Source organism: Homarus americanus, unplaced genomic scaffold (genome assembly GCF_018991925.1).
Source record: "Homarus americanus isolate GMGI-L3 unplaced genomic scaffold, GMGI_Hamer_2.0 scaffold22069, whole genome shotgun sequence".
NCBI classification, from domain to species: Eukaryota; Metazoa; Arthropoda; class Malacostraca; order Decapoda; family Nephropidae; genus Homarus; species Homarus americanus.
In genome coordinates this window covers 908,887-980,975 of record NW_024736328.1, presented here as the reverse complement: position 1 = coordinate 980,975, position 72,089 = coordinate 908,887, and the positions used below count along the sequence as shown (strand labels likewise).

At 39.9% G+C, this 72,089-nt stretch overlaps 1 long non-coding RNA gene across 1 annotated transcript; it reads right to left on the bottom strand.

The window, feature by feature from the left end:
- Nucleotides 1-24,709: 24,709 nt before the first annotated feature.
- Nucleotides 24,710-64,406, bottom strand: LOC121872137. The gene is made up of 4 exons (XR_006090043.1): nt 64,246-64,406; nt 56,594-56,700; nt 47,262-47,441; nt 24,710-26,689 (listed from the first exon to the last, which is right to left on the bottom strand). It is a non-coding gene; the product is annotated as an uncharacterized LOC121872137 (long non-coding RNA).
- Nucleotides 64,407-72,089: the final 7,683 nt, after the last annotated feature.

Below are 72,089 nucleotides of genomic sequence, written 5' to 3'. Positions count from 1 at the left end.
TCCCTCACTCCCTTTCTTCTCCTTTTCTTCTCATTTCTTCTCATTTCTTCTCCTTTCTTCGTCTTCTACTGTTAGCGAAGTTGTGTGGGGACATTTATATTCATACATGATATATATGATATTTACCTTTAGTATTTAATTAGTGTTTTCATATCATCGACACTTATATACCATGAAAGAGCTCAGGTGTTCTTTGAAGGTATGAGGTTGGTAATTACACCTACAACATCACACACTTCAAAAAGACGTGTTAGCGCCGGCGAGTAAAAGTAATTAAAAATGAAAAAAATAAAAAAATATTACAGAGTTTTATATTAACCAAAAATTCGATGAATGTTAGTTATTATTTTCTATTGTATATATTAACCTGTTAGGGATCACCGCTAACTATTACCATATGAGGGGACGATCACCATTGTTAATAAACTTTCCCACAAACCCCTCCTTCCTCACTTGATATAATTACCCATGGGTAACTTTTCACTGTGTTATTCTCAAAACTATTAGGATATTTTTTTACTCAGATATTCCACAAATAACAAACTTTAAAAAAAATAAATACTAGGAATAATGATATGTGATACTAGTTATGGTCAATTGTCTAACTAGGAACACAACGTAACTAGTCGGGTTTTTAATAAGTTAGTTCTCAATATATAACCATTAAGGTCCCCCCCTTCACAAAAGATGATAATCGCGGGTAATTTCCCCTACAGACCTCCGGGGTTCATCTCACTACTCCACTGATGAATACTCAATAACGTTGTTCCAAAACCTTACACCAGAGTACTTGAATATTTCTTAAGTGACTAGAGGAATAAAGTTTGTAATGGAAGAAAGCCATAGTCTAACATAGCATAGCACAGCACAGCACAACACAGCACAGCACAGGTATAGACAAACTAGTAATGATGGTTACCCAGGCTTTAATGAAAGGAAGTTATAAACAAAACTCCTCTGTCTCGTTATTAATAATAATTGAATATTAGCGCCATAAACTTCCGATATTGCAATGTTTTCTCTACGTATGCCAGGGAATTAACTACGATATCAGAACAATAACACGAAGGCTAATTAACTCAATCAACCAACCTAACCTAACCTAACCACATGATACTTGCAACATCACAAACGTTAGCCATGGTATCACTGTCGGCACCAGTAAGAGAAACTATCCTGGTACTTGACACAGGTAGACGCAGGTAATGTTGAATTTGTAATTATATTTCCTACATTCGAGAGTCGTATTTCATATAGCACAGAAATGTTACAGAATATTTAATGATAGTCTTAAATTCACGACAATAAACAATATTTTAGTTTTGGTCTTTATGGAGATTAATTGTAAGAAAATAATGAACAAAAAATAAGGAAAATATGTGTATTACAGAGCGACTTGTTCACTGCACCTGTCTTTCTATTGTACCGTTATGTTACTAAATACTTTATCTTCACACACAAGCATGATGAAGTGAATGGCATCCCTGTATAAAGAACTCTCTCAACACCGCAAAAATTGAAGCATTACCAAGGCAGTGAGTGAGTGGACACGTGTTGATTGAGAAATTTTGTTTTCATATTCCACAAATACTAAAATAATAAATAATACACAACACGGAAGGTAGAATGTGCTTAAGAGAATGACTTTGAATGTTGAAAGTAAACATTCTTCTTCCTGTGTACACCGTTCATAATTCTTTGTTTTTTTCTGTACACATGACAGCAACTGTTAAACATTCTGAAATATAATTATCTCATCCACTTTAAAAATCCTCATAAATGATAAAAGCTTAATGTGTGTCTTTCTCTGCTGATCCAGTGCACAAAAGTTTCCATAAAGCGCCTGGTATTACTGACGACAATTGCCAGAGACACATAACATGAGAGAAAAGTTCCAGGTAATTACACTGGTCCAACAGATTAACAAAATTTAGTGTCTAGAGTACACCTAAATCTTGCCTTTCTTCCTCACTACCAACAGCACAGCGCCACTTTCTGCTGTTCTGCCGCCGCTCTTAACATAACAGGTGGGTCGTCAGCACTTACATAAACAACAAAAAGAACAAAGAGAATGTAAAGAACAACTACACTACAGAAACATTGAGAAATATAAATAAACTTAACAACAATTAAACTACAAATAAAAAAAAAAAAAAAAAAAAAAAAAAAAAAAAAAAAAAAAAAATACAAACATATATAAATTCGAATAATCAACAAAAAAATACAAATTAAAAACAAACAATTATTATTACGTATATAAACTAATTTACAAGTTAATAGACATGAGAAATTTGCAGAATATATCCATCCAAGAGAGACTTTAAATAATGTAGTTGAAAATATGAGTTGAAAATATGATGATAAAAAAGTTGACAAAGAAAACCGTAAGATAAACTAAGTGTCAATGAGGGACTGTGGGAACCCGAGGCATTTAGGTAGAGTGTGTGTGTGTGTGTGTGTGCGTGTCTGTGTACGTGTGTGTGTGTGTGCGTGTCTGTGTACGTGTGTGTGTACGTGTGTGTGCGTGCGTGTGAATGTGTATGAAAAGACGCAAGAATGTGGAGAAAAATACCTGAGCAGAGAGAGAGAGAGAGAGAGAGAGAGAGAGAGAGAGAGAGAGAGAGAGAGAGAGAGAGAGTTTATTGAATAAGAGGAGTCTGAGAGGAGGAACAGTGGGTGTGTGGAAGCGGAGACCAAATTGAATAAATGTTTGGGAGAGTAAAGGGTGTGTGGGAGGGTAAGAGGAGTGTGTGGGAGGGTAAGAGGAGTGTGTGGGAGGGTAAGAGGAGTGTGTGGGAGGGTAAGAGGAGTGTGTGGGAGGGTAAGAGGAGTGTGTGGGAGGGTAAGAGGAGTGCGTGGAAGAGTAAATTAGTGCAGGTGTGTGAGTAAAAGAGTATGTGACAGATTAACGACATGATATTGACATTTACTCCACTGATAAATGGCTTACAAACTTTTCACTAAGTCTAAAACAAATAGAGTTATAGAATTAAGTACATATATAACAAAGAGACGAATGCTGAGGTAAGAATTCCATGTGGCAGTCAATTGGGTAAGTAAGAGAACGTTCCGTGCACGTGCGGAGTCTACAGAGGTCAGGGGTAAACTGGCAGAGGTCAGTAGTGTGGGAGAATATAAAAGGTTGAAGGTGTGCTTGGCTGAGGGAAGGTAAAGGTCTTTTAATAAGTATCCTCACCAATGTATTAGACTTAAGAGGATAATGAAATACAACAGTTGGAGTACAGGTAAGCTAATTTAACCTCTTTAGTATATCGGTTTAATCCTTTAAGTACTCAAGAGGACTGTCGTTATTCGTGATAGGTATGATACACGTTTTCTTCATGTTGAGATATACATAGTGAAAAATGCTGAAAAAAGATGACCTGACCAAAAATGAGAGAAGGACAAAACCAAGAAATCAAACACTTTAAAAACACTACGGCCAGGAATTATGTAAAACGGAGAGATGTACCAATTACTCTTTCTTTAAATATTGATATTGGAACAAGGTATTAACGTCCAAAGTGTAGGTATACGGTAAAAGAGTTCATCTGTACAAATAAAGACTATGTTCCCATCAGGCTCAGAGCTCCAATAGTTACAGTGATGTTGACGTGTTGTAGGTTCTAACTTTCCCGCCCTGGCTGTGTTGTTTGTTGCCTGACACAAGCATTGAGGTCACGATCTGCATTGTATCAGAGAGACTCGCCGGGGAAAACATTAGCAAGAACGGGTAGGTGATTCCAGCCATCGTGGTGGTATGTAGAGTAGTACAGGCAAGGTAGAAATACCTCCCCCTGTGGGACCTTTGGATATTGTTTAATACTAATTGACCTATAATATTGCAATGAAATAGTGTAATGGGAATTGACACCAAATGAAGGGGTGAGATACAAAATATTTCGCCATTCGACTTGAAAGACCAAATTAGTATCTACATATATTTAATACTATTTATATTAAACGCTGATCTTTTTACATACGATACATTATTACTCCAGAGATCATCCATCACTACACTGTGTACCACTTTATCCTCGTGTAGTTTATCCTCAAGGTAAACGACATTTAAAGTCATTGGACCAAGGTGCCACTGCCAAACCGTGTTACTTCTCCAGACTTCAACAGAATTTCATTTCACCAATATGTCGCTGCTGGAAATAGTTGGTAAAGATGTTTCAAGTCCTTATATCTCCACTATCAACCTCAAGTGTTTACGTCAGTGGTTCAGTAACTCGTATGTCAAGGCAGAAGTTACGAGTCTTCCTATGGTCCGAGGTTTGGTGACCAAGGATCTCCACTATAAACGTTTTCAGTCTTATCAATTCTCTTGTGTATTTCACCGACGACCTCAGCTTTAAGTCTCACTCACCTCTCCCACTGAGTCTGTGTTGCCTCTTACCTTCATTTATACCTATTAATATCTTCACTATTATCTCCCTCTCCTTAATTATATAGTAAGAGTATTTAATGTTCCCTGTGCTATAAAACTCTAGTAATTTCTTATTATTTTAGCTACTCTTAGTTTTCTATTCATCTTACAACCAGTACACTTTACCTTTAGTAGTCTCTAAGACATCATTACTGCGTTATTAAACACCTGTAGTAATTAGGAATAGACAATTACAATATCTAATCACAGGTATTTCACGGGAAAAAAATACATGAGAGTGCATATATAAACAGTGTCACTCATATGGTTCTGTCAACACCGGGAAGAAAGTTTACATAACATAGTTGATTTATCTAGGAAAATATGTGTCTTTAAACTACAGGTGTACAGTCGCTCAAAAAAAGTATCTATACTAGGAGAGGAGTTCAATGAATTTCAAAATGAACACTGCGACTCCTGTTGTCTCGGTAGGGTTGTCAAAATCCTTCGTATGTTGCTAAAAGTGTTATTTTGATTGTTATACGCCTCTTACACTAAAACAACAGGTCTGCACTACACATTGTCCGGGGTTCTTTAGCTAAATCTAACATCTTTAAACAACTGAAGTCAAAAGACGTGATAATGAAGATACAACTTAAATTTAAGTTTATTCAGATGAGACTACACCATCCACTCCACAGACCCTCAGCAGAGACAGTACCAGACCGGACCTACACACAGACCTGCAGGAGACAGTGAACCATCATCCTAGCCAGCTTTTACATCTTAGGACTCCTCATAATCCCTCACTCGGCCATAACAATAACTCCATCAGTTTAATTGTTTAAGAAAGACACGAGAGTAATGTTGCTGCCAGAGTGGACAATGGTCTGGGTATAATGGCCGCCGGAGGAAGATGGTGGAAAAGTATAGGAAGGAGGCTTCAGCTTGGACCATTTAAGTCGTCTCTTCTAATGCTAAATGTTGTATTGTTTATTATGGACTATAGATGTGTCCAGGGCAAGGCATTATATACTGTACCCTGTTGGGATATATTGTTGCTTAAACTCTCATGGAAGGATTTATCTGAGAGAGCTAACTCAGTTTCTCAGTTATAATTAAGATAAATATGAAAATATTTTACTTGACATTTCAATCCAATTTATTATGGAGGAATTGTATAGTAGTAAATGACCAGACAATGACCGCTATACTTAACTCGGAACTAAAGTGATGAGAAAAGTTTAAAGCTATTGTACATACTGACGATGCCTGGGGTAGGAAAACCATAGCCTGAACATCCTACAAACTGGAGTCTTTTTTCCATCTCCTTTATAATATTCCAGACCTTCTTCTTCTATCTCGTCTTATCTGAAGAAATTATGTAAAACCACAACATTCATCACACGGAAATCCCACTGTTGGAGAAGATCACACAAGGACGATATCCCTATTTCACCGTAAACTCACACTGCAGAAGAGAGCCATGAGATGTCTATCCTTCTATCCATCTATCCTTCTATCCTTCTATCTACCTATATGTCAACCTATCTGTATGATTGTTTGTCTATATCTATTTGCCTGTCTGACCTCATCGTACTTCAAACTTCAGAAGCCACGAGTCATTCAAGCTAAAACTACCAGTCAATGAGAGGCGGATGTAGGGTGTGCGAGGGGTCAGGGGAGGGGAAGTGAGGAGGGGAGAGACGTGGAGAATGGGAGGAGAAAGAGGGGGGAGGAGAGCGAGGGGTAGGGGGGAGGAAGGGTTGAAGAGGAGTGAAGAGTAAGACCCCTTGTTCGAGGACTTGAAGTAGTAAGTCCTTCTGGTAAACAAGTGGGGGTGGAGGCAGGAGGAGGTGTATTGTTCAGTGGTGGAGGGTATTGTTGCTCATTACTGTCCCGCGAACATCGGCACAATCTCCTATCACCTTATGGCACCTCTCACCTTCTGGCACCGTTCACCTCCTGGCACCTCTCACCTCCTGACACCTCTCACCCCCTGGCACCTCTCACCCCCTGGCACCTCTCACCCCTGGCACCTCTCACCCCATTAAGCATCCTCTTCTGTCATCTATTATGGCTTTAGGTGAAAGGTAAACACTATTCCACTAATCCCCTGAGATGATTTTCGACCCGGTGTCTTGTCTCGTGGGAATTAAGAACAACAATAAGCAAAATACTCAGACAACAATACATTAAAAGTCGAAATTCAATCAAATATCAATAAATTTGTGACTGACCTCTACAGCTCTCCAAATCCTGAGGTAAATATCAATCATGAAACGACAAATATAACCTTTAATATCTCTCTTCTTCCCCGGGATATATATAACTCTTCAAAGAACCAGAACTGTACAACGAGTTAAAGTTTTAATCAACAACAAGTGTTTTTATTCGGTGCAGACAATCACATTAAGGATCAGAGAGATATAAGTCCTCGTATCTGTTCTTTTGTATCTGGCATTTACAAATTAATGATAGAATTTCTGGGACCGCGCGTACTCACATACATACGCACGCACACGCACACACACACACACACACACACACGCACGCACGCACGCACGCACTCACGCACGCACGCACACGCACACACACACGCAAGCACGCAAGCATACTTCCTTCTAACCCTTGTAAGCCTTTCCCCCTATGGTACAGAGTGGCTGGAATCAAAGCAAATAAATATACACACTATCTCCCACCATTACTAATTCTCTCTCTCTCTCTCTCCCCTTACTGATGTGTTGTTCACCTTTACGTAAAACACCCCTAAGACGTCTATATGACCTGACCTGACCTGACCAAACCTATCCTGTCATTAACACCCTCCCTCATGCACTTTCTTTCATAACATTAAAACTCTTTTTCTTTACATTCATCTTTGCTTCAGTCACTATTTTATCACGTTTTATTAAACTTGAATAATTAAATATTTCTTGTATCTTGGAAGTCTAAATATATTATTGAAATCATATTATTATTTGTACATATTTTTTCTAGGCAGTTTGTACTTCAGTCAACAATGATTCAAAATACAAATAACATAGTAATTGTTGTATTTACCTCCAGTAATAATGGAGACTTTGTTACATGTATTCATTTTAGTTCACATTTGCATACTGGACAGCATCATTTTGCATATGCAGTTTCACCCTACTGGGGGAGTCAACAAAAGTAATTACAAAACTGAGTAAAAAAATATATATGTTTGACCCAGATTTCAAGTGTTATGTTTAGAGAATATGTGATTTTTTTTTTTTTTATTCATGTTTCCCGATACTATGATTTTTTTTTCTGATTTTTTAGGATTGGTTTAATAAGGTTTCTGAAAAAATGATTATACATACATATACGTAAAAATATTCGTACATGCATACCTGTATTGAACACACACTCACATATGCAGTCATACACCCACTCAACCGAAGAAGTGTGTGCGTGTGTGTGTGTCTGCTCCCATTTTTACTGACTGACATTTTGCTCTTCATCACTGGTGGAGGAACAGCTCAATCACACTGAACGCTTTATACACCCTCTCACCCTCACCCTTCCCTCACACTTTCCCTTCCATCTCCCTAGCACTCACTTATCATGGCAATGTTCCTACCTGGCCACTCCCACCATGGCACTGAGTCGTCTGGGCCACATCCACCATAGTAGTGAGTGAACCATGAAGGCGATGAATTACGGTGGTCATGAGGCGAGAGGAAGAGTCATGATATATTTATGGGACCGGGAGATGAGGATGGACCCGGTGGGAAGAGGTTACGGGGAGGAAGGTCTTGGGGAGGTAAAGTTTCCTGAGAAGACGTGAGGAGGAGGAGACGTGAGGAGGAAGAGTCTTGATGAGGGGGTAAGGTTCGTGAGGAGAGATGAGGAGGTCGTTGAGAATTTTCTTAGCGAGTAAAAGTTTAGTTTCACAAAACATTCTTCCGAGCTCAGCACACGGGACCAATCCTCCATGGAGCATAAAATCATATGGTAAAACAAACACTGAATATATCAACAAATGTTTTCAATTCAATGCCATTATGTGCTCAGTTCCTGTTTACACAAACTTATTTTTGTATTTTGATTTCACGCTAGAAGCTGCATTTGAGAAACGTGGCATTAGTGGTAAGCTGTTCCGTGCTCCTGGAAATAATTTTCTGCTTTTAGAATAAAACTTTAAAGGTTTTTTAAATATTTTGACCAAAAGAATATCTCATGACCGTCTCTTTTGGTGCAGGAATTACCTGAGGTAAGCTGGCAGGACTTTCCTGGGGAGAGTGAGGGACAATGGCCTTGTTATGGAAAGACTGTCGAGTGTGCAGGAGGAAAGCTGCAGTTAAGGGACAAAGTTAGTTCTCTTTACTCCCTGGACAATTGGTCCACCTACTGCTATTGTGTTTCCTTTACGAATGTTTCCCGCCAGTCATTGTCCTCCTCTCCTCTTTGGTATTCTAATCCCTGATATATTTACCCATGTCAATCAACTGTTAGTCTAGTTACTACTATAAGATCAGAGTGTTGAGGTGAGTGTGTACAAGTATGTGATCAATACTTATAGCCCCAAGCAACTTAAGATAATAATTTACTCAGTGATGGACAGTGTGGCTCTGAGGTGGGCATTTTACTGTCGATTTTCTTTCATTCCTCACATGTTCAGTCCAAAAATCATGAAACTGCATGAGTGAAACCTAATCAGTGGTTCTTGACATTTCCCAAACATTGGACAAAACATGACTCTAGACTGCTTCAGATTCACAAGATAAAACTTCCAAGGTGAGACAACACAGTACTCATGTTTACAGGGAGACTTAACTCACATATAACTGAGTGGATGACCTCTAACTTGGTCTCCTACAGTGTTACTAAAACAATTTATTAATAACATTTAGTAACAATCATAATAATACATATATTTTCCCATAAATTTTGACACCACCAGCATCCCATTATCACACCAAGATGATAAACTTCAACAGAATTTTTAGCCAAAACTCCTCTCTAAAGCTTGGATTCATGTCAGCGTTAGGTCGTATGTCGTTGATGGACAGCTGTCAGTCATTCATTTAAGCCACGAGCACTGCCAGATAGAATACTGTTGCCATGTGTGTGCTGGGTGTGGCTGGCGGTACACAACCACCAATAAAAACTTGTACCGGGTTATTCTCATCACTGCAGCTTCACAGGAATATCTCATCGCTTTATCACCCAACATTATACCCTACCTACCTTATACCTATCTAATTATACTCCCTTATACTCCTCTAATACCCTCATTGATCATGCTCCTACACCCACACCCCGTCATTACCTAGTCCACCTGACTACCTGGACTCTCATTAGTATCACGTTATTATAATTCTTCCTCTGTAATAACATGACGTGGTACTCTGCCCTGTACTCTAGTTGCCAACATGTATTATCTTATCTTTTTTGTTTGTTTTTATCACGTTTTCTATGCTAAGGTAAGTGGATATTTATGATTACGTCTGTCTGTTTGTCTGTCTCTGTCTGTCTGTTTCTGTCTTTTTACACTTCCGTAAACCACGTACACAGGCCTGTAAACTAACTACGTGGTCATAAGATGTGTACTATTAGCATTATTTGTGTTGGTAATAACTAGCGAATGTGTGTGTGTGTGTTGAGTGTTGGTGTGTCTATTTCTCTGTAGCCCCTCAGAGACGCAACATATCTTTCCTGTTGTGTTCTGCTCAGTGCCTATTATTCTCACCACTATTTACCACCATTAGTTCTTTCTATTAAACTTCTCCATCCTCCACGCCATCTTATAACGTATTATTCACATTTCTTGTTAATATTACTAAAACCTTCTCTTTATCTGGTTTTCTCTCACTTTCAGTCTCTTAGTCTCTCAGCCTTCACCCACTTTCAGTCTCTTAGTCTCTCAGCCTTCACCCACTTCTTCCACTCTAATCACCTAAAGCTTCACCATGACCTGACTCTCGCTAATTCCATTCAATAACGCATCAAAGCGCCCACTAAAATTACTTCATCAATGTTCACTGGACAGATTTATTTCCCTGTCAGATTTGCGACCAGAGACATGACACAAAACTTAATAATTTTTGACATGATTCCTCCTGATTACTATACACAATTACACGTAAGAAGAGGAAAAAAACGACTAATTATCCAAGTTATGCAAAGTAAGAAGTGAGGATTTTCGACACTATTACTGGTACTACTTTGAGTTTGAGTCTCTCTTCTTTCGTTCTTTCAACAAACACTGTCTTCCTGCAGGCCGAGATAATCCTCTGTCTAATACACTAATTAATGATGTCGCCTGAGATGATATACTGAAGGAGTTTGTTAAGGCCGCCGAGATAATGAAAGGTTCGTGTGTCTTGTCGCAGCTGCCGTCACTAATGAACGAAAAACCTCAGAGACGGATTTACAAACCGGAAATAACGGGGAAAACAAAACCGTAATTAATAGACACAATGAAACCTGGACAGTGAAGAAGTAGGCCTACATTAGTGACGGCCTATTCCGAGAGGTTTGTTGGCCTATGTGTGATATAGTTTAAAGACAGATTCCCTCTATATAAGCTGTTGTCACGTACGAGGTGAAGGTGTCGTCGAAAGTCAGAAGCCATTTGAGTCATAGGACACAGAAGACTACCAATATCCTTATATCCTTCACTGACTCATCCTCCACTGACTCATCCTCCACTGACTCATCCTCCACTGACTCATCCTTCACTGACTCATCCTCCACTGACTCACCCTCCACTGACTCATCCTCCACTGACTCACCCTCCACTGACTCACCCTTCACTGACTCATCCTCCACTGACTCATCCTCCACTGACTCATCCTCCACTGACTCACCCTTCACTGACTCACCCTTCACTGACTCACCCTTCACTGACTCACCCTTCACTGACTCATCCTCCACTGACTCATCCTTCACTGACTCACCCTCCACTGACTCACCCTCCACTGACTCATCCTCCACTGACTCACCCTCCACTGACTCACCCTTCACTGACTCATCCTCCACTGACTCATCCTCCACTGACTCATCCTCCACTGACTCACCCTTCACTGACTCACCCTTCACTGACTCACCCTTCACTGACTCACCCTTCACTGACTCATCCTCCACTGACTCATCCTTCACTGACTCACCCTAAACCGCTGACTCCCAATAATTAACAACTGTGCCAAATAAATGAGTCGTCATATTAACCTGCACTGAGATAATACTAGTGATAACAGAACCATCTCAAAAGTCTTACTCACTCCGCCTATCAACACAAGTCACTAAAACTGTCCACAGGTAAATAAAACATAACTCATTTTTTTACAACTCACTTCTCTCCACTAAATGATTATGATAATTAAGAGCTACTAACGTTGCCATTAACATAAAACACAGGTGTACTAAAAAATAAATCTATGAGTCATTCTTTTAACATCAAATACAGAAGACAAATCAAAAGGAACTTAATTAAAAAAGAAAAGTCCAGTGAATGAGAGAAAGTGCTTCCCTCCTGTCACCTAATCCTTGCCTCTCACTCGCTTTGTAATTTCAGGGTTTCAGCTTATTTCTTTCAGGCTTAGGATCTGAAGGAAGTATAATGTGTACCGGCCATCAGGATTAAGACTTAATTAAGAAACAGTCCGGAAAAAAAACTCAAAACACCATCATCATCATAATCATCTTAGTGCGTCTCGTGGCTCTACGTTTAACGACTCATTAACGAGAGAGAGAGAGAGAGAGAGAGAGAGAGAGAGAGTTAAGGTTAATTAAGACACCTAACATTTAGTGGATGTTAATGAAGACTTGTATATACATTTTACAACAGACGGTGGTGTGAGGTCGGGAGATCACTCCGTATACAAGCCCGGAGGGAGAACGGGGAGGACATAGCCAGCGGTGATGAGGAAGGGTCTGGAGTGATGATGAGAAAGGTGATGATAGGTAGAGATGATGAGGATGGTGATGGTGATGATGGTGATGATGGGGATGATGATGGTGATGGTGATGATGATGGTGATGGTGATGATGATGATGATGGTGATGATGATGGAAGCAAAGATATTGTAAAGGTAATGAAGCTTGTGTATTGGATGAGGTAAAGGAGAGGAGGAGTGTCATGGAGAGGACGAGTGTCAGGAGGAGTGTCAGGAGGAGTGTCAGGGACAAGAGGAGTGTCAGAAAGAGAATCAGTGTCATGAAGAGGAGCAATAGCTATGGTGAAATAATTCTCAACAATAGTTAAAAATAATGTTACTTTTTAAACCAATAAAACTTTACAAACTCTCATTAATCAGAGAAAATGCGGGAAAAAACCCACGAGTATACCATCGGGTGTGACTCCTACTAATTGTCCTGAGCATGAAGAAGGATGTGGGGCGGCGACTCGTCTTCCGGCTAAAGAGATAATGAGCATCATCTATCACCCCCAACAGCATAATCAGGTGTCAGCTCCCTCCCCCTAGAACAGGTGACAACAACAGGTATATATATGACACCTGTGATTTTGTTTTTGTACCTGGTCGTTTGGCAGGTGAGATGGTTCATTAACTTCGGCAGGTGATATGGTTCATTAACTTTGGCAGGTGAGATGGTTCATTAACTTTGGCAGGTGAGATGGTTCATTAACTTTGGCAGGTGAGATGGTTCATTAACTTTGGCAGGTGAGATGGTTCATTAACTTTGGCAGGTGAGATGGTTCAGGTGTGTAGTATATATTTAGTGATGAAGGGAGAGTTGAAAGTATGTAAAGAAAGTCGATAAACAAGGCAGAGGTGGTAGAAAAGTTTCATTAGAGGTGGACAGGTGGAAGGAAGGGATTCATGTTATGTATGTTGGCAATACTCGCTTATTGTCTTTGGTGACAATACCTAAATTGTGTTCTATCCTACACTGACAGTTACCTCGTGCCTACTCCACCGCCAGCCTCGTCTCTTGCAGCTTATGATTTAGCAAGTCTCTCTCTCTCTCTCTCTCTCACTGCCGTCTTGGACACACTCGTGGGAGTCATCTAATTACCTGTGTGGCTAAAATGTCAGGGAACATGTGGCGGGTGAGTGGATGATCATGTGGCGGGTGAGTGGATGATCATGTGGCGGGTGAGTGGATGATCATGTGGCGGGTGAGTGGATGATCATGTGGCGGGTGAGTGGATGATCATGTGGCGGGTGAGTGGATGATCATGTGGCGGGTGAGTGGATACTGCCTCACTCAATCAAGGTTCCAGCCATGATCTCCTCCACCTAGTTAGTATTTTATCTGTCTTCCGTGTCACCAGTGGTATCTATCCATTTTTATAATTACGTTTTAGCAGTAACGAGATATAGTTAACATAACTCCATTAAAACAACAACATTACCATATTTGAAAAGAGAAAAGATGATTTTTAACTGAATGAGAAACTTCACTTAATATTTTGCCTCTTGGTCTGCATTTGCACCTTATCATCACCTGTACTAAGAGATATAATCAATTAATCATACACCTGCTTTGTAGAAGTAAATAATTCTCAAGTATACATAACGACCACAAAAAAAAACTACATGGTTTACTGTAGCAATTTGTAAATGACTTTGATGTATTCAACCGATTCTGAATGCTGTTAAGATAATATTAAGGGATAATATTAAGCTTTGATCGAGTTATATCATTAGGTTCTCTCCCTGGCTAAAACACAACACTATGAATGAGTGAAAAATATGATAGGATACTTAACAAATTGACCCACTACAATGGCTTTACAACGACATACACAAACACGTATGTAATTTCGATCTGCCATGACTATTTTTATATAAAGAGAATATCCAAACACTTTTTTACATCATTTCGACAAATAAATATTGATTCATTATAATCATATTACACGGAAATACACACGCTCCATTTATATCATGATGGTGTTAAATTATACGTTTCGTAATTCTCGTAAAAAAAAAACATGTGTGTGTATTACCTTGTTTCACCTAACACAATCTACTCTATCACAGCGCCAACCATAGCCAGAGTGACTGTCGACTGTAAAGTGATGTGAGTGTGGCAGTCACCAGTCACTGTAAGTCAGTATGGACGCTGGGTAGTGGCAGACACACTGGTCGTATGGCAGTATTGGTCCCGTGATGAAGCCAGAGAGTGTGTAGTAAAGGTTGAGCTGTATATGTTGCCATCACACTGCTGACCAGACTTTAGCTAGTCCACCAATCATCTCATCAGATCCTCACTACTCCACCAATCATGTACTGTCACGTCACACTAGACCCTCCCTACTCCACCAAACATCACATCAGACCCTCCCTACTCCATCAAACATCACATAAGACCCTCCCTACTCCACCAAACATCACATCAGACCCTCCCTACTCCACCAAACATCACATCAGACTCTCCCTACTCCACCAATCATCACATCAGACCCTCCCTACTCCACCAAACATCACACCACTCTCCCTACTCCACCAGGAAAAGTTTTAGCGCTGTTTTCCCTGACTGGATTATCGTTCAAACGCGTTCATCTTGATTTAATGACAAATTGAAACTCGTAACTCGACGCAGTAAACACGCAAAGTAAAACACTGCAGCAAGCATCTCTCTCTCCCCCTCAACCATGAGTGCAGTTGTTTGTTGGTGAATAATATTTTGATGATATTTCGGTCTTTTTGGTGTAATCCTTCTCTGCTCTGTTGTTGTTGTGTGTGGGGGAGGGAGGGGAGAAGGGGGAGGGGGGGAAGGGAGAGGGTAAGAGAGGAGAAGGGGGATGGGAGGAGGAAGGGGGGGAGAAGGTGGGGGAGGGAAGGGGAAGGTGGGGGAGGGGGGGAGGTGGAAGGTGGAGGGAAGGAAAGGGGGAAGGTGGAGGAGGGAGGGGAGGGGAGGAGGGGAAGGAGAGGTAGAAGCAACGGAGGTGGGGTAAACATGTCTGCTTATGATAACAAATCAATAATTTTACACCTTATACTGTAAAAGAATTGCATCAGAACCCTCCCCCAAAAAAAAAAAATAATAATGAATGAATAAATAAATAAATAAATAAAATAAGTAAATAATAAAAATAAAAATCCAGCAGCATAGTTCTAGCCGTTCATGATCAGAGGTTTCATGTTCACGTGTCGGTCGCTTAGTTACATATCTCTGCTTATCAGTATTTTTTCCCAGTGAGATACTTTACTCAGTAGCTGGACCAGATAATAAAGACACGATAACTACACTTTGTCACTTGGTCATTAGTTTACTGTATTACATAATTATTATCAGTCTACTTTGTCTCATTTGATCTTGACGCCAATTAAAAATAAGTAAATGTCGTCAAAAACTTAACTACTGAACCCTGATATCATATAAATACATGATATATAAGACTCATTAATGGTATAATATATAATAGAGTGATATATTTTGATATATTTCGAGTATTATTGTATTATAGTATTTATATAACACATCTTAGCTTCAATATAAACAATGCATAACACTACTACACGTCATGTCTGAGTTCCCGAAACGTCCGCAAGATGGCGTTGACTTTGTTTATGTAGACGTCGTGTTCTCTGTGCCGCCTCCCACAAGGTTCTCTCTGACGCCACACTTGTTTATATCATGCGAGTAATCTATTGGTGAGCGCAGGGACTATTATCAATACTATTCTCAGCTCGTACTTATCTCGCTCTGTTGCTATTTTTGTCATACCAATCACCTTCTTTCAAATGCAAATCAATTTCCGTTACTTGTTGCTTTTTGTAACTGAATGTGAACTGGTTGTTAATTCAGTAAATCTCTTGTTAGGTCAGGTGTTGTGGAGGGTGAGGGTGGGAGGGTGGGGGTGAGGGGGTGAGGGTGAGAAGGTGGGAAGGGGAGGGTGGAAGGGAGAGAGTGAGCGGGTGAAGGTGAGAGGGGGTGAGGGTGTGGGACGGTAAGGGTGGGAGGGATGAGGGTGGGAGGTGAGGGTGTGGGAGGTTAAGGGTGGGAGGGTGAGGGTGGGAGGGTAAGGGTAGGATACAGTACAGTATATGCAGTCATCCTTCCGCCCCACAAACAAACAGGTAAATTACTGCCATACAGGTTAATGAGGTACGGTGCATGGCAGAGACCGCAACACAACAACAACATCAAACTTACACCAGAAACAAAAATACGTTACAAGCGCAATATAATTCGTGGGCCTAACCTAACCTAACCTAACCTGACCTGACCTGACCTGACCTGACCTGACCTAACCTAACCTGACCTGACCTAACATGATATTTTCTTTGTTCGTGTAATAAATGAAACAGCATGGAAAGTTTATATATGGAGTCAATCGCAGGTAGAGGACTGTGTGTGTGTGTGTGTGTGTAAACAACCTTCTCTCAGCCGCCTCATGACCAATATCAGGGCGGTCAATTGCTCACCTCTCAGCCATGGGTCAGGTTCATGCATTCATACATGTCTAGTTTCTGGTTTTCAATTTATTCTCCACTAATGGAAGTGTCTCGATAAACGGCTCAACCATTAATTTAGAATTGAACTGGCCACGTTCAAACAAACATATACACATGGGGCATATACAGTACACACAAATACACAAAACGCTTATTTTTAATCCTGTATATGTAACCTGATGGTACAGTCTCACCCAAAAGTTAGTTAACTCTCCCAGCCAACTACTGCTGCACTGCCTGCTTCAGATGTTTGAAACTCTCAGTATGAACCAACACATGAAACCGATACGAATGAATCTAAAGGTTCGAAGTAACTGACTCAAGTTCATACATCTCTAGCAGGCAGTGCAGCAATACAGTAGCTGGCTGGGAATGAAAATCCTGTCGCCTCTCTTCCTGAACCACGAACCCCCAAGATTCAGACTCGTGAATCCGAAGCATTTGTGGACAGAATAGTGCATGAGTCTCTATTGCTTAGGATTTACGAGTCTGAATCTCAGGGGTTTGTGAAGCAGCAGCAGAGGCGCCAGGAGTTTTATTCACGTCTGTACGTCCACATGCACAGTCTCACGACACTCACTCAGCCACAAGCAGAAGAACAACCCAAATCTAGATTAATATAGTAAAATCTTATGATGAATTTGTATTACATGTTTGTCATTTTTCTCTCCCGATCATTGTAGTTGATATTTCTGGAAGTTTTCTCCTCAGTCATAAAACACACTCCATGTTGGTCAGAAATTACACCTCCGTAATGCTGGTTCTCGACAGTTACTGAGCACGGAATAAGTTCAACACGCGATGTACATTAACCTGCCGACACGCAAAGCTTCACCCGTAAAGACTTATGCGACCATCTAAAATTTTATTTGTATATATGTCAGAAGTTTTGTCCATTATATATATTGACAGGTGAACTAACACAAGTTTTACATTACGTTAAGAGTATTATAGACGATCCAGAGTCAATATAATGTGGTACAGCTCACAGGTGAAGAATAAGGCGGCAGGTGTTAGTGGAGGTCTAACACACACTGCTCACATATCCAAGGACGTCAACATTTCAACTTTTATGAAGGAAGACAAAATCAGTGTGAGACGGAGACAAAGAGCTGGTCCAAACTAGCAAGGAACTTTCCACTAACCTAATATCCAGATGATACTTGCACGACGAACGTGTTGGGTGAGGTGCAGTAATAATAAACATTCATTATACTTGACTGTGACGCATGTAATTAAAACCAAAGTTCATCAAGCGTTATTAATCTGTCTGTTTAATTAATATGGACTAAGTATGTTAGATGATAATCTTCAGCAAAATATGATAAATCCTGCCTAGGGTTTAGTTTCACTTATTAATCTTACGTAATTTGCTTGGCACGCCACATGCCCATTTGTCACGGGTATATGAGACTTGCATGAAGGCCTATAATTAGTTTGTCCTCTCATGCATATAAATGTCACTAATTAGTCTGCCAGTCAATTATAATTCAACAGTCATTAATCCTCACAGTATCCTGACCGAGTATATCCTACCTGGTATTGCGGCCAGGCTGATACTGTATCCTAGCCTGATAATGTGTCTCTGCCTGACTCTCCCTATCCTATCTGAAGTGAATCGGGCAACAGAAGACAAAACACGGAAGCCTTACCCAATACACACTCCCACTTCAAAATATACACTGCCGCCTACACTGACGACCACTAAAACATTCCCCACTCTGTTGGTGGCGGGGAACAATAATTAATACCACCTATTAATAGAAAATCATTATAGGTTCAGTAACTATAGTCGTGTTAGATAATATTCACCTTTACTCCCTTTACCTGGGGCCCAAGTGACACTGTTTAATTACATAGACCAAAAAATATATTTAACGTCGGGTTCCTTAATTCGGTAATTCCTGTAATGCTGTAATTAACTGTACACAATAGAAAGCCGATTACTCTTGATGAACCCACACAATACAGCGAATCTAATTGTGTTAAAAGGACCCGGTTTTATTGGAATTGAATCCCGTTCACACCCATCGTTGTGATGTGTCGAAACTCATTTAATTGAGACTCGATCAAAACAAATGATCCTGAATGGCGGGGATTCTTTATATTTACATTAATCCAAATTACAGAGATCCAATATTTAGACTTTGCTGTGATGCCGAGTTATATACACGTGGCCGAGTTAGCACCAATTAATGCATACACCCTTGCCAACACAGTCAAATGTTAAGCAAAATTAGGTGGGATTATATACAGTGGAATACCAATGACTTGTTTTTCGAACCAATGTGAATCAAAACTAAATTACATGTACGTTTATAATAGTTTGTTGTGTACGTGTGTGTGTGTGTGTGTGTGTGTATTTAGTTTTTTGCTCGATTGTCTATATGATTTTTGCGTTTGTTCATATTGAGTGAATGTGTTTTATGCTTTTTCATCGGTGTGTGTGTGTGTGTGTGTGTGTGTGTTTGTGTGTGTGTGTGTGTGTGTGTGTGTGTGAAACAATGCCTACATTACCACACATTAACTACCACTAAGTCATTAAGCTATATATACGATAATGGTGATTTACATGGTTCCTCGGACACACACTCACACAATCATCCGCACACACAAACACCCACACACAAACACCCACACACAAACACCCACTCACAAACACCCACTCACAAACACCCACATGGACACACCCGCACACAAACACCCACATGGACACACCCACTCACAAACACCCACATGGACACACCCACACACAAACACCCACACACAAATACCCACACGGACACACCCAAAATTATTTAAATAAATCCCCCAGAATTAGTTAATTTTCTTTCTAAATGATTTCATAAACAAAATAATTAGATCAAATAGATTAATAATTATCAAAAATAACTCTGTACATTTCCATCATATTTCCCAAATAAAAGAATATTCATGAAAAACGAATCCTATGCTTATTTAGTTCCTCTATTAATTAAAACAATTCATAGTCAAATAAAACATTTTAATACCAGGACAAAAATTTAACACAAATAGTGATTTTTTAAAACCCATATATATGGACCGGGTCTATATGACGTAGTGAGGCTTATAAATGTATCCCTGTTTGACTATATGAATGGATCGTTTTATTATTCTACGTATTAAAAAAAATAGTAAAAATTGTGTTTATTTCTTTATTCCTCTTTCAGTTTCTTCGTTTGACCTCGTTGTGTGTTTTGGATAACTAGTAAATTAGGTGACCTGCCCACCACTGCCTCTCTGACGTCATACTCCCCAGGGACAGTCAGGCGCCACTCCTCTGTCTGTCCTCACTAATGGTATATAAACTAACTAGACATCCTCTCAAAACCACCACTGACTCCTGGCCCACGACACGAGACACACTATCACTATTTCTTAAGGTTTTTTTTTCAAAGAGAATCATTGTATTTGTGAGGCTATGACCTTATAATGACGTCTGGCCGCTTCTAGGTCAGTCAACATATGCAACAGAAAAAGTCAGGTCACGCTACCTTCCCTCATGACCTTACATAAATCTGTATCTGGGAAGTGATTTATGATTTTCAACACGATAAAATTGTCTTTATAACACCGATGTTTATCTGACTCCCTAAAAGAATGTGTTTCATTTTGCGTGTGTGGTCACTAGTCGGCCGTGGTTTGTGGGTAGATTAAGGATTTTAGAATTGCCTTTGATTCTCAGTTAAATAATCTATTCAAAAGCCTTCACATCGCTGACTACTGCCACGAAACGATTAACAGTCATGCCATAATACCAGTAATTCACAAAGACTCCAATAGGAAAATTAATACACGCGTGAATTTATAATTAAAACGGGAATTATTATGAAGGATTTTCAAGAGTTCAGGAATCCTATGAAAAATGCCAGTTGAGTCTATTATCTGTAGGACGAAGGACAGGAACACGTAGGACAGGTTATGCTGGTGTGATTATCAAGTTGCTTCAATATCCAGGTTCTTTATAGTCAAGACCACTATGTATACACCCCTAGAAGAGGTCAGGTGGGGACTCCTCAACTCACATCATCACTCATTATATCACGTTAATATCCACTTCAACAACAAAGGTCTTCAACTGTGTATTTCAGATTAGTAAATACACTAATTATCAAGAGGTCTAAATTAAGAGAGATATATCACTCCTGTCAGCCTTCCCTCCTCTGGTATCCCCTCCCCAGACGCTAATGACCCGTCGTTCACAACCTCTCCCTCCCTTCACGTGTCTTGGCGTCTGTTGTCATTCTATCGTATAAACCTTCCTGGCCTTATCGTAGCTTTTCCTTTTCCTTTCTCTTACTGGAGTCTCACACTTACTTACCCTGGTTATGGGGTTAAGTTATCATGCTCAAGGAGTTAAGTTATATTCAAGGGGTTAAATTGTCGTATTCAGGGGGTTAAGTTGTCGTATTCAGTGGGTAAAGTAAAGTTAGGTGAGGTAGGTTAGATGAGGTTAGGCTCTAATAAGTTCTGTACATTGTCGTTTCGATTTTGTTACCATCATCCAAACATCCCCTGTAAATTTTCCGCAATTCCATAAACCCTTCTGGCACTAACCGTCTCCTCCCCATTTACCGACACAAGTTCCGGAAAAAGATTCTTTAACACGAAGGAAAAGTTTAATAAGAGGATAGGAAAATGGATCTGGGGACTGATGTTCAAATGTTGGCTCGACAAACACAAGATTGGACGGAACCACAGAGATAATGGATTACTGGAGTGAGTAATGAAAGAGGGAGCTCAAGTTCCTCTTCCTCCTCGTCCTCAAATCATCGCCATCCTGGTCGCAGTTCCCTCACAATCACCTCCATTTTCCAACACACTTCAACCACGTCACAGCCTCCACCACCACCATCATTCGTCACTTCTCATTTATCTGTCCTCTCTAGGTATTATTTTTAATGGGGGGTAATTTATTCATGGGGAGATAATGACCTGTGATATATTAACTCTAACCTGCTCATAAGACACGAATAAACAACAGCTTTTAAGGGAGATGGTCACCTAAGTACTTGTTAACAGGGTCCTTACTCTGTTGAATACAATCATCTGGTGTTAGTCAAATAAACTACTAAAACTAGCGGCCCGTAGTGAAGGGGTTAAAGAAGCCAATATGACTGAATCAAAGATCATCTGCCACTTAATATAACACAAGACGACCTTACCTGCTGTAGTAGACAAGGCGATGTTACGTCATAAAGCCGCCGGGTGGGATGACAAGTCCGCGCACCAAATATGGCCAACCAGCAGTTTATTTCGTCTCACCGGTGATTACACTTAAGCTAATCTGCCTCTCTACTAATTTAAAGCTCTTCATTGTTCAACATACTTGTAAACTAACACGTCACTCTTATTGATATTTTCTTCTCGCTTCCCTCACCATATACTGTACAAGGTGTCCCAGACAAATGTTTAAGTTTAAGAAATAGTCTTAATCCCCGGCGATGTTGCTGCCACACTCTCACTTTTGTGACTGACTGTAATTAGCAGTTGTAGTCGTTCGTGAAGCGTTACAATTTTCAGTGTATTGGAAAATAAGTATTTTCAAGACACGTTAAGGTGGCGGCAGCAGGATTCATGATGTTGCGAGAAAAGTGTTATATTTAAAATATAACACATAAATGGTGACATATTTCTATTTGTTCGTTACTTAAGACTTCTTTAGTATTATTAAATCATTATTCAGGATCTTCTTTGACCAGCCAACCGCCGCCACCTTTAAAGAAACCTCACGACGCATCCATTGCCTTTTCTTCAGCTTTAGCAGACACTTCACTTGGTTCAGCAATTGAAGAACCATAGCACAATCCTGCAAGGCCTCAACTGTAGTAACGGGATCGTCTAGACGCTTTGTTGTTATTTTCTTTGCGTTGGGCAGACGCGCCAATAAAATATCACAGTGTGACGCAAAACGTCTCTTTGTTTTGCTGGCCGTGTTTGCCAAACAAGTTTGGAGGAAAGTGCCCAGTGTGCCGCCGCCTTTGATCATCTTCTTATGTTTGAAGTAGATAATTGAGTAAGAATCTGAGCAATGTTCTAAAATTTGATAAAACAATATGATAATAATAAATTGTGTTTAAACATAAAAGTTATTTATAAAACGCCAAACATCACGGCATTAACTATGGGTAATATTCAAATTTTACAATTTGTCACAAAGAAAAAATAATGTATTCATTATCTAACATCAACATATTCAAGCAGTTACAAAAATACTGACGTATTATCTGAGTATAGTTATTTGCACCGTACCTGCCGTAATCTTATTTACATGAATCCTTATAAGACTGATCAGTTTACGGTCTCGGTAAAAAATAAAAGAATTCCTGAAACAAACAACAGAAAATATAACCTAAAATATTTAAGCTAATAAGAGAATCGATATAAATAAATCCTCAGATGATTTTCAATACAAAATTTTAATTCACTGTTTCGAGGTCTCATTCCGTGTGGTCATTCATTCTCGTGGTCTTGTGGAGGAGTAGGAGGTGGAGGAAGAAAAGGTGGAAGAGAAGGTGGAGGAGGAGAAAGAGGAAGAGGAGGCAGCTGTGAGACTGACAGCCAGGTGTGTGAATGTCAGACACAATAACGTAATAATTATTCATTGAATCAGACTAGAATTAATATCTCCTCTAGTGTGACTTTTATAACTAGAAGGTCGTTACTACAGGTTAATGACCATGAAATGACGCTCGTTAAACGCGTATCATCCATGATTTATTTCAGGTTTCCATTACACATCTTGTTTATGATCCGAAAATAAGGACCTCTGCATTGAAACGTTTACTTTAGTGATTTAATTATTTTTTTTACAATTATTTACCACTTTTGTTATTATTTACAATTAATCTCAAATTTTCCTTTTATTTTACTCCTGTGCGACTCTTTAACACATGTGACGTAATAATTCCTTAGTTAAGAGAGGTTATAAACTTATTTAAGAATTAGTCATTAACCCGAACTTACAGAAAAAACCCTCAAGAGCGACAAATATAAATCAGTCAAGTCAGAATAGGTGGAGGTTGATTTTAATAGCTGGAAAAATATCCTTCGAAGGTGAATTAAGAAGAAAAACTTGAAAATACATGAAAATAAACACAGGTGAAATACAAACGAGAACAGACAAGTTAAATTGGGAGAGACAGCGTACCAGACAGGTGAAAGACAGCCGAGGAGATAGGGGAGAGACAGGCAAGTAAACAGGTGAGAGACAGCCGAAGAGACAGGTGAGAGACAGGTAGACAGATACAGCAGCGTAGGAGACAGACGACACACACACTTCATGCTCCACAATCCCACAACTGCTCCACTAATCTCCTCGTGTTGGCACTGTGTGTGTGGTGAAGGTAAAGGCTTCTAACGGTGCTGGTACTATGTAAAGGAGAATTTAGATGGAAAGTACAGAATATTAATAGATCCTTGTTTTGTGGGAGGTGAATGAAGAGGTAAATGTTGACGCGTGTGTGTGTGTGTGTGTGTGTGTGTGTGTGTGTGTGTGTGTGTGTGTGTGTGTGTGTGTGTGTGTGTGTGTGTGTGTGTGTGTGGATGCGTAAATATTTGGAGCTATCAAACTTTTTTTAATTCCTAATCAGTAATACATTTTTATGGGAGTATAACAATAGCTACAGCTGGACTCATAATAATATAGGTCTTATAATTATCATCCATCACTTTTCTCTGGATATAAAACACTGTCCACCGAGACTAATATTTTGGCAAGCAATTATCATTTTAGGATATATACTTTTTTTAATGGCACATAAAACAGGCATTATATTTCCCTTTCATTTTATGTCTGGCAAAATTAAGGACGGACACACACACACACACACACAGACGGACACACAGACACACACACACACACACACACACAGACGGACACACAGACACAAACACACAGACACACACACACACACACACACACACACACGTCTCCCCCACCACCATAACCAAACACACACAGGATCTACTCACTATGCACACACAAGATGTCTTTATCCCCAGACAGAGACGTGACCACGCATCACGTCCCAGGTGTGAGGACTAATATGTTACACTGAGGGAGACCAACACGTACCATCACCTCCTCAAGACAACACCACCAGCAGTATTGACCCAGCGGACTCAAGGCTCAGAATAGCTCCATATGATGCTGGTATGTTGATTTTATAAGCAGTAGTTAGTGTTGCGGAGGAAATGTTAATGTAGTGCGTGTAGTAACGAGTAGAAGTTATTGTATCAGTGTTTATGTGATTTGTAAGAGAGAGATATGGACTTGCTCGATCACATCCCAGTAACATAATGACTCGCCTTATTGTACCTGTTCGAAAAAAATGGTCTTATTGGCGTTAAGACTTCAACTTTCACAGATTAATTCGGGATTATTTTTTTTCCGTTTATTTTCATTGTTGTTTCAAATATTTTTTTGGGAGTAAGCGTCTGTAAAATACTATAATTTTGATGTGTCGAGCAGAAATTAACATATTTTCGTATGTGTTTTTATTCATTCATTCTCTCTCTCTCTCTCTCTCTCTCTCTCTCTCTTTCATTTATCCTCTCACACTTCAGTTCCTCGTTTGTTCTTTTGTAATATACATATATAACCGAATCAAATCTAGGTTGCATAGTCAGAACGGGAAACAAAAATCATAATACTTGCATGAAATGTAGATGACAGCATCATTCATCTCCCCCCCAGAGCAACACTAAAGTAGTCATCATGGTAATGTGTAATATATATCATGATGCTGTAGAGGTGGAGGACGGAGACGGTGACGCAGGAGGAGACGGTGACGGAGGACGGAGACAGGAGGAGACGGTGACGCTCCTCTCCAAAAGGTGGATTAATTATCACTACAATAACAAAATTACCTCAACTACCTCCAAATTCTGTACATTACCAGGTATATATATTACGAATTTTTTATGTAGTTTAAAATCACCTTACATAACCACGTCAGTATTATATCACCTTACATAACCACGTCAGTATTATATCACCTTACATAACCACGTCAGTATTATATCACCTTACATAACCACGTCAGTATTATATCACCTTACATAATCACGTCAGTATTATATCACCTTACATAACCACGTCAGTATTATATCATCTTACATAACCACGTCAGTATTATATCATCTTCCATAACCACGTCAGTATTATATCACCTTACATAACCACGTCAGTATTATATCACCTTACAACCACGTCAGTATTATATCATCTTACATAACCACGTCACATGTTCAATCCAGTGGTCTCTTTCACCCCCAGATTGGCCAGTGGCGTTTCAGTGTCTCTCATCCACCGCCATAATTTTTCAGGACGAGTGAGTTTTAGTACAGATGTTTGAATAAAGGTGGAAATTGAAATACCTCCTCATCTGTTATGTAAAGGAAACATGACTTGGGGGACAAAAAAAAACACTAAAAAAATACAATCTTTCGTCTCTAACATTACTTCCAGCCCGTTGGCCCGTATGACTTAAGGATATTTTGGGGGGGTTGGGTTAGGTTAGGTTGGGTTGGGTTGGGTTGGGTTGGGTTAGGTATCTTAATTCATCAATAGGAAGGTAAAAGAGATTACCAATGATGTGTAATAATCTGTTTGATGACCTCAGGACGGAGAGGGTTACAAGATAGTCCTGGCTTCAGTTGATGTCCGGAGTGGGCACGTGACGTTATACTGAGTGGGCGTGAGTGTGGGAGGGGGGTGGGGGTGGGGGGGGGCTAAGAAGTTGGTTGAGAAGTCTGCTCAGTCTGATGATGGAGTTTGGTGAGTCGTAGTGTTCCTCCCGTCAAAGCCTCGTTGAGTCAGTCTGCCGTGGAGGTTGGTGAGAGGCGGAACACTCTCACCCCAGCACACAGGCAGTCGAATGCGGTTGTTGTTCTGTAATATATAACAAAGAAATGTCTCAATGTCTCTTCATTTACCAAAGTATACAATTCATTTAATAGTTTATATAAGCCTTGAAACACAACTCACTCACATAAGAAGATAATATTGCTGACTCGAATGTTTACACGAATGACATCACAATGACAAAAGACAACATGGGTTAAGTTCACAGTGTAGAGTAAGGAATGTTTGTGGCTTAACATTATCCTCCGTCCCTTGGTCATGTGTCGACCAATGAGCGTTTGAGAGGAGGTGAGGGAGGGAGGGTGAGGGAAGGTAACTTGAGTTCTATATACAGTAGTTGTTTTGATAAGATACACAAATGATAATAGGTTATTTTATACGATATACTTTAAATGAATAAAATGAATAATGATCTAATCTATTTTTCATTCCCATACACAAAGAAACACCTGGGATAAATAATGAATGATGGAGGAAATGATTTTAGGGATGATGAAATTATAATGTAAACACACACACACACACACACACACACACACACACACACGGAAAACAGAGCATCAAGCCAGAGTGACCTCATGACTCCTGCCCCACGCGGCTCATGACCCATATTTTGTGATTACTGTCAAGATTTTTCCACGCTACATTTCATGATTACGCTGGGAGGTTGTTTATATCCTCTCTCTCTCTCTCTCTCTCTCTCTCTCTCTCTCTCTCAGTAACGATACAGCGGTTACATTACAGGGAAAAGTGTAGCGTCTTGAAAATGGTGTAATAAGAAGGATGAAGATAATAGTGTGTAATAGGGAGGATGTAATAAAGAGGGAATAACAGGGAGGTGGAAGACAGTGTTAACAGGGAGGAGGAGAAGGATGTAATGTAGGATAAAGACTGCAACAGGATGGTGTGTGTGAACAGCTGTAGCCTAAATGAACACTGACAACACACACACACACCTTGTTACTATTAGGTAAGAGAGTGTCACCTGGTTTTTCACACTTCACTGCCACACACAGCATCACATGGCAGACACCTGTGCTTTTATGCTGTTAAATTTGTATTATAAAGATTACAATATATATCTTACCGTGGCTGGTGTGGGTGTGGGATGTGAACGTGTGTGTATGTGTGGGATGTGAACGTGTGTGTGTGTGTGTGTGTGTGTGATGTGAACGTGTATGTGTGTGTTTGGGGGGAGGGGGGGGGATGTGAAATGAACCTCATACCACATAGCCTCTGTGGAACTGTGTCTTATACCGTATTTGAATATTTATCTTCCTACCTAGATAAATGTTTGGTCGCCGCATGAGATATTGTTTATGGTCCATGATGCTGTCACTTCTCATGCACAATTTTAATCTTTTAATTATTATGTGAGACTGAAACATAAAGAAAACACACCACTCTTATCAGTAAATGAAGGCTGGAGTATTATAATCCCATAAGTCTTCGTTCATATTTGCTTTGAGCTTCGTCTAGCCTAAGGTGATATAGTAGTACACGAACTCTCTACATCCAGGAGCCATCAACAGTACCGACGATCCTTTTACACCGTTTAAAGACACGTAACTTATAATCTGTGCTAATATAGTGAATCATCTAAGCCAGTTATCAAGGACAGTGCGACACGTAATCTTTTTCTATTGTTCTGTAGCGTGACTTAAACTGCTGGTATTTTCTCTAGTAAGTCTTGCAGGTAATAGGAAGACTGGTCTTTGTCTTTACCCATGACTATACCTATGGGAGTAATGCCTTCAAATTCATAGGTATCCAACATCACGAACATTCATGTCTGATAATATTTATGTTATACCCTTGATCAGATGACATGACATACAGCCTTGTCATAAAAGGTACTTGACGGTTGGTGACGTGACCCACCTAGTAGCTAATGGTATGTTTTCCAACGTGATCATAACATGTATTGAACTCTGTGTGTTTTATTAGGTTAAGTTAGCATTAAGATATGTTAGGTTAGGTTAGGTTAGGTTAGGTTAGGTTAGGTTAGGCTAGGTAAGGTTAGGTTACATTACGTTGGTTAGGTTAGGTTAGGTTAGGTTAGGTTAGGTTAGGTTAGGCTAGGTAAGGTTAGGTTACATTACGTTGGTTAGGTTAAGTTAGGATTACGATGGTTAATCATAAAGTGAAATAACCTGGGAGACTAATCTTCATGTGTTTCCAGTTATCTCAGTTATCGACAATGAAATAAAACATAACATTTAACTCTGATAGGAAGGAGTTTTGAGTCATTGATAAATACGTTCTCTTAACCTGAAGTTGTCAGTGATGATGGACGGTGCTGACAACTACACTTTGATCTCCTCCTGTTTTGTTCCACCTCACTCGGTCCCAATGTCTTACCTCTCAAATCCACCTTTCATCACTGTCATGTTATCGTATCTTCCATTTATATCTTCTCTTTGTATTCTGTCTTTCCATCTAATACGCTTCGTTTACCAAGCTGGCTTCTTTAATTTATCTTTCTTTTTCCTTCCTTCCTTCCTTCCTTCCTTCCTTCCTTCCTTCCTTCCTTCCTTTCCTAAAATCCTATAGTTTCTTATATATATATTTTTTCATACCCCATTTATTTGACTCCCTCCTTCTCCATCTTTATTCTCCATCCTTCTTACATAAATATTTTAGGAGGAGAGAGAGAGAGAGAGAGAGAGAGAGAGAGGAGAGGAGAGAGAGAGAGAGACGGCAATTAACGTGCTCGGGACCTTGGGAGATAAACCTGTAAGAAGAGAGAGAAGTGGGATTAATCCATCACTCCCTCCTCGCCTCCCTCCTCGCCTCCCTCCCGCCTCCCTCCCCTAATACTACAGGTGCTATAGATGATGACTACAGGTGTTAGTCTGTATTTACTCTCAGAATTTTAAGATGAGATTAAAGTAAATTGAAGTTTGTTTATAATGAGACACATACCACAGTTGATGGGGAAGCGGGAGGTGATAAGTTGTGGGATAGTTGAGTTAAAGTTTGTAAGATGGACGAGAGGTGAGGGGTGAGGGTGTGTGGTGAGGGGTGAGGGGTGTGTGGTGGAGGGGTGAGGGTGTGGGGAGGGGTGAGGGGTGTGGTGAGGGGTCAGGTGTGTGGTGAAAGTGCCAGGGTGGTGGTGGAGGTCAGGGGTGTGTGGTGAGGGGTGAGGGTGTGTGGTGAGGGGTGAGGGTGTGTGAGGGGCCAGGTGTGTGTGAGGGTCAGGGGTGTGTGGGGGGTGTGCTGAGGGGTCAGGGGTGTGTGGGTGAGGGGTGAGGGGTGTAGGTGAGGCCAGGGTGTGTGGGTGAGGGGTGAGGTGTAGGTGAGGGTGAGGGTGTGTGTGTTGAGGGGTGAGGGTGTGGGTGAGGTGAGGTGTGTGGTGGAGTGTCAGGGTGTAGTGGTGAGTGTCAGGTGTAGGGTGGGAGGTTGGGGTGTGTGGTGAGGGGTGAGGGTGTAGGGTGAGGGGTGAGGGTGGTGAGGGGTGAGGGTGTGTGGTGAGGGGTGAGGGTGTGTGGTGAGGGGTGAGGGTGTGTGGTGAGGGGTGAGGGTGTAGTGGTGAGGAACTGCAAAGAGTTTGTAGGTTCGTGCAAAATATATTCCATCAGGCAACGGTCGACAGGTAGGAAACAGGACGCCATTATGAAGGGTAAACCGGATCATGCTGTGGTTAAACGATATTATAACGAAAAAATACAGAAATTACGATACAAACTCACTCACATTCTACCATTGGTAAAGCTACTCGACACATAAGAACGAAAATTGGCCACTGTCACGAACAAAGTGTGTGTGTGTGTGTGTGTGTGTGTGTCGCCCTCGTCACGCTTAAGCACACATCACTCACTGATCATAAGAAACCACTGTGCCCTGAGACCAGTTATTTAGTAATCGTTACCCGTCAATCACTCGTCGTGTGTGTGTGATGAAAGAGTTGGCCAGAAAACTGAGGAAAAACCACAACTGATAATACATCGTGTTGTAGGTCCGCCGAGTTAAGGCGTTAGAGGTTTGTGTAAGACCCACGTAATAAGGGAGTCAGGAGGTGTTTAGGCAGACCAACAGCAATAAGGTTCGTTACTCTGAAGACATAAAGACTGGCAAAAAACAGTACGCATACATATAGATAAGCTACTCTAAACATGCTTTTTTCCTATGGTAGGGAACGAGGCGGAGTAAAGGGTTCTGGGAGACATTATTCCCATCACATAATTTATCCCCTAATATCGCGGTTATAAGGTCAACAGCCGCCTCTCACGCTCTCTCACAGATCGTATCCCTCTTCCAAGAATTCACCAACCGGGTATTGAAAAACTCTTCGTTACACTCTGTACCACCATCTCCCACCTACTCTTGCCCTCTGTTGCCACCCAGTCACTCCTTTCTTTTGGTTTGACACAAGCTGGTAGTCCCCCTGTGAGCCCCCCCCCCCTGCTCACGCCCTAATCCACCGCCGGCGGCCTTCACTACTGGTGTAGCGCCTACCGGGCCTGCCCTGGTGTGTTCTGCTGCCCCCGAGCGAAGTCCTGCCTCAGCCTCACGACACGTGGTGCCTCAACCTGTCCACCACCCACCGCAAGCCGCGCCCGCTACTGTGTCTGTGCTGTCTCCACCTGAGCTACCTATTGGACCTGAGGCCACCACCCCCGGCTACCCGTACCCCACCGGCATACCGACGCACACGCCATCACAATCACGCTAAAAGGTATGTCCCTCAATATTGTCAATGCCTATGTGCCTCCCTCCACCCCTACTGTACCTGTCCTACCACACCATTTCACTTCCACCCCCACTGTACTTCGCCACGCCTAGTACATTGGGAACCCTGAGCCTGGCCACACTGTTTGTAAACTTTGTGGTCAACCCGACTCTCACACCCTCTCTCACTACATCCTCACTTGCCCTATGACCTCCTCCTACAGGTCCCCAGCCGTTACCAACTCCTCTTCCCTCCCTGACCAGATATCCCTCCTCCTAGAGAGAGGCCTGACACTTGATATTATTAGGGACCTGCCACACTTTCCCATAAACAGATAAATTGTACGGGGAGTTTTCCCTCACACACTCATCATTCTCTCACTTTATGTAACTTGCTGACAAAACCCATGACCCTTCAGGCTTTCACTTCCTTAATGCATGAGTCATAAAGGTAAGCGTGAACTACGCATGCTTCCCAGATGGGCGCTGTAAACGCTTCTGCGCTTCACCTTGCACAGGATGTAAGGGGGTGCCCAATAAACTAGCCCCCTCGTGGGCATTCTAAAAAATCTCCCGGCGTCTTAGAGCAACACATTAATATCCTCATAATGTGACCAGAGACGTTAACTGACCCTGAGCGTCACTGAGCCTTTACTAAATACCCTCTTTAGTTTTTTCTTCTGTGACCCGGTAGTTGTAAGTCACGTATATTGCTGGTAGATAAATATGGCTAGTGGTCGTGGTGGCTATTTTTTTATTACAGATATATGTATAGTTACCCGATGGCCATCGTAAGCTGCGGGATATTTAAACATACGGGCGGAAGTTTCTGGCGGGCGGTGGTGTCTTAGAACCAACTATAATTTTCTACATTACGTCTATAGATCAAACGCTTCACACGCTTCAGTATGGGGCAAAAAACGATGCGCTCGAAATCGTCAATCCGCCACGTACTCTCACAAGATGAGTGAAATTTCAAGACGTTCGTTATATGAAAGATGTCTGTCTCCCTGGTTTTAATACCGTCACTTAGGTCGTGCACCCCAGACCTAAGGGGACCCTAACTCACAAGACAGACCTAAGGGGACCCTAACTCACAGGACAGACCCCCGCTTATTGGATCACTACCTCACATCCACTCCTTCACGTTTTGAGGAAATTTCAGAGCGCTCCTCCTCCACATTTTCCCCACCATGGAAATGCAAATTCTTCAGACTTTAGGAGGAAGGCTTGAAGGGCCGCCGCTTGGATTGACGAATGTCGACCTTGCACTCTGGGAAGATCTTGTACACCTTGTGCCCTCTACTGGCATAGTGGATGTACTCTGAGTCTGGTTTATTGACATTACTGTCTTATTAAACGAGAAAAAAAAATGCTTCAGAAGAGATAGTTTTAGTACTGTAAGTAGAAATAAGTTTTATATGTACTTTAAGAAACGAATATCACTAGTAATCAGAGAATCTTGTGTCGGTGTACTGGAGGTGTTAGGATACAGGTGGAAGAAGGTGTAGTTAGACGGGAGTGTTGGTAGGAGGAGGGTGACACATGCCCTCACCCAGGCTACCAGTACACGGATGTCAAGCACGAATGAGAATAATGAACGTGACTCTCTCTCTCTCTCTCTCTCAATATACTGACAGTAACAGAGGACATCTTGACTCTGGCCGGGAGGATCTTAGTGTTATACACTAATTAATGACGTCTTCTGGGACGATATACTGAAGGGGTTTGTTAAGGCCGCCACGGTAATAAAAGGTTCGTGTGTCTTGTCGCAGGTCACCATCTGTTGCCGTCAATAATGAACTTGTGAGTGTGAGTAGTGTGTGGTGGTGGTGAGTGTCTGTGTGGTGGTGGTGGTGAGTGTGTAGTGGTGTGTGTGTGTGTGGTGAGTGTGAGCAGTGTGTGGTGCGTATGAGGAGTGTGTGGTGGTGGTGGTGAGTGTCTGTGTGGTGGTAGTGGTGGTGGTGGGAGGTGGTGGTGGATGGTGTGTGGTGTGTGGTGGTGAGTGGTGATGGTGTGGTGGTGGTGGTGGGAGTGTGTGGTGGTGATGGTGTGGTGGTGGTGGGAGGGGTGGTGATGGTGTGTGTGGTGAGATGTGTGGGGGTGGGGAGTGTGTGGTGGGTGATGGTGTGGTGTGTGGGTGGTGGGAGTGTGTGTGTGGGGAGGTGTGTGTGTGGTGGTGGTGAGTGTGTGGTGGTGGATGGTGGTGTGGTGGTGGGTGGGAGGGTGGTGATGGTGTGTGGTGGTGGTGGGAGTGTGTGTGTGTGATGGTGTGTGGTGGTGGTGAGTGTGGTGGGTGGGATGGTGTGGTGGTGGTGGTGGAGGTGTGGTGGGTGATGGTGTGGTGGTGGTGGTGAGTGTGTGGTGGTGGATGGTGTGTGGTGGTGGTGGTGGAGTGTGGTGGTGATGGTGTGTGGTGGGTGGTGATGGTGTGGTGGTGGTGGGAGTGTGTGGTGGTGATGGTGTGTGGTGGTGGTGGTGAGTGTGATCATCGTCTACGGGGCATATATACAAAACCTGGAACCTAAAAAAAAAATACTGTATCTTAAAACACAAAACATAAACGTAATAAAACATCATGAAACACTTTAGACGTATTACAAACGTATAATATTACTGCCTTAATTACCAACATCTATCCTGTTACTGGGAACGAGTGATGAGCAACGTTAGTACATCATGATATAATGTAATAACTTCCTCTCAAAACCATGACTTTGTGTTAGAAAAAGTAAGAAAGTTTCACCAGATGGGAAAAAAATATGGATAAATTTTGTCGTATCAGAAAAATCTTCAAACGTATTCATCAATATATTTTTGCTGTCATTCTTCAGGTAACATAATGATGAAGGAGGCGACAGTGTCACCCTCCTTGACAGTACCAGCACCGTGATTTTTGAGCCATTGACGGCCAGCGCAACACTGCTTTGACCTGACACATCAAAAGCCTGCACTGTGCACGTGTTTTCAAGTGGTTCCTCAATGGTCCGCTCTCAGAAAGGCAGCTTAGGTGGAGTCAAAAGAAATACTTCGTAGACTATCCAAAGAGAACCTTGAAAACGTGTAATATAACAACTGAGACTTGATAATTTGTTTCTTGTCACAGGTTGGTATAGAAGACAACAGTGACTGGGATGCCTCGTCTTGGAAACCTCCCAACAGAGCTGCTAACACGACAGGAGAACACGACGAAAGAGAAGCGACGTCTACCAACTTCTTCTGAAATGTAAACAGTTCCATCTTTCGTCTTGTCCAGCCTTCAGGGGAAAACATAACATATCGAACAATTTGTCTCCAGCCAACGAAGAAAACAGTATTGGAATTAACTGTACTTTATTCTTATCACAATTATATTACCGATCCAAACCAAAACATACAAGTTACTTCAGGTATTTCAGAGGATAAAGGTATCATTTATGTCCTCTCGTCACAGCCAGTACACATACCCAGGTGAGATGATCGTATATAATGAAAGTAGATTTGTGTTTACCTGAGGATACATAGATCACGGCTTCCAGTGTAAAGGTCTGTAAGATTTGTAGTCATGAGGGTAAGGTGGATGATTAAAGATTATGAAACAGGTAACGAGAGAATTGAAATTTATGACTGAGACAATAGGGTAATGAGGAAATTTAGAGAAAGAAGAAGGAGGAAAGAGATAATTAAGGAGAGGAAACTTAACGAGGGAGGTTAAGGAAGACAATAAAGACTCGCAAGAGAGAAAAGGATAGAGTGAGAAATGATGAATCGGTGTAAAGAATAAGGAATATGAGGGAGTAGAGGAGGTGACATGGATGGAGATGGTGAAGAAGAGTGTCACAGGTGAGGCTCAAGGGTTATCAGGGACAGTGATAGTGAAGCTCATACTCTAAGATCATCAGTGGAGGCCAAATCAGGTAGTTTGAAGAACTTTCCACCGATTCTGATAATTCTTAATTCTGACTGGACTCACAGGTGACTTCTCTGACGGTAAGATAATGAACGTAACTTGTTTTGTTTTCTGTCTGTAAAAGTAATGATGTTGTCCCAGTTCTCAAAACAAAGGAAGGCTGGCACACTCGTGTTGCCTTTGTTGTCAGAGCCTCGAGGAACACCCTTGGGCGTTGACATGTGGAGAGGGAGAGGGAGAGAGAGATAGGGAGAGAGGTAAAAAAAACAACTGAAATGTGAGAAAGGATGATGAAGACATGAGTCAGTTTGTGACAGCAGAGAGGTGCAGGAGCAAAGTTCTCGAGGAAGAACCAAAGTCATGATTAAGGCTCCACCCCCGGTTAAGGCTCCAGCCCCCAGGTTAAGGCTCCTCCCTAACACTGGTAACACTGCAGTAATGTTCATAAGTTCAATCTCTTTGTTGTCGAGGTAACGAATTACGCTGTAAAGCCACATATACGTCAAAGTTTGAAACTGGGGAAAAGTTATGATGTTGAAAGGATTTCCAAAACTTAATGGTGAAAGAGAGTAAGACAAAGAAATTACCTAATAATCCCTGAAAATATGCAAATTCACGGCGAGTTTAGTGGATAATGTTACCGGATATTACAACACAAGATGGTAAGTAAACAACTCACAAGTAGAAGTTATCACACATAGTGGTAAGTAAATAACGATAAATAAGGATAAATTATTGTTTAGAAATCAATATGTGTGTTGGTTATTAGTATTCATTATTAACCACCTTTTAATGATTCGTTTTGAGGTTAAATAAGAAGCCATGAAAATGTTTATGAGCCATATTCTCCACACACACACACACACACACACACACACACACACACACACACACACACACACACAAATATATATCCTTTTACCCAAACACGAAACAGGAAATTAAGTTCAGGAATTACAACAACAATGAAATATGAATTACCAAAACAAAGGAAGGAAGAAGAATAAAGAGAAAAGGAGATTAAAAATTTCCAACAACCATCATAGTTTGACAGACAAAAACCAACAAACTGAAAACAAAACAAAAACAACAAAAACAAACACAGGATAAATATCATTCTAGAAGGAAACTAAAAACAAAAACATTCAACAAAAACAATAATATATAACATAGACATTATATAAATCTGATAAATATAACACAGCATCAGACATAGTAAAGGTAGTGGAGATATATGGTATGGTATAATATATATAATGATCTGAGTATGATGACACATAATGAGGGTCACATACGCATAGTGGTTGGTATTCTTGCCTTACATACATACATACATACATACATACATACATTACATACATACATACATACATACATACATACATAACATACATTACATACATACATACATAACATACATTACATACATACATACATACATACATACATACATACATACATACATACATACATACATACATACATACATACATACATACATACATACATACATACATGTGAGAGTGATTTAAGGTTTAACACTCAAGAGTATAAACAGGTAAGATGAATGAATGACAGGAGGAGTGTGGGAGTATATGAAAAGGTCAGGTAGCCCAGTAGAAAACAGCTGCTCTAAATTTCCGTGCAGCTGGAGAATAAAGTAGACGCTGTATAGGTCTCCGTACAGCTGGAGAACACAGAATGGACGCTGTACAAAAGAAATGTTCGTTAAAAAGATCTTTGTTTCTTCACTCATAAGTCTGTAAACATAAAGCTTTGTTTTCCCTCACAATATCTCGTTGGTGTATCCCCAGGGCACACAACAAGAAGCCATGGGAACGTTACAAAGCCGCCACGTCCTCCTCAGGTGAATGGCATTGTCCCTCGGTAATGAGAAGCTGGCAATTGTTGATGAGAAATTGACAAACATTTATAAGGACGAAAAATATGTTGGTAGTAAAATGATTATACTCTTCTCTTACAATACGGTGGTGTTGTGGATACAGCGGTCACCTTCAGTCTTAAGGGTCATAGCTTCGAATACAGGGTACCCCCCCTCCCCACAAGTCTACCCCCAACTAAGCTGTGAATGGGTTCCTAACTTTAAAGATGAGGGAATGAAGGTGGTGGAGTGCAGTGTCTGATGCCACTCGTGTACAGTATATGTTTACTATACTAGGCGCGCCAACGGTGGTTATCAGCAAGCATCATTGACCCAACCTTATGTAACACCAGCCTAGGCCAGCGTGTGGTATGGTGGTGGGAGGAGCAACCATCTAAAATAAATATCCCTTTCATACGTCCTGCCCGAGTTGGTCTGCTGACGAGTGTGTTATGACTCTAAGACGACTGTGTTGTATGGTGTAGGAGGAAGAGTTGGAGGGAGGAATAAGAGAAGAGAAGAATAAAGAGGATAGATTGATGGGAGTGAAAGTATAAAGGAATAAAAAGAAAGAAAGAACGAAGGAAGGAAGTTATGGATAAGCGAGGGAAGAGAGACGAGTGAAGTAAGGGTGAGTGAGAGAAAATAGAAAAAATATAGAGGGGGCGAATAATGGAAGAGAGGGGAGTTGGAGGGTGAGTCTGGAAAAAATGAGGTAGTGAGGGTGTTAGTAGAGGGTATAGGTGAGGGAAACGAGAAGTCATACCAATAAATAGGGTTAGGTTAGGTTTGGTTAGGTTAGGTTAGGTTAGGTTAGGTTAGGTTAGGTTAGGTTTGGTTAGGTTAGGTTATGTCACGTTAGGTCAGGTTATAGACTTAACATGTGTAGTATGATGAATGTATTGTGGCTTGTCTCTGGTAGTTCACACATTTTGACTCGAAAAAAACAAAATAACCTGGAGTATAATCACGAATATCTTCCCTTCTGGTGGGTGCTTTGTCTCTCGCCCTCTTTCTCCCTCGGCCTTCTAAGACACACAGCAGCCTCGCAAAGTACTCGAGTGCCCAGTAAAGTTGATTATGTAAATATCACAGTATTCTAGTCTCCCTCGAGTTTTACTTCAGTGCACAAACAAAACTAAAAAGAACGAGAAAAGAGCTACTGAATTTCTTATAGAGTTCCTGCCTTCATATGCAAATTAAAATGGTTTAGTACTTTGGAAAAACATGTTTATCTCTGAGGACATTTGAGTAGCAGGAAGGGTCGGGTAAGTGATGATAATGAGGCTAATGTGAGCAAAGAGACTAAAGAAGCGACCATCTTTGTTTATTTACATCTACAAGACGATGGTAGTGACACTAAAACACCATATACCTTTAAACCTACATCTTTTTAGGGGCGAGAATATTCCGAGATATTATATGTCGGGGGTCACACCTCAATGAAGACACGTATAGGAACCACATGTCTACAGGATCACATTACATTCAAAGGCGACACATATTCTCTCGACCTACTACCCTCAAAAGCCACATCTCCTTCAAGTATTCATGGTTCCATAGGGTGACAGCTCGTTATGTTATGACCTTTCAAGACCACATCTAGATACAACCACACCTCCATACATCACCAAGGTCACATCTCATAGCAGAAAGATTCCCAGGGTAACAGGAGTTCAGTTTCTCAGTGTCATACGTCATCACACCATATAATATTTAGTAGGTTTTAGTACTCATCATTTTTGACAGGAGAGAGAGAGACAGAGAGAGAGAGAGAGAGAGAGAGAGAGAGAGAGAGAGAGAGTAGTCCCGGAAATCACGTAAGAGAACTCTAACTCTACTTTACCTCCACTACACTACCTAACAGAACCCACCCCAGTAAACTCCTTTGTTCCGCCTCGCTCCCTTTCCCTTGTAGCTCACTCTAGTAATGGCCTCTGTGTCTTGCTCTTCATGAATAAGTTATGTATGCAGTGAATTAGCATTGAGGCCATGTATACCCCCCCCCCCCTCCCACACCTGTGATGCAGCGGGCACGTGTAGTGGAGATGAATCGTCTACCTGAGAGTTATAGCTTCATAAATGTGTCTCTTGATCATCTGGGTCACTCGGATTTACTCACACCAGGAAAGCCTCTCGTCCAGTTTCCATTATTTTTCTGATAATGTTTGTTTTGGTGATTTATCTCTACTTAGTGATGGTGGAGGGGGATTATCAGTGTTGTTAGTACACACACACACACACACACACACACACACACACACACACACACACACACACACACACACACACACACACACACACACGTATTCGAAGTTCTTCCTCATCTCCTTTGAAAAATATATTTAACACATTTAAAAAAAGAAGTAAAGATTTTCCACGATTTTATTTCTCGTTTGACGTCGTGTTTCTTGGAATTCATCACAGACGAAACATCCCTCAAATTTTTTTCCCCATCAGTTTTTCCTTTGATTGGTGACTTCTCTTTGTGTTTGATAAGAGTGTATGTGTGTGTGTGTGTGTGTGTGTGTGTGTGTGTGTGAGTCGTTGGGTGGACGAGGGAAGCTGTTGATGGGTGATTTAGCCAGAGGGAATAATTATTTCCTGGTGATAAAGACAAACCGATCTTTTTCCAACTCTGTATTAAGTACATTAGAAAGTATTTTACCCAGAACACATACTACTCGACCAGTCAAGGACATTATCATCATAAAAATATAACACATAAGCAATAAAGGCTTTCCGTAATGATCACTGAGACTAGAAAAAGGTTTCAGTAGAGGTACTTCAACAGCATTTACTGACTGGTGCTCCTGTGAGAAGCTAACTCACTTAACTCAGCTTCGAGCTATTTTCATTTTTGTCAAACCAATCAACGGACTAAAGGAAATTATTCGTTTAAGTCAATTGCATTTAGTTTTTCATGCAAATTTCATGGCAGACTCTATAAGGCATGTGTAGTTCAGAAATATTTACGAGAGCAATTAACAGCTGAAGCAAAAGTGATTGGTATTTTTTAAGAATACTTATATCTGCTCTTGGAGTGTGTGGGTTAGTGAGAGAGAGAGAGAGAGAGGGGGGGGATGTAGGTCACGAATGATTGAATGTAAATAATTGCCAACAGTTAATAAAATAAATAGAAATCGAAGAAAAATTCTACCCCAAATTTTTAGTAGATTACGATTTTTATTCAAATATTAACTCGAAAAATCATCTCCATTTTATTTTAGCATCATTGTATCTTTAAGGAGACTTGCGGTGTGTTAGTTCAAGTATGGAATTATTAATCACCCAAGACCTGTAACTAACCAATTGGACATGACCTTTAACATGAGACTGGTATCTTACATAATTTATTGTTCCCTGTGGTCTTTTGTTCTATTCAGCTCCTGAGTCTTTTATTACACAGTTATTCTATCTATCAAGGGTTCAATGTGATTCCCAGCCCTCGACACAAGGTACAATATTTAACTGCAGGTGTGGATTAGGTTAGATTAGGTTAGGCTAGGTTACGTTAGGCTCACCTGGGATTTGACTTTTTTTTTATATACCATAAGCTTGAATAGAACAATGCACATGTAAGTAAAATATATATCATAACACTCGTCAATATCCCACTTCTTTACCAGGTGTTTCATCCCCCAGGTGAGTCTCGTCAGGTGTGTGTGGAGGAGGCACCTGGGTCGGCGTGGCAGTGTTTACAAAGAGTAGATCTTGATAGCTGTGGTGTTGTGTTTGAACGGCCAGGTGTAAATAGCCTATTTTTTTTGTGTTTTTTTTTACTTGTGGAATGTTCTTGTTGTGTTCCGTAGGCTCCCACAGTGTATATAGAGTACCTGGGAAGTTGGATTAAGTCTTTGGATGAGTGTATTATTTTGGTTAGGTTAGGTTAGTACTTACAATGAAGCATAATATTTATCTTTTTCAATCAAGTGCACATGAATATAGCCCCCCCCCACACACACACACACATACACACACAAACAAACACCCACTCGCTAAAACACACATATTCACAGACATACACAAACACATAAATACATAACCATAAAAATAAACACTTTCTCGTATAAATTTACACACACACACACACACACACACACACACACACACACACACACACACACACACACACACACACACACAAGGAATGTAAACTCACAAAACATGAAGGCCAACAGACACACTCACGTACAGACAAACACCTGGTAACACCCCCGACACACACACACACACACACACACACACACACACACACACACACATCAAGCATCACCTCACAATTTGGACACGGTAGCAAAAAAAAAATGACTTAATGGGGTAACTCAACTATGAAATTCTTGTTGACAGAGTTTAATGAAACATTATGACACTACAATGGAGCATAAATATTTTTCTCTCAATGGAAACAAAAACAGTGATAGCAGTTGTTTTGTTTGTAAGAAAGAGAGAGAGAAAGAGAGATTTTTATGTTATTTGTGAACTATTAAGACTTTTTCTCAACGCAAACATATGACAAACAGTTAATTTGGCAAACGATTGAATCAATTCGCATATTTCATAGAGATTTTATACAAGAACCACATTTCCAAACGTTCTTAACATGAACTTTTAACGCGACACACACACACACACACACACACACACTGATCTATAAATTGTATTGGATAAAAGTCACAGGGAAATCATGCCTCGAATTCTTGATTATCTAACAACATGGGAAAAAATTTACCCTCGAAAATATTTCACCCAATGTTCTGTTATTTTTCACTGAATATTTAATTGATTTACAGGGAATATGTGACCAGATCCAGGGTAGTTCTTCCCCTGTGGTATTTTAACAAGTTGTAACAAGTTGAATAACATAATCCACCGTTCATAGTGTTAGTTCAAGTGTGTATGGGTGTAGTTGTCATGTTGGTGTGAGACTCTTGAGAATTATTGGTTCTATAAACATTGTAATTTTTCCGTCACTTCTAGCACTGGTAGATGGTGATGCTGTTGTGTACACTGATGGTGGAGGGAGGCGGTGACCACTACACTGTCTGGCTTGGCACCTCTCTCTCTCTCTCTCTCTCTCTCTCTTTCTCTCTCTCTCTCTCGTGTTGTACCGGAGTTTATTGTTGTGAGCAAGGGACACACACACACACACACACACACACACACACACATACACACACACATTATTCACTAAGTCTCTGGGTTCAAGGTTGAAATCTAATTTTGACTGTCCAACAATAGCTTATAGCAGTCAGATGACATTTAACTCTTTACTTGACTTTTAGTTCATCATTGTGAGACAGCCTTTACCACCACCACCACCACCGCCATCACCATCACCACCACCACCACCATCACCATCACACCACCACCACCACCACCACCACCACCACCACCACCACCACTCCCCACCACCACCACCACCACTCTAGTCTTGGAGCTCACTATAATACAGCAGGTGTGTTGGACAGTGTGGCGAAACTCATAAGAGAAACACTAAGGAGCAGACAAGAGAACTGTTTATTGTTGTTAACCTTCCCTTCAAATTGTTCCAAAAGTTAATAATTTGTTAACATCGTAAGAATTAAGCTTAGCATGAAGTCAATATCTAGGATTATTTTCCTCGTTGAAGAATAAACAAAATGTTGTTTTAATGATAATTCTTGTGATGATTCAGATAGATACTCGTATACAATTCTAGTATCAATTAAATACATCTTTCGTGAATAATATTTCAACATTAATTTTCATCGCCTTTAGTAAAAAAGATAAATATAAAAATGTTATGATGACGTCAACAAGAAATAATTCCAAAGTTAAAGTGGCGGCTCATTAGGTTAAGTGGCGGGCAAGTGGAAGCCTCGGTGTGGATCGATCTAATGAGTTGAGTGGATTAGTCAGAGTCTGTGATGCAGGTGAAGATAATTGACAGGTGTGTGTTAATTACCCTTAATAACTTTTATCTAACCTTTAATTTACCATTATTTATATTTATCATATATTACGAACACAAACTATATTGATTATTAAAAGTATTAAAGAAAACTGCTGGTAAGAAAATGTTTAGGGGAGTATAATGTATTTTGAAGGACCATTACTTGTGAGTACGACTGCCTCACCCCTCATCCCTCACCCATCACCCCTCAACCATCACTCCTCACTCCTCACCCCTCACCCCTCACCCCTCACTTCTCACCCTTCACCCCTCACTCCTCACTTCTCACCCTTCACCCTTCACCCCTCACCTCACTCACCTTCTCACCACCTTCACCCTCACCACCTCACCTCACCCTCACCCTTCACCCCTCACTCCTCACCCCTCACCCCTCACCCCTCACCCTTCACCCCTCACTCCTCACTTCTCACCCTTCACCCCTCACACATGCACTAACGACCCGTATAACAATAATAACAACAACAACAACAAAAACTATCCCTGTATTACATAACAGACCATTACGTTTGTACACTCAATTGGACTATTAACTTTAAATTGAAAGTAAAAAATATTCCCTGGATCTTTTATTTTATTGAAATATGACAAAAAATTAGTAAGCTTTCTCTGTGGTCTCGTCTGCCAGGGAAATATTTGGAGCTCGTACTACACACAGTGGAACATTATTGAGATCATTATTATTAGAGCTGTATTTACACATAGGTGATTGATGGCGGCACAATATTCCCTCCAGTGATTTTATATTCCTATACATGGTAGGTAGGTCAGTTGACGCATACAGTGGTCATCTCTCTGACTGTGTTCCTATGCATGTTAAGTCAGTTGGTCATGAAACACGCACACCCGTCATATTCGCCTCTCTCTCTCTCTCTCTCTCAGACAACCACTTAGTATTCCACACCAGCACCAGTAGTTCCCTTCACTTACGCTAATGGCGCTACTAAGACCTTCTCAACTATGCATGTTGCTACTTCCCGATTTTCAGAAGCTAAGAAATCAAATTCATTGCCTACAGACGTAATATAATTAATTACGTTATAATGAAGAATAAAACTCGTAGTTTATAAACACGATTTTAAAGATACATTTATGGGAAGGAGATAAACATTAGCTACTGTAGCAGCTTAATTTTAAAACCTTTCAGAGTCTTAATGAAATCTGTGTCCCGTCGCTGAGGCCTTTTAGGGAGTTAATGTGATTCATCCATTGAGGTAATTTGTGTTTTAGATGTAACTCTCTTTATGTGTCTGAGTGGTGAGTACTGCCACTGTGGATACTCTAGCTATAGTTTGATGGGTGGTCCAGTGTCTTCTCTATCTGTCTGTCACTACTCCTACCATTCGCTTTCTCTCTCTCTCCTTTCTTCCTCTCTATCATATCTCTTCTCCTCCCTTCTCTCTCTCTCTCAGCAACAAACAGACAAACAACAGGGCTAATAACCCTAAAACATTTCTTAACCTTGTGACTGGTATCAACAACTTGGATGATTTTTACAACCAATATTACCAATGTGAGATAAATTCTGTCCCCGTTCGTCTCCAGTCAGCGAGCGAGGGGGGGCCAACATACGCGACAAACATCAACAATCAGGTGACACAATATTCTGAGGTTTGGTGTTGTTGATGAGATTCTTACATTAACTCCCCGTGTCATGCATAATTCTAGGTATCGTGAGTTTCATAGTTAGTTTTCAATAACGTTATTCAGTAGGAGTGTAAAATCTACTTAATACTTAATGTATTTTCGGAAATGCATCACACATCACTATAAATATACTCGACAGCTATTCCCATAAATTTTGTTTAATTACGACTTAAGACAGATCATTTTTCAGTGTTGTCATTCATAAACCTTCGCTCTACTGACATTTATATTTTACTCTTGATACTCAGGATAGATCGTAAGGGGAATGATGAAGATAAATGAACTCCTGGGTCCACAAGATTTATTACAATTGGGCCTGAGAGGAAACGTATACTAACATGAATCCCAGACAAATGCTTCGAGTGTTGCAACACCTATTTCTGAATTCCTGAGTCTATTAACACTTTGATTTATAGGGTTAGTGGTGGACAGGTAACACTATGATTTACAGGTGAGCAGGTAACACTATGATTTACAGGTGAGCAGGTAACACTATGATTTACAGGTGAGCAGGTAACACTATGATTTACAGGTGAGCAGGTAACGCTATGATTGACAGGTGAGCAGGTAACACTATGATTTACAGGTGAGCAGGTAACACTATGATTTACAGGTGAGCAGGTAACGCTATGATTTACAGGTGAGCAGGTAACACTATGATTTACAGGTGAGCACGTAACACTATGATTTACAGGTGAGCAGGTAACACTATGATTTACAGGTGAGTAGTGGACAGGTAAAAGTGGGAGAAGAAAGAGTACTGATATGTGTTATTATTATGTTAATGCTTTTATATACACATACTATATATATCTGAAGATACTACGCACATATACGGGTATAAATAGAACACACACACACACACACACACACACACGCGCACACACACTCACACACTCTTCCTCCAACTTTTCTCCTCTAAAGACAGTTTGGCAGCGTTTATGTTCTTGTAAGTGTGTCAGTAACATCCGCTGCGGGTCTTAAGTGCGGGTGATCATCGCCAAATATGGAGAACGGCTTTCCGGAACTCTCGTATTCTCAGGAAACGAGAATTTAACTCTTCCCTGACAAGGTGGTGTTTATTATTTCCATCCAGGTGACTAAGTTAACGTGTACTGGTGTATATAACTCTCTCTCTCTCTCTCTCACTCTCTCTCTCTCTCTGTATCCAGGGACGCACCCAGTGAAGGGAAGTGACAAAAGAGTACACGCGCACATAACCTGTGTTCGTTTACCTTTATGATGTATAGATAAAGGATTCTAAACTCTGAACAGTCTGTTAATCTCCAGCGTCAAGGATTAGCGAGATAAAAAAAAATGGAGAAGCTGAACTTTCCATTTTATATTCCTGGGTGAGCATGTGTGTCTGTCTCTTTGTAGGTTTATTTCTCCTATTCTTGGTTTATAAAAGATTCATAAACATATCTACCATCGTAAACACTATGTTATAAACTTCACTACTAACTCTCCCACCTGCATGTAAACATAAGAATTAACTATGGTATCAGAATTAAGTAGAAATTATTCCATTGTTTGTTCTTGTATGTTTCACAGGTATATGTTATGGTTGTGACTGTAGTTTCATCGCTGTTACAAAAATATTATTGATTCTCTCGTACTGAAGACATATAACAGAGACGCAAAGACATAATACAATTCAATAATACAATAGTACTCTTGGAGACATGTAACTACAGTTGTATAATACATTAGTAACTCTTGGAGACCGATAACACAAGTGACCATAAGATGACAGATGTTCATATATTGTAGTCATGATAAAGCAAGTCCTCACATCTGTCTATTCCAGGGACCCACCTACCACCTGCTGGCCACAATGAAAACTGATACAATACTGACCACTGAACGGTGAGTATCTGGTTTTAAGGCTATAAGTGGTTTTGTGTTCGATGGATTACTCTCAGTACTAGTAGACACGTGCACCAGTAGCACCTCGTTAAAAGTATTGTAGTCATATTGCCGATATTCCCGACTCTAGTCTCGTCATGGGACTGAAAACTTTAATAAAAATTTTCCTTGGTGTAAATATCAAATGTGTTGCTAGAATATATAACATACGTACTTAATAACACTGCTAAATATATCAAAGGGATTCATATTGAAGTTAATTAACAAAGCGAATTTTACTGGAGGTTTCATGTCAATTCTATGGAAACAAATACTTTGTTAATTCAACTTTTAACAGAGGACTTCAACTATATGTAACATGACTGAGTGAACCTTGAGTATGGAGACGTAAGAGTTATTATATATCACACACACACACACACACACACACACACACACACACACACACACACACACGTATATTCACCACTGTGGATTGATCCTCTTGAAAGCCGTAACCGGATAAAGAATGGCGAGACTTAAATAATGCTACAGACGACCACCAAGCTATATAAACCCATTCACACATTTTGAAATACGTTATCCATTACCAGAATTTGATCTATTTATTACAAAACCTATATAGAATACGTCAAACAGTAATTATCTTATTATACACACTAATATTATTAAAATATTATAAATTTACCTTACATGATGACTGTGATGAAATAGGTACCAGAAGTGATTAATTCTTCACTAAAAGTCTTCAGTTGTATATCATGGTAAGGCTCAATGGCTCAGTGCCGGGGCGAGGAAGGCGAGCGAGTCTAGTAGTCCTTTACCTCCCGTCTCACTCATGAGGTCTGGACCGATACACAGTTGTTTGCTGAAAGAAAAATATAAATATTAGTGTGATTTGTTTTTATCATTATCATTATTATAATTACTGCTATTAATGTCATCATGATTATATTATTAGTATCATTGTTTATGGCATATATTTCGTTTTAATTGTATACTTGAAATAATGTAGACAAATTAAAACACAGACCAAATAATATAAAACATTCTTATAACTATTTTCATGACTGATAATATTCCCTTAACGATGACGTAATAAAAGTTAATCAACCCATAAGAAACAAATATATAAGATGAAAACTCCGAGAAAACTCATCACAAACTCGAGGTCTTGTCACATATTAGCGAATCTTCTCGTCACAATACCGGAAGGGAAGTTTAAAGCATTATTCTTGGTTATTCATCGTGTTGTTTTAGCTGTGTCACCAGTGGGAGGCAGAGAGTGTATTGTGAGGTTGACACTGGGGAGACCCGAGTTCTTTGTCATCCCCGGGCGGCTCTTCAAACCTTCATCATCAAGTCTGGGGAATTTGAGTTCCTTGGCGGGGAAAAGTGGAGAGAAGGAGGAAGAGAAGGAGGAAGGGGAGGGTGAGGAGGAGGAGGAAGAAGAAGAGGAGGAGGAATGCCAAGTGATTCAGAAATTTCATAAGACGTCAAATAATGAATGCAAGGATGACTGCAGGACCCACAAAGACAGAGTGCTTGTTCAACACGTCTTATGAGGCTGTTAAGTGTAGGGAAAGAACTGACTTTATAAACGCCATTCGGGAATTTGATTTATTTTCCCTCTGACGACGACTGTGTTAATTACTCACTAAAGACGATAGAGTAAATATAGAACCACTCTAAACATGTATTAAAGTGTATCTTAGTTTGATGAAAAATAAACAAAGAAAACATAGAGAAACAAACAAGAAGAACCAGAATAAGAAATAAAAGACCTAATTATGTGGAGAACAAATTGGACTGAGAATGATCATTGCAGCTAGACTGTGGAAGAGAGAGAGAGAGAGAGAGAGAGAGAGAGAGAGAGAGAGAGAGAGAGAGAGAGAGAGAGAGAGAGAGAGTGACCAAAATAATCGTCATTTCTATTCACAAACTAATCTTGATCCTCCGCTAGACCTAACACAGGCGCTACTAAATATACAAACCAACTCGCTCAACACCTCTTGCCTATACCATGACTCTTCTTGTCTATGTGTGAGGAAGATCAATAATGGACGTGTGGAGGGCCAGAGACCACCAAACAGATGACCTTCATTACCTTACCAACGCAGCCGAGGAGTGAATTATAGGGCGGTAGAGACAGGAGATGTATCAAGGGCAGGTAACTACTTCCGTAAGACAGACTGACAGATTATGGTATTCTACAGAGGCCGTAGTTGTTTTGACGGTCATAAACACAAGTGAAATTCCACACTCAAGGTTGGGATTTTATGAAGTAGACTCACAGAGGCTCCATCATCTACATTAAATTTCTTCAGGAGTAAAACGAGAAAATTATGTAAATGGAACACTTAAGATGCGAAGATTTAATGGGGGAAGTAAATTATCCGAAATGTACAGGAGATGCAGTGAGGAGAGAATATTAAATTACTCGCGAGTTTGTGAGTGTAGTTTGGTGTTTGTGTCAGGTATAAGGCACACTATTACTCAGTATAAGGGAGGATATAATACTAACAATCCCAAACATATGTCAGTTTTAGGTATCAGGCACACTATTACTCAGTATAAGGTAAAACACAACACTAATACTCCCCCAACAAGTGGTCAATCACAGAGATAAGGGACACTATTATGTATAAGGCACACTATTATGTATAAGGCACATTATTACTCAGTATAAGGTAAAACACAACACTAATACTCCCCCAACAAGTGGTCAATCACAGAGATAAGGGACACTATTAAGTATAAGGCACACTATTATGTATAAGGCACATTATTACTCAGTATAAGTTAAAGCACAACACTAACACTCCCCGAGAAGTATCAGTCTCATAAAGTCACATATTCCAAGAGGTCCTCACAAGTTATTACACATCACTGGTCTTGGTGCTATGGTCCCCGACGCATATTGATGAACCAGCTCCCGGGATGGGAATGTGATTGAAGCGGAACTGGTAATTTACATGTAATTAAATTTGATAACGGGTTCAGTTATCTATAAGGTAATTAATGATACTGTGTAATGGTAAAACGGTGAAATATACAGTGACATTAGCAGTGGTAATGGGGTTAATGGTGTATAATGGAGGGTTGGCCTTCATACTGTAGCCAAGCTTCGGTATGTTCACTGTCGGTTAATTATATTATCGTGTTGAAGTTAATGTCTCCTTATGTATAATATTTTCCTATTAAACATATTATTTTATGAATAGAAAATTTTGTAATCACTTAAATTATATTAATTAATGTTCTGTTAACCTCAAGAATATCAACACTGTTCATGTTGATATCAGAATTCCTCGATTTAAAACCTTAGAAATTAACTTTAAAACCACAATATATTTACCACAGTCAGTTGGTTCCTCTGGCTACCTCTCCCTCACACACTGACATTCACCACTAACAAGAAATAACTCACCAGCCTCACAAAGACTCTTAAATCTTCAAGAATCCGAATTGTATACTCGACTGAGCCTGTTTCTTATTGCTCCTCCCTGACCAACGAATTTCCTGCCCCTGTGGCGTGAAGTCCTGAGAAGTCTCGAGTTTATCTTTTAAAATATTTTCTTTTGTGTTTTTTCTTCTTCTTCTTCTGAGGAGGAGGAGGATCGGGTATGTGTTTATCTATGTTTGTCTGTCTGTCTGTCTGCCTGTCTCTCTAGATAGGTACACACACGGTCATAAACTTAAACACACACACACACACACACACACACACACACACACACACACACACACACACACACATCACTGCAGGAAGACTGAAAAATGGAAGCTGATACAATTTGGAGAAAGTGAAAAATTCCAGCCATTGAATTTAAAACCCAACCTTTACATATTCACTGGGACTAATTTTTCATGTTGTCAATAAACCGTCGAGACCACAACAGCTGAGAGTAAACAGACTGACCCAACCAAATCCCACTGACCCACCCAATGGTTGTTTACTCTACCCACCCCACTGACCCACCCATTGGTTGTTTACTCTACCCACCCCCACTGACCCACCCATTGGCTTGACCCACCCATTGGTTGTTTACTCTCCTACCCAATCCTACCCACCCACTGACCCACCCACGACCCACCCATTGGTTGTTTACTCTACCCACCCCCACTGACCCACCCAATGGTTGTTTACTCTACTGACCCACCCAATGGTTGTTTACTCTACCCACCCCACTGACCCACCCATTGGTTGTTTACTCTACCCACCCCCATTGACCTGGTTGTTTACTCTACCCACTGACCCACCCATTGGTTGTTGTGACTCTAAGATGTTGGTTGTTTACTCTACCCACCCCCAGTGACCCACCCAATGGTTGTTTACTCTACATTATTGAGGTGTTGTGATAATTTATACAGGAGATCGGAAATAGTTTACGGATAATATAACCTTTGAATTTTTATTGTGCTTAAATATGTTATTTTTTATTTTCTCGTTTAATATGATATATAACAGACGGGTAAAAAAAAGCAGAGGGAAATTGCATGAGGAGAGCAGTAACAGTAGTAGGGATAATGACAGTAGAAACAATAGCGGTAGTACCAGTAACAGGAACAGTAGCAGTGACATAAAAAAACAATTACACAGTAGCAAAAAAGAAGCTGCAATGGAAGTACCAGTAACAGAAACGTAAACATTTATAACAGCATCGACAACTCACAATAATAATAACAAAAGGAACAGTATCAGTAACAAGTAACATGACATTCACAGCAAACAAAATTTATCGAACCTAGTTAAAAAAAAATTCCCCCAATAGTATTTTTATTCTCCATACAGAACATTATAAACCCAATAATGTGCAATAATTAACAATCATTACATAACTAGTGAAGTTTTTAATGACACCGATGATCATTACAAACCCAGGAACACGATATTAAAGGGTAAATCATCATAGAATCCAACGAGGTTATGATAGTTGAGTTTTAAAGAGGTGTGTGTATGTATGTGTGTGTGTGTGTGTGTGTGTGTGTGTGTGTGTGTGTGTGTGTGTGTGTGTGTGTGTGTGTGTGTTGGCACGAGCAGTAGTCCATGAAACACACACACACACGAAGCTGCGCCTCTAACACCTGCCCGAGTGAGAGGTGTCAAAAGATGAAGAGAAGGGACAAAGGAAGAAAGAGGGAGAAAATGTGAAGAAAGGGAGAGAAAAGAAGAAAGACGAGGAAAAATAAGAGCAGGGAAAACACAACACATGACAGGAAGAAAGAGAAGATGAGGAAGAAAATAGGAAGGGAAAAAGATGAGAGGGGAAGAAAAGAAGAGATAAAACAGAGAGAAAACAAGAGAAGAAGAATAAAAAGGAGAAGAAGACAAATAAAAGAGAAAAAGGAGGATAATAATCGGCGAGGAAATATGAAAAAGGGAAAGAAGATAAAGCAAAAGAAAACAATAAAAGAGAAAGATACAAAAAAGAGGAAGGAGAAATGTAAGTGTTAAAGAAGAGAGAGAGAGAGAGAGAGAGAGAGAGAGAGAGAGAGAGAGTTTATAACCCACTGTGAGGTCCAGATGACAGTATAGTTAAGCTGTTAAGAAAGTGAGCGGTGCGTTTTTTCTTATTAGGGACGGAGACAAGACACACAATGAGATCATATGCTACAAAAACTCAATTATCCTCCCATTAAAACTTGGCTCGGGACTTTTATATTGATGGTAAAGGAAGACATACTAATTTTCCTTTCCCACCTTCCACTAACACTAATTCTATTGGCGCTATGATCTTGTGAACGAGTGAGTTGTCTCTTGTGTTTTTGTTCAATCACGTTCAGGTACACGCACACACACACCATCTGTGACACACACACACAGGTCCCACACACCATCTGTGACTGAATAATACACCACGCCAGGTCCTCATAACACCATCTGAGGAACTACTACACCACGTGAGTTCTTCCTCACACCATCTGGGAGGAGTTACTACACTACGAGTTTGCTGTTCAACACCTACATTAATCTGTATGTTCACTGTATGTTCCTTTACCTTTCTCTAATGAAGGCTTTTGTTAAACCACCAATGTATGTAATAAGTCATTTATGTCCAATGTATATTTTCAACCTTCGGGCTGCAGAATTTTTTCAATAAACCGTCAATTATTATTATTTTTATTACACACACACACACACCAGCGACCAGAAAGCCTAAAGTCACATCCGGTTGAGAGTCTGCAGGCCCACAGGGTAAGTCATCCAACCACTAAGAAATTAATCCGACCGTGTCTGACTCACTGGCTGTGGCTGACCCAAGACCACCACCACCACCACTTGGCTTCATGACCCGGGTCTGAGGTATACCATGGCTTGGAAAGAGATGATTTATTATTTTTTTTTATGTCTCCTCCATTGACGTTGTGCCTCTAAGTAACTTATTTTCCCCATTAAATATGTAGTAGTGTCTGTGAACTTTACTCAGATGAGGAAAATTATAGGAGTATTACACCCAGTAGGCGGAGTCATTATCATGGAAGGTGATGACGAAAGTGAGGATACGTGTTCAGCCACTGTGGTATAATGTGACTTTCTACTTTTCATCCCGTAATGGTACATACATTCGCTTTCAGAAACCAACGTTCTACCTTTGTTTCAGTCTTCAATATCAGCTGGGCAGAGGTTTTTAACATTTAAACTTTTGATTACAAGTCTTTTATTTTTACTTTATTTTTTTTCTAACTAGATCTTAAAGCCTTGGTTCTCCCATCCCAACCTGCCGGAACTCGAGCATTAATTTCCGTGATGTAGACTTTAACTGTCTGGTCTTCTGCTTCCAATCCTTCACTCTCCGGCTCTCGACTTCCTACAAAAAAAAACTGTAGTCATAGAAAAAAAAGAAGACCTTGCCTTAAAAAAAGAAACTCCAACCAGGTTTTTCCTTCTAGTCCAGTGATCCAACACAGAACATCAGGACGAGGCAGCAACTTCTTCCATTAAGGAGACACTAACTTTATCAAGACGAGTCCAACACCACAATTTTCCAGTGAACTAAAAACTCCACAACGCTTCCTTAAAATTCACTGCTGCTCATTACGGGAACCAGACGCTGTGTTCAGGGATATCATTCACATATATTTCATTGGTATTTACAGTAAATTTTTCAGATTATTTCATTACTATTGTCGAAATAATACATATATACAGTAGACACGTTATTCATTATTCACGATGATGTATAATTCATAGTAATTTATTTCATGACGAGAACAGAAAAAAAATTATTGAATATACCAAAACAGATAAATAAACGATACAGCGTCGCTTCCCGTGTCCACCATCACGCGAACACACAACACAAAACAGTTTTTTATATGCCATGTAACATAAAGACTCTGGTAATAAACTTTGTTCTGGCATCGGTAAGGTCTCACCTACTAATAAAAACAACCTTTTTTTTCATCGTTCACTGAATCATTAATTAATACTGTAATTTCTGGTTATTCTACTTTAAGCATGAAGATGTAAATGTTCCAAATGTTATCTTGTTCTTCGTTTATGTCACGTCACCGTCTGTCATCACAAGTTAAATAAAAGTCATTACGTTATCTGTCACTATTAATGTAATGCGGTAATTTATATAACAGCGCTCTTGTTACCTGTGTGTCGTGTCCAATCGTGCACCAAGTTGGGTTATCCATCTACTGTGATAAAAGTGATAACAGTGCAGCAGCAAGTCATGTTACAGCAGTGTTTTTTGTAATTCTGTTTTGATTAGAGATGTATTCTGACGTGGTGTGAAGGTCGTGTTATCAAAATGTTATTAGTGTTTATGCACGAGTTTCTTTACCTTTTGTTTTTGCCAAGATCAGGATGAAAGTGTAATTTAATTTCAGTGAATATTTTCTGAGATAAGGTTCTAGGGGTAATAAAATCGACCTGTGTATTTTTTCTCGCCCTTATGCCCTAACACTCAGTTCATGTATTTTTCTTTATATTTCTCAATTCAAAACGAAAATAAAGAATAACTAAGAAATAACAACTAATTATTTTTTCCACAGAACACTGACGACAATGGGACCACATATGAAGCCTAGTAATTGTTTAATGAGGAGACTCAACTTAATACGATTGTCATAAAAAAATCCAGCAATGGCATAAAATCGATAAGATGAATTTATATATATATCACATTACCTTTGAGAATCAGTACTATAGCTGCCATGTGACACTTGATATAACATGGCATAATAATTCTTGTTCTCTAAGCTTGTATTGTTGAACTAAGTGTATCAAGACTTTGGTACCTGGCACTAACCTCCTCTCCATTGTGTTCAGCTAAAGTGTCCTGTGTTGGGTAACGCTTAGTGTCACGGGTTGAGGCTGGGCTTCCAAGGTTTACTGTAAATACCTTGGAAATACCTGCCTGATGTTGACCTTTAGTTATGGAGGTGTGTGATATTGTCCATGGAAATGAGGGAAGGGTGAGAGGGAAAGAATGGAGGGGGAGAGTAAAGGAGAAGGAGGAGGACGAAGGAGGAGATAGGTAGATAAAACTAGAGAGAAAATAACTCACTTGATTATTAGTTTTATTTTGTACTAAGAATAAAAACCAGAGAGAAGATTTGTTGTAGTAGTTGAATAAGGGTGCGCCATGTCCGTAGACTTACACGAAGAAAATATCCCTTAACTATGTGTGGGGGATGATACCACGTCACTGTACAAAACACTTCAGTCACTAACCAATGTCTTGAAAACTGACCAAACAAAACATACCAGCACGGTTCTTATTTATTCATCACTATGGTGGAGGAAATGTGTCATGTCAGGATTTAGATGACAATTCTTATGGTTTGTTAAAGAAGGGGATAAGTTATGTATTAAATATATAGAACATACCAGCACGGTTCTTCTCTCTTCTCTCTCTGGTGGAGGAAATGTGTCATGTCAGGATTTAGATGACAATTCTTATGGTTTGTTAAAGAAGGGGATAAGTTATGTATTAAATATATAGAATCTCTCTCTCTCTCTCTCTCTCTCTCTCTCTCTCTCTTTGAACACCTGCGGGCTGTGATGGCAGGAATTAGGGCACCACAGATGGAACAACACACGAGGAACAGGCCAGGATGTTTGGAGGGGAGAACAAGAATAACGAGAAAATGGAATATAAGAGACGAGCAGAAACTATACAAGAGAGTGTGAGAGGGACACTAGCCATCCCCTGAGAGGAAGAACTATACACTGTAGGACTGATCGAGGACACACGGGCTTAGGTTAGGTTAGGTTAGGTTAGGTTAGTTTAGGTTAGGCTAGGTGAGGTGAGGTTAGTTTAGGTTAGGTTAGGTGAGGTGAGGTTAGTTTAGGTTAGGTTAGGTGAGGTTAGGGTTAGGGTAGGTGAGGTGAGGTGGTTCGAGTATTGGAGAGGTTTACTGGAAATGTTTAGTGTCAATTTTGATTTAGGAAGATCAGATAAATACCGTAAAAAAATCAGTACTTTCTTTGCAGTACAGACAGAAGAGGATACAGTAGCGGTTTACAGTGTTAGCCTCGTGTCCCAGATGTCCACCACACCTGTATAAACACTTGTGTATGTTAAAATAGGATTTATTGTATATTGTACAACTGAATTCATACGTTATTTATGTTTTTGTTTCATTAGTTTACCCGGTGATGGAGGTAGACGACTCTGAAACTGTCGTGATCAAATAAATAAGATGTTTTGTCAGGTGTTGATTTCATTGTTTAATATAAGATCACACTTCCCGAAGGACACGTATATTGCTGCTCTACATGTGCGTGCGTGTGTGTGTGTGTGTGTGTGTGTGTGTGTGTATGTGTTGAGGATTAGTTACCTTATCCACGTGTTGGGTCCACAGGTGTGTGTTGGTGATAGCTCCCCCGGCATTACAACCTTCATCCTGAACTAATGGCAGTAAACACCCACTACAGATCCAGTTTAAGTTTGTAGTGCAAGAGGTGTTAAGTGGTTAGAGCTGTGAGGCAAGGCGAGGCAGCTGTTGGGAGGTGAAGACTAAAGTGAGGCAAAGAGGTCAAAGACTTGATTAACTTCCTACCTGGTAACGTGAGTGAGTGTTGATCCTAAGCACCTGTTGTACCCAGCTCGGGGGCACGGGGAGAGGGAGACAATGTTCACGAGAGATGTTGTGAATGTAAGGGAGAACTGAAAGAAAAGAGATAATAATATTTAGAAAAGGAACACAAAGGAAGGATAAAATAATGTTCCTTTATACACCCAGCCAGGAGGAAGGGCGACCTGGGCTACATTTTAATCTACATTCATTCATTTTGTTCACCAAGTTGTTAACTATCCCGAGCACCTTACTGAGATTAACACTGGACTTTGATGATTAATCCTGTAAAAAAGAGCAAGAGTTTTATCAACCATATATCCCGTTTAATCTTGAAAAAAAAGGTAAACACGTTCTTGTGATAGTTTGTGTGTGTAAGGAGATGAGGCCCCCAACACGACAGGTCCACACACCCCGCCAGGCGATAGTGACCCTCATATCTCAGCGCTGTTACGGTGAGTCTTTTATCTCACTACTCACACCACACTACTACAGCTCCCTCACACAACTGACTCCCGAATGACAGCTCGAATAAAAACACTTGTACATTCTTTATGAGGGTGAAGGTCCCTGGTGATTGGCTGGTGAGGTGACATGCCTTTTCACACCCCTATCTCCCCCTCATTCTCCACCCCTTCCCCTCCTCACGTCTATCTGTTCACCCCTGACCATCCCTCATACTCATACTTAGGATAATTAGCTCAAAGTTTTACTGGAGTTATTACAGCGACTTGGCTCATAAACCTGGGCCATCTGAGGGTGTGGGTGTGAGGGGTGATGACTGTTGAGTAAAAGTTAAAACCAACTTTATTCCAGGATGAGTATTGAAGACTCGTAGACTGGCTTAAACTATGAGAAAAAGGTGACAGCACGAGAGAGAGAGAGAGAGAGAGAGAGAGAGAGAGAGAGAGAGAGAGAGAGAGAGAGAGAGAGAGAGAGAGAGAGAGAGAGAGAGAGAGGAGAGAGAGAGAGGTGTCGTCACTCTACTCTAAGCTTACGGAACAGTGCACAGAGCAAGGCCGAGGAAATTGCTGAATATATATTGTGTGTGAGGCTGTAAGCTATTGGCAGCGGGGACAGGATTAGACAGAGTGAATTGAATTTGTGTAACTGGTGAGGGACGGAGTGATTGGTTTCAAGATAAACTGTGGAGTGGTACAGGGTTGTGGTAGATGTCAATTGTGTATCAGTAATTCAAACTCTGGCACCCCCCCACCCCCCCCACCCCCCAAAAAAAAGGCTGAGGAGGTGAAGCTACTCGTTGATAGACCAGTGAATCGAAAATAGCAGGAGATATGACGTAGTAAGGAAGAGAAACTGGAGAAATGGTAAATAAAATAACAACAAGAATTATAAAAGAAATGGTTCAGAAAATACATTGACACCAAGAGAAGGAGGAGGAGGAGGAAGAGGAGGAGGAGGAAGAACAGGAAGAGGAGGCGGAAGAGGAGAAGGTAGCTGTGTCATTATTCCACCACTGAGGTAAATTAATCCTCAACTGGATGCTAACATGAAGGCCAGCGTTGGACGGTCCTCAAGTGACAAGGAACATAGACACAAAACAACAAGCTCAAGGTTCACTACACCTGAGTCTCTTCTCATTAGTGACCAGCCAGGTAAGGTGGTAGCCGGGGTGAGTAACAAGTGGATATTAGAGGTAAAAAGTGGTTCTGGCTGTCACAGGATACACAGGTGTGGTGTTTGGTGTACCTGAGGAGGGTAATTAGTGGCTAATTGTTAACTAGGGTGAGGGACGAGTTGGGATGAGACTTCAGGGGGAGTTAGTGGTGAGTGTGATGATGAGTGAGTGAGTGATTGAGTGAGTGAGTGAGTGAGTGAGTGAGTGAGTGAGTGAGTGAGTGATTGAGTGAGTATGTGAGTGAGTGAGTGAGTGAGTGAGTGATTGAGTGAGTATGTGAGTGAGTGAGTGAGTGAGTGAGTGCGCTTCAGGTCTAGTGTGTGGTGGTTGTGTTCAGGTGGCCTCAAACTCATCCTGTTTTCAATCTCTGTTATCCATTTTATTTCTTCCTGTGCAACATGTAACCATTATCTTGACCCTAAGAGGAGGAGGAGGAGGAGGCGGGTAAATCTAGGTCACTTCCGAGTGTAGTAACGAGGATATAAGAAGTTGGTCATGCATACAAGAAAAAAATATCAGGTCATGTAAAAAGAAACCAGGTCACGTATATTGATGAACGACCCTGGGGTGAATTGGGAGAGGATGAGGAAGAGTGAGGGATGGTGAGGGTTGTTGTGGGGGAGAGAAGGATGGGGAGAGAAGGAGGGTGGTAAGAGAGGGAGGGGGAAGGGAGGGAGAGGAAGAGAGGGAGGAAAAGAAGAGGGAATGGAAAAACACGCATCATTTTAAACCCTGCAATTCCTAAACTCTTATTATACGATCATGTGAACAGAAAGAAGACCACATCTACTAATCATCTCCACCAAAAACCAATGTCATGTCGAATCCTATAATACTAGTTTTTGGTCTGTTATTACTCATTGTCTCATGTTATTTATTCTGTCTTCCTTTCTTCTTCCTCTCTTATTTAGTATTTATCTGTTTCCTTTATCCTACCTTGTGAATTCAGTGCCCCCCCTCCCCCCGGTAGACATAAACCACAAGAATTACTGCCTTCGTCCTCCCTCTCCAAACCTGTCTTGTCTAACTCGTTGTACAGGATCGAGATATATCCCCGCGTCACTCACTGAACGCTGCATCGGGCACCTGTCAGTCATCCTGCCTTCACCCCTCTTCACCTTGTTGTTGCCGTCGTAAAGAGAAACAAGGAGAGACAAGGATGAGAAGGGGAGTAGGAAGAGGTAGTGAAATAGAATAAACAACAGGTGAGAAGGGAATAGGGAGAGTAAAGAATTTTATTAGTGTAATGGCTTTCAAAATAGCTCCATGTTAAAAAAGTCAATGAGAAGGTCGTCGTGTTGGTGATTCTCTGCGTATCACAAGTCTCTCTCCCACTAACACAGTGGTATAAGGTAAATCTTGACTCCTCACTTCTAACCCTCCGATGCAGTGTTACCAACTTGCTATAATGATTCATGCTCTCATACCTAATACTGCTTAATGATCTTATTTATCACCTAACAGTCTCTTTATCTTAATTGTTCATATCTCTACTTTCCGGACGTTTATCTCATTCCCCTTTTGTCTGCCCCCTGCTCTAGTTACTCCACCTGTACTAATTACCTGTATTTACCTGTAATTATCCCTTCATGCCATCCCCCCACCTTAATCTCCCTCCTCGCTACTATTCACCTCTAACTCCCTCCATACAGGTAAATTAATTAGATCATATATAAAAATAGATTTAATTAATTTTGTTGGTGTTACCTACAACAAATTACCTCCTGGTGTTACCTGTTTACTGCGACTTGCAATTAGTGTTTCATTCATAAAATATACAGCGATTAATTTTCAAGGTTAGGTCGAGTCATTACTGAGAGAAGAGGAGCACAGATAGTAAGTTGTGTTAGAGGAGGAACAGTGAGGATTGAGGAGAGGGCGGGAGGAGAAGTGGATGAAGCATTGGTGTGAAGGGAGGTGAAGGGAGGTGAACGGATAATAGACAAAAATATCCGGAAAAGCGAAAAGGTTTATACCATTTTCGACAGAGTTGACAGGAAATCAATGTTGAGAGGCAGTGAAAATATATGAATACAGAGGAAAAGGTCGATTGTTGTCCAAAACTGTCCACAAAGAGTAGAGTAGAGTGTTGGCACCAAGTAAGTGTATATGTCGCCATGGTTATTGAATATTAAAGCAGGAGTGATGGAAAGCCGTGAAAGTGTAAATTAGAGATGAATCAAGTATTGTCTTACAGGTAACATCTCCTTTGGTGATTGATTTAGAAGAAAAAGTTGTAGCTGCTAATGAATGAATTTAGAAGAGATCTAAGCAGGGTTTGATAAGGGGCCATAGACGTGGTGGGAGAATGGAAATGAGAGAATGGCAAAAAAGAGTATTTGATAATGATGTGAATTGTGAGAGAGAGAGAGAGAGAGAGAGAGTTCTGGTACTAGTTTTCAACATTCTGAAGCTCCAACCAAATGTAGAGGAAATGAATACATTAATCAACTATGACAATCAGAACAAAAGAATATAAGCCCTAGTGTCCACTGTCACCTCCAACGCCTGCGACATTACGTGGCATACTGATATCTCCCGCAAAGTTAAGTGAGCATTAGAGGCAAAACGAAACATAAACCCTAGCAGCCAATACATCACAGTACCCGTTTTACTTTTCTTGGGCTGCTTTTGTATTGTGAGAATGGCAACAGTGGCTGGAGGAACACCACCAGCTGATAAAATTCTAATCTTGACAATTGAGTCCCGTGTTTCCTCCCCCTCTCAGGACTTTGAGTGAGGGTGATAGACCTTCATGTTATCTCTACAGTATGCGCATAAATCTTCGTTTCGTTACATCAAGAGGATTAACTTCACAAAAATTGACCTTTCATTTCATTTTTCCAAGAATTTTATATGTTGTCAATGGGAGGTATTTATTTCGTAACATTCTATATTTGTTTATCGTTTACAACCTTGATAATAATGTGTCTAGTTCCGTGATGTTCCGTTTAGTTTCAGCATTACTCTACCAACCAAACCACAATATCCGCCTCAGTCTTCACAACCATCTTTTTCTTCTACCCAGTCTATAGGTTTTAGTCCCACTGTGGCTTGATGATACAATATCCGCCGGCTCAGTCAACCGCTCTAGCTGTCCTCGTCTCCTCCTCTCCTTCCCCCAGTCCTCCTTTACCGTCACAAGATCACCAATGTTTCTCCCTCACAGGTATATTGATCCTTCGGGAATTCCTCAGGTCTTGTATTATTTCTCTCTCACTCTACGTTGTATATCCATTATCCTGTAGATTTCCTCCGTTGGTTTAATCTTGTTATTTTTCTCCAAACTTTCTTTATATCTTGTCGTAGAGGGTTTGTTAAGGTATTGTCAACAGCACTAATCTTCACTTACAATGTCTGTCAACTTGGATTTTGAGAGAAAATGGGGCAAGTGAAAGGAAGAAGAACGTAACACTCACACTCGAGGCTGTCACACTTCAGGTTTAACAGGTGATAGATATCCCTCGAACAACTTAAAGGTAACGAAAGAGAAAAACATTCACTTGATAATATATCCTTTGTGTCAAATTATTAGTAGTAATTGAATGAGGGTGCGCCAAGTCCGTAGACTTGCTATAATATGACTTTTTTTTTTTATGGCAAGCTTCAGATGGGCAGCATTATACAGCATTACAACAGATAAACAAACATGTTACCTCGCTTCTAACAAACTTGATTATATAACACTTGTTCCTGGATACAACTGTAAACACTAGTTCCTCCCTTCTTCACTTCATTACCGAGACAACAAGAGTCAACAGTGTTCATTTTGAAATTCATCGGACCCCTCGGTAAAGATACTTTTTGGGGGAGGCGAGTGTATAGTCAGAGATATATCACAATTGCGTGCCAGAGAAAGAAAAAACTAGAATAAGGATGAAATAAATAAGAGGATATAACTGTGTAATGACTGATGATGTGTGCATAGTCAAGAGGGATGGATGGCAGAGCAGCCGAGTGTATCATATCACAATATTGTCTTGGCGTGACGCAGGGAACATGCCGGGAGGTTTAACTTGATCTCTCGTGCTTTATGTTCATCCCTCTGACCTGGAGTAGTCATCTCTCCGACAGAAGTATAATATAACCAACACTATCGTATATTAACTCATTTTCTTACAGAGAAGTACACAAGATAGTATAGATTATGTTGAAGCTACGAGTAGTTACTGTATATTAAGAACATTTAACAGAACTTTCATCTACATTTATACCATTTGACTTAAATTCAGATAAAAAATAAGTCCTCATATCTGGCCGTCATCGAATCTGTGAGCTCGTGGGTGTGATTTTATTTTATTTTACCTTTTTCGGGGGAGGGAGGGAAGGGGGATTGATTCTGTGTATATAAAAAAGGTGATGGACATGATACAATAAAGTTTGACATATTGGTTATATACTAGACGGGAAGAAAAACATTTAATAAAGTGTGAAGGTAAACCATCTCTGAAGGTCACACGGCTGAGTTATACACGAAAATAATAGATAACGAGGAACAGAATCAAGCAACAAGGTTAGGTTAGGTTAGGTTAGGGTAAGTGGCTTTGTAAAATTAGTATCATAATTATTTCTTGTTCTCCTCTTAGACGATATCATTTGCGTGAATAAAAATAATATTAAGAAGACTGATTTTAATGACGTGAATAAATTTCTATCTGAAGTTGAACCCAAAACACCAAAAGGCCTAAAGCTTTCTAACACTATAAATATATCCTCGTAGATGAAATTTTGACTAAAGTGAGAATATCTACGTCAACCAGAGTAGTGAATTCTTAATAAAGTCTGTGAGCCAAAGTTGGTATATAAATATTCAGGAGCCGCCAACTGAGTCTGTGTGGTGGACCTGGTGGCTACATGTTGCGCCATTCATATGTAAAGTTAATTACTGACCATAACATAAAGAGGAAGGTCAAGGGAAGGTCAAGTGGAGGTTTAGTGTGTTTTATCATAAAGTAACTCTGTGTTAATTCCCTTCAGGTGTTGATGATGTTTATTTAAGTGTACTGAGGGATTAGAACACACACACACACACACACACACACACACACACACACACACACACGTCTGTATTATAAGGGACTCTGTAAGGGTTTATGCATTAATAATTGTGTTTTTAATATTAATTATTTTTTTACTGCCTTGAATATTGTAATAGATTGTAATATTAAAAATAGCAAGTTATTATCTTCTCACATTATTTTTTTATTTACTCACACAAACAGTTATGAGGGAGCTGGTGGGTGATGATGTAACAGAATTGTATCATTTGTGGTGAAGCAAATATTTTCAGTTGTATCCCCAGACTGAACACGCCCACAACAATACCCCCGCCACACACACTATAGCAGTCAGTGTAATGTGTGATTTCGCAACACATTTTTTTTTTTTTATAAAACTACGGATATGTGAAACACCCTCCCCCTCCCCCCTTACCATCCCCTTCCCTCCCACTCAGGTTAGTTTGATTTTGTGAATCTGCCAAACGCTGGATTGATTTTTTGTTTTTACTGTTAATTAGGATATTGGTGTTGTATAGGAAATACCATTCTGACCCGTCATTTAACACCCTGTCCTCAGTAAAAGGCTAATCACGATTCCTGGTAAATTTTGATCTAAAAGTAAAAATTTTGGGTTTAGGATTCAATTCTTTTTAATGAATCATTTAGGAGATTTGAAACCATAATGTACCAGGGACGATCTGGTGTACACTGTGTTGGCAAGGTGATCTGGGGAAGAGTTCCACAGTCCACCTGATTTTTCTTATTTTGCTTTGATAATTTTTAAGGTTTATTTAGGAGTTTAAAACTAGAATTCTATAAACTTTTGAGCTCATAGACACTATAAATGTTATTTTAGACCCCCACAGCTCCTCAAAACAGCATCTTGCCAAGTTTCAGCCTCTGCTATGATCCTATAAAACAAAAATCTCTCTTTTTTTTTCAGGGTTATTATTCATGTTCTTCACCAGACCTGTACATTAATATGGAAGCCTACTTACCTTTATACTGACATCTAAAATGAATTGAATCCTGAACATTGTTTCTCTCGGTCCGCTTCACACTCCGGCTCGTCTCAGCGCCATTCCGCCAGAGTTGCAGCGATGTTCCTGAACAATATAAATATACAGTATGTCAGTGTTTTGAAAGGACGACGATTAAGAATCAGAATTTCAACTTTTTGACCACAGATCCTTGACCTGGACGCCGTAAACAACCTATACTGAGATTCTGAGTAAATTTTATTTTATTTTTTGGGTCGAAAAATTAATTTGGGTCAAAATCTCAGTATAGGTCGTCCTTGACACCCTGATTAAGGATCTGTGGTCGAAATGTTGACATTTTGAGAAATATTTATCTTAATAGTACCCTAGAATATGAAGCTATGATAATTAATTCTGCTAATTGATATGAGGACGCTTAATTAATTATGTTGTACCCAGCTCATTAATCCTATGCATCACTAAATTTATTTTAAGTAATAAAATGCCATAAATATAAACTTGCTGGCACACAACACCAGCAGGTCACCTGTGATAGAACCGACATGTATGATGCAGCCGGGTTTATACAATAACACTCTCATACTCCATTTAACTAATTGCTTCACAAATACTTAGTTATTTCTTTTGTGTATGTTGACATTTAACTTACAGTATATCGATATTGTTGTGTTATGATATTAATAGTTTAACTCTGCCGTCTGAGGAACATAATTTTATCGGGAACATGGCAACAAGTGGAGCAACAAATTTTCACGAAAATGAATAAAATCTATAAAAAATTCAAAACAAATTTAAAACAGTAGTAAATATTAAAGGAAAATAATACTCATAGTTCAGTTCACACGACCACTGAACTCATCAGAGGTACAGTTGGCTCATACTGTTCTTATTACCCCCTGAGGTCACGTTTACATACTGTATACCTGCATGTGGCAGAGTCGCAATACTTAAGCTATGAATGAATGGGTAGTAGTCTTGTAACGAGGGAGCTGAATGGTGTGACACAGTTTGGGTGTTGGATAAATAAATAAATAAATAAATAAATAAATAAATAAATAAATAAATAAATAAATAAATAAATAAATAAATAAATAAATAAATAAATAAATAAATAAATAAATAAATAAATAAAAAATAAATAAATAAACAGTATATATCAATAACTGGTGCTCCCAAATGGTGCTCAGGAAATTTACTATAAGACACATCACTATTTCCAAGTTATGGTAATCAGTTAGCTGTTTTGTGGACTTTAAACCATAGTAAATCAAATAAATACTATACATGAATCACTAACTCACGAATATATATCAAGCTAGCCATTCCTCACAAATTCCTCTCCTTACACAATACGACAGAGACTCTCAGTTCAGAAAAAGACTCTCTACTTCCTCATACGTTTATATCACTTTCATTTACACTGAAGAAAAACTCTCGTCCTTATATAACCTCACAGTGGTTTAAAGTATTATCCCCAGTAGTGTGTTAGGTATCTGGAAGAGTCAACATACGTATATATATGGTGATAAAAACTAACACCTGGTAAATTAGGTTCAATAAAATATATGACATAATTATTTTCAGATCTACAGTAGCAAGATTTATCGTCACTGGAACATCTGAGTTTATGGGAAGTTGATGACTCTATTCCTTAACCTAACCTAACTTAACCTATTGTAACTGTGCTCGGGATGACACTAATAATGTTTCTCTATACCTTATAAGCTAAAAAAAAAACCTACCTGAATATACTATAAACAGCTCACAGTAGTTCTGAATACAGTCTTGAGATATCTAACACAATGAGGCCAGGAAATAAACACAGAAATCCTCGACTGTCACAGGAAACGGTTAATTACAGTACACTGCCCTGCCTCTTGAACCAGACTGACAATTCACCGTGTTTACAGGTATCTTGTTGACACCAAAGATATTCCTCCGCGCTGCTGACGTATAACAAAACTAGTCCACTATGCAAATATTACGGACATTTTATCATGAAAGACAGTGACTTTTTGGATGATATAGTTTAAATATATCTTTTTAATTATCATTTTCGTAATCAAGTTATCTCAGAAAAAATCCCAATCAGATCCTTAAGTCTCTCTTGGTGCCCCGTAAAGAACCTCCATGGTACAGTCAGAACAAGGTCTGCCTCACCACCACCTTCTACCCAACACTTATACTACAATTTCTTCGAGAGACTGACATGTTGACGTGTATTGGTAGGACGGCCGTCAGTGATCTAGATTTATACCACAATAAAGATTAAGGATTGGTATTGTTTTCTCTTCCCTCTGTCGACTTGTGGTTAGTTTTATTCATCATATTGACTATAAACTCTTACATTATAATATGCCTTTTGAATCAATCTAATGAGTTATATACAAGATGATAACACAGCATTAGCACAGGAATGACCCAACTCTAACAATGCGGGTTTATTGTTCACTTGTACTTTAACATTAGAGTGATGATGTGTACGGCTGTTCCCTGTGGTAATAACTCAAGTGATCATTATTGTGGTGCAGCAACATTGAATGAGAGATATTATGGTAACACCGATAGGAATTTATTATATTGTAATTCCGAAAGCTACATCAGTCATTCCGGTCTGGCCCCGGGAGTCGACAGCTTAATGTGAACTTTGTGTCGGGCAGAGTTTGTACCCAGATCCAGCAGGAACCGGGATTAAGGTTGTGCAGTTTTTTAAAGCCTAGGAGGGGATTTTTAGGATAGAGATACCATAAATATGTCAGTGTCTTGTGGGCCACTGCAAGGAATAATATATTAAAGAAACATTGATATTATTTTCTATCCCGTTGAAAACGCACACACACACACACACACACACACACACACACACACTAACGCACGCTAATGCAATAACACTGAATGACAAACACTAACAGAATGAAAGTGACATGCTGAACGATTCAGACTGAAAAAAAACTCTCTGACAGGCTGACAAACAATGACCGAAGCTCACCAACTGACTCGAATTGGTCGACTCAGTAACGAAATGGGGAGAAAATTCTTTAAGTAATAACATAAATAATCATCATTTCTTCACATATACAAAAGAACACACACATATACTCAGACAACCATCAACATTCGGTAGTATCTCATTTACATACTTCCACACAACCGGATAATCCTGGCAATGATTTTGTCTGTTTTTATGGAGGGTCGTACACCCTTCACCACACAAGCCTTGAGACAACTACTTCAGTCAAAATTGGATCACCAATATAATGGCACAACACACAGTGGATGGATGACACTTGCGAGGAAGTTATGGACGCCGTAATGGCTCCTGTTGTGAGGCGGAGAAGGTAGAAGGTATGGAAGTAAGGAGGCGTTCACGTCTTGGCTTTTATCCCCGTACACACTGCCTCGTCTCAACCCAACATTTTATTGCACTTATGAGGTGGAGGCTCACAAGGGCCTATAGCAGACCTTAATGCACTACCGCCACGGTGACAAAAGGTCTTTTATTAGGTGGAGAAAGCGGAGTTGCCCGGAGGACCAGCGAACAGTATATAAAAATCTTACCACAAATACACACACACACACACACACACACACACACACACACACACACACACACACACACACACACACATACTAGGGATTGACTGTATTTAGTTTTTACGTCCGTCTTTGTATAATAATATTTGGTACAGTAATATAACCAACACATAAATATAACATTAATGATACAATGACACTTCTTACAGTAGTAACAACAACAACAACAGCAGCAGAAGCAACAACAACAACAACAAAAACAGCAGTAGCAGCAGCAACAACAACAAAAACAACAACAGGAACAACAACAACGTCGATTTATCGGAGAGAATAATGATGAATGTTCGACTCATAACGTTACCAGCTCAACACTGACCTTTGACCCTAACACACTGAAACACTCAACTTACCTACAACACACCTAAACCTAAGTCATATTATATCACCTCAAAACTCATCATCTCAAGTTACAGTGGCTATCAATTAACTTACAAAATTCACATCTAAGAGAAAAATTATATATCTGTTTTATTTCAGTGAACGTGAGTTGCTGGCTGTAACTGGTGCCCTTTCCTGGTAAACTTTCACTAGCAGTCAGGTAAGTCCAACACCTGAGTTATGACGGGGTAAATGTTGCAATATTGCCTCATAAATATTGACAGGTGAACAAGTTCCAATATCGAGCTTAGTTGGAGTTTTCTCCCCGTGAAATGTTTCTTCGATTTCTTTATATCTCTGTATGTCTTTTAAACACCATCGGTAACGTGTATAGATATTCCTTTGCATTATGTAACAACGAGGGAGGTGGGAAAATGTTTACATGTATTTGCTTATTGGTTCTAACACACACACACACACACACACACACACACACACACACACACACACACACACACACACACACACTTTGGAATTTTAGATATTACTTGACACAGCGTAGTAGCCTAAACTTAATGGATAATGACTTACCTAATCCCTGAATAATATTTGACACTATGAGAGACTTAACTCATTAGCAACACTAAATACTAGAAGAGCAACATTTAAGTTAAGTGAACACATTCCTCGAAAACTTTTATGTATGAGCACCAACGTTAATGCGCTAAACACATTTTGGTGTTGAGTAAAAACATTTCAGAAAACGACGAGATGAAAGTTTTATAGAAAGGTGTAATTAACAAGTAAAATATGACAGAATAATTCCAAAACCCATTAGCAAGACTAAACACGAGAACTAAGTGTTTATGAATCTGGACCGACATAACAGAGTTCAATTAAGTGAGATTCTGAGTAAAGTTGAAACGAAAGGTGTGTGGTTGGGTGATCCTAAACTGTGGATAATCAAGAGTAATGTCTACCTGGTGTTTACAGGTGAGGTTGCGTAGCGTGAGTGACCACAGTAACTGGTCCTCTCCCTCAGTCACCTGGACCACAACTCACCTGCAATTAACAATGGATTGAGATTAATTAAAACTTTCACCATGGAAGGAGGTAAAGAAGGATAATGAATGACTCTTACAGCAGGAGTGTCTTTATGGCTTCATGGCTCACACTGACAGCTTTACTGGAGGAAGGAATAATGACCAGGTGTAACGTGGAGTTGTGGCAGGTGAGGACAGGTGTAACATGGACTACTGACAGGTGAAGACAGGTGTAATATTCTTACTATTATTTACCACAACATGATGATAAAACTTTCAATACAGATGATGCTAAATACTAACTTTGTTAAAACATGACGCCATAATGTTCACAAGAGACTAAACAACTTCTGAGTGATGTGTCATAAACAAATAAACTTTCCCGAATTATGAGTTTGTGGTACAGATGATATAGGCGGAGTCTCATGGTGTGAGCTGACAGGTATAGTAACATCATCTGGGCCAGGTAATCAGATTCACGCCCCCCCCCAAAAAAAAAATATTAAAACATCTCACTTCGGTTTCATTAATAATATTCACAACAGGTAAAATATTAAACAGGTAACTTCTACATTAGTTCATCTTATTCATGATGACTCTTCCCCTCTTACTCATATATTCCCGACGCTACACCTCCCCTCACTCAACCAATTTTGTTACAGATGCAGTTTCTTTTACAACCTGATTAATGGCCAGACTCTCATTTGATTTATCGAAGAAAATAGAAATCCCAAAAACTTTAAGGCTTCATAGAAAATGGTAAATTTATTGGGTACGGCAATATAAAGAGAATGTTCTGGTTTGTGTTTTTGAAAGATAAACTCCATGAAAGTTAAATGTGACTTAATTTAACGTGAAGACATGATAATATTAAACATTTAGCCATCAATTACCGAGTCAATCCATCATGAAGGACTTAAGAAATACATTATTTTTCGTCTTTTGTAACTTCTTGAAACAGACAGACATACATATAATACTTCCTCAGGTTGACTATAATTAATATAAACACACTAATCACACCTTTTAGCTCACCTGTTCTTCTATAGGTAAACAATGAACAGATTAACAGACGATTTTATTCCACACGTGAACAGACTCCAATATATTCTGTTTCATCGGCAATTAAAAGCCACAGGTGATATTGTCACTTTGGCTCTATTGTTTTACCAACTTTGATAGACGACGCACAGTGTGTTCAATAGATACGGTTGGTGGAACGAAATGTAATTAATTTGCATTTTTACAATATTCCAACGATTTTATACTCTGAACCCCTGTGTGTGTGTGTGTGTGTGTGTGTGTGTGTGTGTGTGTGTGTGTGTGTGTGTGTGTGTGTGTCTGTGTAATACCTCAAATACCACAGTTTTCATCTACAGGTAATTACTGTACAGGTAAGTGAAGGTCTTCTGCCCAGTGCTCATTTTATCCATGTCATCTATTCAGTAACCAACAGCCTCATACTTCTCACTGTGACAAACATCCTCGCTAGACTTTCATAGATTTCAAAATTATGTTCAAGTTCTGTTCATCTGTACGAGTTGTGAGTTCTTTTCTCCCTCTCGTTCATGATATATATATATTTTTTTTTTTAATTCAATAAATCATCAATAATTTTTGACAACGACTCAGCCATTTACGAGAAGGGAAAAACTATAACCGGAAGCTTTTGATTAGTTAATGAAGTTATTATAAAAGATTGATTTACATTACGGTTGAATTATGTACAGTATAAAAAAAAACTTATCCTTTTAACCGGTGATATTAACCAACAAACTTTCATAATAACCTAAGAGTGGAATTTAATTTTTCTTACTGATAATCCGAGTAATTGTTTTGTTTTCTCTATACTGTACTGTTTATTTTGTCTAATGTTACCACTACACTTAGACAATTAATTTCCTCGTATGTTCCAACTTTCCTCTTATATCAACAGGAGTAATATCAAGTTTCGTTTCATACCGACGTGTAACAGTGATAAAGCTCTTCGTGTAAATTATCCCTATTTACATCGACCCCTTGGTAATTCATCTCTATTATTTACTATCTGTTATCTCCCCCAACCAGTCTCAGTATGTGTAGAAGACGTGCATTATTTTTCGTTTGATTTAATAAAGTTTGATAGTGATGTTCAATGTTCATATATCATGTTAATAGATGGGTATATCACGTCTGCTGTGGGGACCATATCATGAGGGGTCCTGCTTGTCCATCGATTCTTAAGCTTGTTCTATCCTGTGCTTAATTAAGGTAACTCAGGTAAAGAACTCGTATATAAGACATTTAATCTATGAATCCTTAGCTCGAGTGAAGCAAAGTGAATCAAAATATCTCATCTGAATAATTTATTACAGTATATGGCCGAGTCAATTGATTCACCAGATAGATTCTTGTCAATTCCTTCTTGCAATAATTTCAGAGCTGTTTATTTTCCTTGTGTATAGAAACCCTGTAATATATCTATCGGGGGAAATCTATTACTGTAACAACGGTCTACTGTCTTCATTCACCTCTAGAGTATTTTATCTTTTCTCACCTTTACACTCACCTGCCCCTTCACATGTGCTTCACCAAACGATTATTCCTCAGAGTATTCTACACGGGGTGAGGCAGATAACACCGAGATATAACACCCAGAGAAAAACCAATAATAAACCTTACACATAAAACATAATTGTATAAATATAAACCAAAATACCAGATTAAATGCGATTTGACCCCCTGAGTGAAGCACCAGTCATCTGCAGAACTTTTAATAAAGCCAAAAACCTCCGCAGCGAAGTGTTGTGTGGGACGACCAACTGCGTCAGTATTTATTATTTCAATAGCAATATAAAAGTCATCTCTTCTCATGGTTAAAGGTCGCCGTTCAGTACATGGTTCCCG